Below are 72,089 nucleotides of genomic sequence, written 5' to 3'. Positions count from 1 at the left end.
ACCACTGATTTTTGTGCATTGATTCTATCTGTCTTTATTAAACTAATTTATTAATTTTAGGACCTTTTGTGTAGGTTACGAATATTTACATAGATAGTTGTTCGATCTGTGCAGAGAGACATTTCTTTTATTTATACGTCGTGATTTGTTGTTTTTGTTTTGTTTTAAACTTATAGCCTTTGCACTAAGCTACATCCCAGACCTGTTTGTTTTTTTATTTTGAGACAGCCTCTCAGTCACTAAATTGCCCAGTCTCGTCCCTCAAACTTGCCATCTTCCTCCTTTAGCTTCCCAGCATGCTGGGATTACAAGTGTGTGCCTGACTCGTTCCTCATTTTATTACGCTGTTTCCAGGGTAATAAAAACAGGAGTCAGAAAAGAATGCCCATTTTTCTGGAAATACATTCAGTTACTTAAAATTAAGTTTTAGGTTAGCTGTAAGGTTGTTTTGTTTTGTTTGCTATTTAGTGCTTTTGGTTTAGTTTGGTTCTGTTTTGCTAGTTAGATAGCCTTTCTTAGATCAAAAAAGTTTCCTTTTACTCCTAGTACAGATAAGTGCAATGGGGTGGGAGACGGCTCCCCTCCACCCACTTGAATTGGGGCAACACCCAGAGCCATTCCTCCTTCCATTGCTTAAGAAAAGCAAAAATTAAATAGCCACCCCACTAATCTCCATCGCTTCAGGCCAGAGCACCGTGCATGTTACTTCTCATGGCCTCACGCTAAGCAAACTTTTTCCTATTCTATCTTTGTTAAAGGTTCATGAATATGGGCTGCTTCTCATATATGTATAATTACATCATAATAAAATCTGAAAAAGTCCTGTGCACTAGAAAGCCCTTGAGATGACTCAGCACCCTGCCAAGCATTCCCGTCCATCTTACCTAGAAATGCAGCCAGAAACATCTCACCTCCCCAAGCACCCCCACTCCCCTGGGCCTGGTTTCTCTCTCTCTCTCTCTCTCTCTCTCTCTCTCTCTCTCTCTCTCTCTCTCTGTGCATGCTTTTCATTTTCCTGTTGCCCACAGCCACTGTTCATGGCACATTTCTGTCATCATGGACCTTCACTGAGCCCATCTTTCCAAGATCTTCAAAAAATGTAGCAGCTTTTAATTTACCATTAGATGTAGGCTTTGCCATTTTTGCTTGTTGTACACAAGAGCCTGGAATTTATCTTGCCTGACATCCTGATATCAGTCCCAGCTTGCTGAGAATTTTTATCATGAATGTTATGGAATTTTGTCAAATGAATTTTCTGCATCTATTTCTCCATCTCCTTCTTTTTTTACTCCTTCCTCATCTTCTTTGGTGAGATACTGGGGATTAAATTCAGGACCTTTGCACTGAGATATATCACAAGTGCTTGTATTAAAAAAATCTTACTTTGAGACAGATTATCACTAATTCACAAAATTGCCCTAGTTGACTCAAATTTGTGATCCTCCCCCTATCAGCCTCCCTGGGACTACAAGCTGGGGTCACCATGCCTGGCTGCACCTACTTTCTTTAATCTATTAATATAATGACTCACATTCATTGGTTTTTGCAAATTGAACTAATTTACTTACATTCAGTGCTACTTGTTCACAATATATACTTTTCATATATTTTGCATTTAATTGACTAATGTTTTTGGAAGAATATTCTTCATTTGTGTTCATGATGGATATTTCTCTGTATTTTCTTCTCTTATGCTGTGTTTCTCTTATTTTGTTATTTTCCCTTAAGACACTTAGCCTCATGTTACCTAGGCTGGTTTTGAATGCTCAGTCTCAAGTAATCATCTTCCCTAAGTTTCCATGTTAGGGAAAACTACAGGTATGTGATACCACTATACTCAGTTTTTCTGACTTTAAAATGAGAGTAATGCTTCTTTCAAAATGAATTGTGAAATGTTTCTTCCCCTTCTATTTCTGGAACTAATGTATTGGATATTGTTCTTCCTTTCTTAAATTTCTGGTACAATTCAAGTGTGAAACAGTGTATTTCTGGTTGTTTCTTTTGAGTAAAAAAAAAAAAAATTTTTTTTTGTGGTACTGGGGATTGAACTCATAACCTCATCCTTGCCAGGCAGGCACTTATGCCACTGAGCTAAATCCCCAGCCCTTTTGGGTAACATTTTAATGAAAGTAAAAATTATATTTCTTTGATATATACAGGACTATTTTGGTTATTTACTTTTGAGTGAGTTTTAGTAATTTGTTTCTTTCAAGAAATTTATTTTATGAGTTGTCTAATGTACAGGCACAAAGTTGTTTGTAATATAGCCTTATTATTAATGTCTGGAGTTTGTAACAATTATTCCTTATTTTGTCTTGATCTGTATAATTTATGAGCTCTCTTGGGCAGCCTGGCTAGCAGCGTATCAATTTTATCAATCTTACTAGTTTTTTCCTTTTTGATTTGCTTTTTTCTATTTAAAAAATCTCTTCATTTTTGAAGATCTCATGTTCTTAAAATCTTTCTTTAAAAATATTTTTTGTACAATTTTGATGCACATTTATTTTTGTAGTCACTATATATGAAAGCTCCCATTATCAATTTGAGAATTTTTTCTGCTCTAAAATAAGCATTCGATGCCTAAATTTCAAACCCTAACTTTACACTGCACAAATTTTGATATGTTGCATTCTTACTTTATTGCAGTCAAAGATGTTTTTAATCTTCTATTGGGACTTCCTCTTTGGGTCATGGATTATTAGAAAGTGCTGTTTAATTTCCAATTATTTGAGGATTTTTCCAAATGTCTTTCTTTTATTGATTAGTAGTTTATTTCCACTATGGTCAAAGAACACACTTTGTATGATTTTTATTCTTTGAAGTTTGTTTAATAACTCAGAATGTGGTATATTTTGATGAATGTTCCATGTATGCCAGAAAAAAGTATATTTTTCTCTTGTTGGGTGGAATATTCTGTATACTTCAATTTATTTAGTTTTTGATAGTGTTGTTCTGGGCTTCTGTAACCATAATAATTAGCTTTCTACTTCTTATCAATTATTTTAAAAAATATTAAAGACTCCAGCCCTATTCTTCTTTTCATTTCCACCTCTTTACTCTATGGCAGCTCTGTTGTTAGAGGTATTCACAGTTTAATTAGTTACATTTTTTTGGAGAAATAAATCCTCTATTGTATTATCTCTCTTTATCGCCAATAATATTGCTTGTTTTTTTTTTTAAATCGGTACTGGGGATCGAACTCACGACCACGCTTGCAAGGCAGGTGCTTATGCCGCTGAGCTAAATCTCCAGCCCCAATATTGCTTGTTTTGAAGTATACTATTGACATTAACATAGCTACTTCAGCTTTCATTTAATTAGTTTTGCTCAGTATTTTTTTTCTCTTTATTTTTAACCAAATTATCTTTATAATATAGATGAGTTTACTTGTTCCATCTGTCTTTTGTTGTTCTCTTTTACTATCTTTTCTTATGTTAGTTGAGCATTTTTTTTTTTTTTTTTTTTTTTTGTCTTTTTTGTTTTTATCCGTACCAGGGATCGAACTCATGACTGCCTGCTTGAAGGCAGGCGCTTATGCCGCGGAGCTATCCCCAGACCCGGTTGAGCATTTTTTAAAATTCTTTTTTTTTTATCTCTTATGAAGTATTAATTCTTTTAAAAAGTATTTTCTAGTGTTTTTCTAAAATAAATATACATTTTTTTTTTTGTCTTTTTATCGTTACCGGGGATCGAACTCACGACCACACAGTTGCAAGGTGGGCATTTATGCCCCTGAGCTAAATCTCCAGCCCCATAAATATACATCTTTAATCTGAATCTGCTTTCAAATATTATATTGCTTCACATGTTGTGTAAGTACCCAGTGGCAATAAATTCTTAATTGTTCCATCCATCTTTTCTTAGTACATTTAAACTGCTAAAGCAGAATACCACAAAATGGGCAGTTTATAAAAAAATCAAAGTTTTTTCTTGTAGTTCTGAAACCTGAGAAGTCAAAGATCAATCATCTGGCAGGTTTGGTGTCTGATGAAGACCGAATCTCTGTCTGAGATGATGCCACAACTGGTGCATCTCAACCTGACAGAAGGCAGAGGGCAAAAAGGGCAGAAGGGAAGGAGCCAGCTCCCTCATGACCTCTGGTTGTTGTGGCTGCTTTTGTGGAGCTACTGGGAGCCTTGGGGGGGTGGGGGTGCAGAGCCTTCCTACTGAGTTACATCCCCAACCCTTACAGATTTTTTGATTTAGGATATAAGTTGCCCAGCCTAGATCTGAGTTTCTCTCGGCCTCCCAGAATGCCAGGATTACCGCTGTGAGCCACCACACCCGACTACAACCCTCCTGATCTAATCAGCACCTAAAACCCCCATCTCAGAATATGACATTAATGATAGGGCTCAATATTACATTTTGGGTGACACATCTTTCATGCTATCTTTTCTTAGCTTTCACTTTACATGTATCATAAACACAGAATACAATGCTGCTTATGTTGTTTTCTAGAGTTAGCTATCTTTGAGAACAATTAAAAATAAGAAAAGAATTGGAACTGATTTTGCTTTCTTTTATTGTTATTCCATTTCTAGATACTTGAATTTTTGTGCAGACCAAAATTGAGCCTGCTATTATATTTTTTTGTGCACGAAAAACTTCCTTTGACTTTGTTTTTGTTTTATTTTGTGTTTTGGCAGAAGTGGGAACTGAACTCAGCGCCTTGTGTGTACTAAGATAAACACTACCACTGAGCTACAACTCTAGTGCACTGAGATTTTTTTTTTTATTTAATTGAGTAGGTCTGCTGGTAAGACATTTTTTTTGTTGTTGTTGGTCTGAGAAGGCTTTTATTTACTTATCCTTTACAAAATTTTGCTGTACATAGAATTCTGGGTTGTTAGTTTTCACTTTTGTTTTCTTTTTTTGCATGACTTTAAAGATGTTACTCTATTGTTTCATGGCTTTTATTATTACTCATTAAAAGTCCACTTCCTTCTCAGAAAATTTCTCAGCAAATGATATTCATTTTTTCTGGATGCTTCAATATTCTCTCTCTGACATTGGGTTTCAGAAGTTTAATCATTGTATGTGTCTATGTACACTACAGATGTGCACTATTGTTTGAATGTATTCCTCAAAAATTCATGTGTTGGAAACTTAGTCCCCAAATTCACATTAATGGTATTTGGAGGTGGACCTTTGAGGTATAATTAAATTTAGATGGAGTCATGAGGGAGGGGCCCTTGGGAGAGTATTAGTGTCTTTAATAAAAGAGGGAGACCAACTAGCACTCTTGCATGTGATATCCTCTGCCATACTGTGATGTAGCAAGAAATTCACCAGATGCTGGTTCCATGTTCTTGGACTTCTCTAGAATTATGAGACATATAAGTTTCTATTATTTATAAATTATACAGTCTCAAGAATTTTGTGATAGCAAAGAGAAAAGAGCTAAGACTATATGTGTGCATGTGCACACATGTGTGTATCATCCTCCTTGGTGTTCTCCAAGCTTCTAACATCTGTGGTTTCGTGTCTGTTATTACTCTAGATAATTTGGTCATTATTTCTTCAGATATTTCTTTTGTATTTCTCTTTCTATCTTTCACTTCTGAGATTTGAATTATACATCTATTGGATTCTTTCTTAAAGTGTCTATTTTCCTGCTTAAATTAACTATCTGATCTTGTATGTTATCTACAATTCTCATTAGATTCTTTAGTGTATTCATTGCAGTATTCAAAATGCTCATAGCAAACTGGGCCATGCCAGCACCCATGGTCCCAGGCTTCAGTTGGACAACGATGCATGGTCTTTCCAGGACCATTGTGACACCAGGCCAGTCTCTGGAATTCCATCTTCAGACTTAACTAGTACCAGGTTGGCACCTATGAACCTAAAGTGCTTGTACTCAGAGGCCCGGGCACCAGATCAGCATCCAGAGACTCAATAGTAAGACGAGCTTCTGTAGCTCCATGTTGCAGTAGATCGAGCACCCAGAGTTGCTCTTGCTTACCCACTATTGCACTAGCTCCACTGACCAAGCATCACAGATTCTCCTTGCACTGACCTCTGCAGCCCCAAGCTTCAGGCCACCCTCATAGATCTTGTATGTTAGCCCGTGTCAGTACCCATAGATTTAGTCTTTAGGTAACCCCCACAGACTTGGCTCCAGGCTGGCCCTTGGGGATCCAGACTTCAGGCTGACCCTGGGGAACTAAGGTTCTAGGTTGACTGACCTCTGTATACCAGAGACCGCGGATTGTTCCTATAGGTTCATGTTCAAGGCCCACTCAGTGCCAGTCCGACCCTTGTGGAACAAACCTTCAGGCCAGCCCCAAGGTCCTAAGTACCAGGTCAGGACTCACAGACCCAGGCTCCAGACCAGTTCCCACTGCTTCAATCCTGACCTGACTAATGCAGCCCATGTGCTGCCTAGACTAGGAAGGAAGCCCCTCCTTCACCCAGTTGAGCAGTGGTCAGTGTTCGGGTGGAAAGGAAGATGCATTCCAGCTGTTCTAAACAACAAAGAAAAGCAGAAGGTGGTGTGTATTTATTTATTTATTTATCCCCTTCTTCAGTGAAATAAGCCTAGCCGTATGGCAGAAGAGTCTGTCTTGAATCAGAAATGGTTTAACCAAATCACAACAGGAAATGGCTCCAGTTACAGGGCAGCTTACTCTACCTCCTATTGGGCGGACTAAGCATCCCATTTCTACTTCCTTTAATGCTGAATCTAGCAGGTAGCTCCCCTGAGGGGCCTTGGCACATTGTGCTGGCCTTTGCCTTTGGGATTTCTGCTCTCAGAATAGCCTCAAGAAGAATGAGTATTTGCCAAAGGAAGAAGCAGTAATCAGGAGTTCTGTCTCTAAATGTAGCTAATTTCTATTTAATTGGCCAGTAACTGCATTTAAAATAAACACCAGTTGGTAATCAAAAACAGGAGGATAAAGGCTGAGCAATTGTGTAAGCAAGATAGAATTACTGGGCCAAAACAAAGTTGGGGGGAAAGTGGAGAGACATGCTGCTTCAGAGAAAACATGATTGAGGGAGGAGGCAGGCAGCAGCTGAGGGCCTCGCAGATCTCATAAAATTGATATCAGCTTCTACTTGTGTTTGTTAGCCATCAACAAAATGGATTTTAATCACCAACTGGTCTTTCGTTATAAAGCATTTGTTCTTTTATTAAATAAAAATTAAAAACACATGTAAAGGGCAATTTTAAAACGGTCAAATGAGATGAGCTTGGCACATCCTGGTGTATCCCCTGAGACAGAGGCAGAGATTGGATGGTTTTCTAGAAAATTCTTAGCTCTTGGGCACTTGCAGAACCCCTGGCTGCTGGCAATAGAAGCTTGCAGGCAAATGTGGCTGCTCCCCTCCAGGGGAGGAATGTGGAATCCACAGAGCTGGGGCGAGGCACGTCCTGCTGCCAAACCGTCCCCTGTGTTTGTAATTCCTGTCTTTCTGCACCACCCAAGATGTACGGACGGACGTGTCTTGTAGACTCTGTCCTTTGCCTGCACTGTTTGGCATTGGGAGAGGGAGTGGGAGGAGAGGAAAGAAAGAGAAAGGGAAGGGGCAGGATTTGCTTAAGCAGGATCCCTGGGCTGAGAGGAGTTCTTCAAATCAAGTTCTTCTTTGAGGCAGACATTTTACCAGTTAAACTTTAAACCCCAATCTTTATCCTATCTTTCTCCAAAAGGCACGCTCTGTCTTCCTCCTAATTAGCATGAAATTATTCCTGTTTTCCTCATTAGAAATTGAGATTGATTTTTTTTAAAAGACAAAATTCATACCTCTGCTTAATGTTTATTTGCTTCATTTAGAAGCAGTGCATTTTCATCAGAGAGACTAAAAAGCCCTGAGAGATTCAGTAAAGAAGGACCATGCATGAGGGTCACAGTAAGTAGCACTTCTCATCAAACCAGCAGCCCTGGGATGCTAAAGTGCTTTTTAAGATGGGAACTCATAAGTCTGCTCAGCATTTACTGTTTTCTAAGAGCCTTAGCTAAATTAATCGCAGCACACAATAACCCTGTAAGGTAAAATAATGATTCCTGGTATTTTGAAAGCAATCAGTGATCTACAAAGAGGGAGGTAATGTCCTCCAGATCCAAGATTAAAACCCGGACATTGAGGGAGGCTTCACTCCCTTCCTGTCATCAAAGGCCAGCTTGTTTGTATCCAAGAAGGGGCTTGGGCGAGCTGAGCTTGGCCGGAGCAGCCCATGGCCACAGGAATGGCAGGCAACTGTACAGCCCAGGACCGCGGGCACAGTCGTCTCCTGGGGCTGTGGGAATGCCGTCTCAGTGGTGGGGGGCTGTTGAGGTTGTTTACTAATTATATATTTTCCTTGTAAGTGTTTAGGAGTCAGCCAGGCCTCCTGCTTGGGGACTCAAACCCAGCCAAGGCCTGCCGCAGGCCACCCACACAGTGCTAAGCCTGAGCACATGAGGGCCGGTTCCCTTTGCGCATTAGCTACGGCGTGGGTTCCTGGGAACATCTGCACGGCCACAGCAAAAGCCTGCACTCCAATTCTTTGAGCCAGAGCAGCAGATAAGTGTTTGTTTTACTTTTCTTTTCAGGTGATTACACTATTTGATTGCGGGGAAAGTCTGGGCTATCATGGAGGGAGGAGATTGAGTAGAATTATTTGAAAAGCATCAACAAAACCCTGTAAAACGCTGTGGAGGAAGATGGCACACCTCTCCCTGCCTGAGCCTCTCCCAGGAAGGGCAAAGGGACCCCGAGAGTTCTTCCAGAAAGACGATAGGATTCGGTACTGCGCAGCCAGCGCTGGGGGAGCATCCTAGGAACCTGTGGAGGTGGCATTTGTGTACAGCAGTCTCCCTTATCTACTGTCTCCCACGGGAAGAGTTTAGGCCATTCCATTAAAGGGGGCTGAATATTTTATTGAGAAAACTGGGGGATGGAGCTGGATGGTAAACAAGTTTGGAGTGTATCTTTTAGTTTATGTTTTATTTATATTTTATGCATGGAATCATTTATTTCTGTTAAAAATTCAAAACACTCCCCAAAATCCACCAACTTGAAGGATAAGTACAAATGTGTTGTAGCAATATTTGGACACCTCAAAGATTATTTCAGGACTATAGTGGTTATGAATGGGAAGAGACGAATTTTCTTAACCGTGACATTTCAGCAGATGAGCGCAGACTTCCAAATCCAGAGCAGGCATTTCAAATTCACACCATGAAGCGCCTACAGGAAGATTCTCCCGTCAGCCTTCACAGTTCGGGGAGTTTATCGTTTTGTCCCATCAAGGGAAATACCCTCAAATTCATGAAAAGGTTATTTGTTAGTAAAAGAGAGTAGAGTGGGGAAACCTGTGTAAGCTGGGCACACATCCTGTGGCTTACCTCCTTGAGGATCCTGTGGTCTCGGCCACTGAAAGAAGTGCGCCCTACCTGGGTCAAGGACTGCACAGGGGTCAGCTTGCACCATGGAGGCCAAGGAACAAAGGGCGGGCTTCCTGGGCCATAGCCCCTGCACAAGGAGAGCTCCACCCCATGCCTATTGCGTGGCCCAGGGCATAAGCCCTTTCTAATAGCTCTGAGTTTGAATATCAAATTGACATGAAAAGTGCACTTAAGAAGTGCGGGCCCTGTCCACACTGAACAACATGATCCATGCAAATAGGTCGGCCAACACTGGCTCATGCAAAGCCTGGATCTTAGCTTAGCTGGGACATTGCCTCGCTTGCTCTAACATAGACTTTTTTGGTTTTGTTTTGTTTTTTGATACTGGGGAATGAACTCATGACCTCGCACTTCGCCACTGAGCTAAATCCCTGTCATATATATATATTTGACAGGGTATACTGTTTGATTGCTCATGGAATGAATGAATGGATGAATTTTTATGTATTGTTGAGATGATCCCAGGTCTCATACCATGCTCACCTGCAAGATCAGGTCAATAATCCAGAAATGGGTAATCCACATCTTTGGCACTCTAAATATAGTTGATGGGCCTGCAGCCCATATATATAGTACTGGGAATCAAATTTAGGATCCTGTGCTTGTCAAGCAGGTGCTTATGCCCTGGCCCCTCTAACACATATTGATGGCTCCCAATATGTACCCTCCCTCACTCAGAAAGTAGAATTCAATTTACCTAGATTGTGGCTGGGTATTGGGACTTTTAATCTCTGCAAGTGGCTGTAATGTGCACTTAAGGTTGAGAACAACTGTAGAGTGATTTAATACAGCTTTTTAAGGCTTCTCATACTCTAGCTCCAGCCTAAGCTTTTTGACCTTTTCTTTTCCCCTCTTATCTCAGCTTGCATATAAGCCACAGAGATATTCCTGCTGTGCCTTCCATATACATGGCTAGCTCCTAAATCCATGCTTTCACACACACATGTCTTACTCTGGGTACCTAAGGAAAGCCCAGCTCAAGTGTCCTCCTCTGTGACACCTTCTTTGACAACCCCCTCTTTACCGGTGAGTCACTCCTTGTTCCTTGATCACAGAACACTTTGTACGTATCTCTACTGGAGTGCTTCTCACATCATGTTAAAGATATCTGTAAATAGGTCAACTTGCTCCCCAGCCCAGCAGAATGTGGACACTTTGTAATTTCAGCAATAAGCACAGTTTGACAGGGTATACTGTTTGACTGCTCATGGAATGAATGAATGGATGAATTTTTGTGTATTGTTGAGATGATCCCAGGTCTCAAACCATGTTCACCTGCAAGATCAGGTCAATAATCCAGAAATGGGCAATCTACATCTTTGGCACTCTAAATATAGTTGATGGGCCTGCAGCCCATGCATCCTGTACAAGGCTTACTTATTCAGTATCTACATTTTAATAATATCTCCAGGTGCTTTATATGTAAATTGAAATTTGGACTGTATATTTTATTTTATTTATTTATTTTTGGTACTAGGGATCGAACTCATGACCTCATGCTTGCCAGGCAGGTGTGTGAGTGCTGAGCTAAATCCCCAGCCTGGACTGCATATTTTAACAAGCTCTCAGGTAATTACATAGCCAATCTGCCAAGCAGCATTTGGGACTTACTGTTGTAGCCCTCCATTAACTGAACACAGGAGACACATGTGACTGCATCTGTTCCTTGTGTTCTCCCTTTTCTCATCCTGACAGAGCTCCCATCAGAACTGTGTCTCAGAGAAGCTGAGCCCTCTTCCAGGCCCAGAAGTGGGGCTGACTGGCCCCAGGGACCTGCCATAGCCCTGCCCAGGAATGGAACTGTAAGAAAATTTAGACCAATGAACTGTGAGGGAAAATCTGATGGACACACTCTAGGAAAAGTTTCTTTTTTTCCTTAAAGTCCTGTGGAGGTTGGGGAGGGGTCTTCCTCATTCTTTAATACACGATTCTGCAGAATGTGATGCCTTCAATCTTCTATTGCCACGTGGCCACATGCACAAAGCGAGAAGCCAATACTGGGAAGTCAGAGCAGAAAAGTGGGAGGGATTTGAGGCTTCTTGTATGTGGGGTGCACACGTGTGTACACTTGGTGTTGAAACCGAGCCTTTGTACTAGGCTATGCCTCCAGCCCTTTTCCTATTTTTTTTAAATTTTATTTTGAGACAGGGTCTCACTAAATTGCTAAATTACCCAAGCTGGTCTCAAACTTTCAATCTTTCTGTCTCAGCTTCCCAAAGTACTGGGATTACACCTGGCTAGAGGTTGGGTTTTATATTACTGAGTTCTTCTGTCTCTGGATTGTTGTGATGGAAAGTAATTTTCTTAACTGCTTAAACCATTTGTAATCTTTGCAACCAAAAACATTAATATTTAAACATCTTACTATGTTTAATCAATAATTAATATTTAGGCACCTACCAACAGGCCCTATGCCAAGTCCGTTATACAAAATGATCTCTACTCCTCAAATAATCTATAAGATGGGTGTTAATGTCATCTTATAGAGAAAGAAACTGAAGTTTGGTACAATTAAGTTCTGTTTTATTTTACTTTTTTTATTTGAGTGGTACTGAGAACCAAACACAGGGATACTCTACCACTGGCCAGTGTCCCCAACATGTTTTCTGATACAGGATTTCACTAAATTGCCTAAGTAAGAGTCAATTTAAATCCTCTTTCCCTAGCTTCCCTCAGTGCTGGGTGGGGCAATTAAGCTTTTAAATCAAATAGCTAATGGGTGGTAAAGTCAGAATTTGAACCTAAAGTCAGAATTTGGAGTCTGAGGCCTGGAAAGCATGTGTTTTCCCACCCTGCCATGCTCACCAGTTAGAGTAGCCTTATTACTTGAGTCTTTAGTAGATCAATATTTCTCAAATGATTGCACTCAAAACCCTTCACAGTCTTAAAAATATGGAGAATCCCAAGGGTTTCTGTTTATTTGTATTACATCTCTATTAACCACATTAATATTGAGCCAGAATGGGGCTGGGGATTTAGCTCAGTGGTATAAGCGCCTGCCTTCCAAGCAGGTGGTTGTGAGTTCGATCCCCAGTACCGATAAAAAAAAAAAAAGATTAAGAAAAATGTAAAAAAAAAAATTGAACCAGAAATTTTAGATGTTTTTTTTTAATTCTGTGAAACAAAATATTAATTGACCCAATTCTTGGTACTGTAAGTAATGTATTTTTATGAAAAATATGTTCCAAAACAGAACAAAATAGTGAGAAGAATGACATTGTTTTACGTTTTTGCAAATCTCTAACATCTGACTTAATAGCGGACAGCTGGATTCTCTCCACTCCTGCATTTAATCCATTATGATACATTATTTTAGTTGACATATACAAAGAAAATCTGGTTTTACAAAGACATATCACTGGAAAAAGGAGAGTTACTTTATGACCCTTTTGCAGATAACTGTACACTTTTTTAATACTATGCCAAGACTATATTACAACTACCCTTTAAAAAAGGATAGTTAGCTTATAACTTTAAAAAGGATAGTTGTAATGTTGAACCTGAAGCCGCATTAATGAGTTTTTAATCTCTGTTAGATTAAATCTATTGGTCTATCTTTTATTTTGATGTGATTATTTACTCAAGCACATTTTTAACATGAGTTATTAGTCAGTTGTAAAACCTTGTTATATAGACCAAGTTATATAGATCTTCCAAATGTTGGCATATTATGCCATATTAAGAATTGTATGTGTGGGGGCTGGGGATTTAGCTCAGCAGCATAAGCACCTGCCTTGCAAGCAGGCGGTCATGAGTTCGATCCCCGGTACTGATAAAAATGAAAAAGACAAAAAATAAAATAAAATAAAATAAAAACAATTGTATGTGTAGGAAGTGGTGCTATAGCTCTGTGCTAGAATGCTTGCCTCACATGGCAAGGCGCTGGATTTGATTTCCAGCTCTGCTAAAACTAAACAAGTTGTAGTTGTTAATGTTACCATTATTAAACTTTTGTGAGTTTGTTTTGTTGTGGTGGTTGTTTGTTTTTTGCAGTGTTTCAGATCAAAACCAGGGCCTTGTGCTAGCGAGGCAAGTGGTCTATCACTGAGGCACCCCCCCTCCCCGCCATCCTTTTTATTTTATTCTGAAATGGGGTCTTGGTAAGTTACCCAGGCTGACCTCGAACTTGTTAGCCTCCTGTTTTAGTGTCTTGAGTCACTGGGATTGCAGGTATGTACACTGTCCCGGCTTATCAGTAAATAATCTACTGTTGGTAAATCATGAAGCTCAGGGTAGGTGATACAAGTTTCCTAAAATTCAAATTTTGGTGAAGGCTCAAATTTTACCACTAGAGATAAACACTATTAAGTATTCTCTTTGAAATGACAGGTTTGGTTTCTCATTTTTGAGAAAATGTCTACCAAACACCCAAGTTTGAATAAACTCCCTTTCAACCATTCTTTCCAATAAAGATGGTATTCCTTTACAAGGCAGATAGTTTAGTTTATAACTCACTTACAGAAATGCAATTTCTTTATGACAGCATGCTTCCTATTTCATCACACAGAATTTAAAAAAGATGTGTAAAGATTGAGACACAATAAAGTAAGTAGTTTTCACAGCTTGATCAAAGACATTCTTAAATAACCTGTGGGAAGGGTTATTGGTTTGTTTTTGGCACTGCAAACATGTGAGAGTAAAGAAAAGTTCTATCACAGTCACATAATTACAGTTTGGTGCCATGGCCTCTATCTGTGAGAAGGTATCAGCAATTTTCCTCACTAATGCTTTTGATTTTTTGGTACCCGGATTTAAACTCAGGACCTCAAGCTTGCCAGGCAGGCATTGTACCACTAAGCTATAGCCTCAGCCGCTTCCAATTCTTTTACATTCTCAATGCAGATGTCAACGCAGTGATAAAGGTAAGTAACATCTTAGTGTGGTTATGGAAATACAGTAGTTCTCACCTGATGGACCACTTACAGGGGTCCCAGGCTCTCCACAGATCTGCAAGGCACACTCACACCACTGCCATAGTAGGTGACTACTTGGTAACTGAAACCACGTATTCATTTGAGGATCTACTATATTAAGGAAACAAGCTGGTTGTTGCAGAGGCCTGTCAGAGACTGAATTGTGTACCGTATCATAGTTCTAGCTCCTGAATTTGGGTCGATGTCACTACTGACTCAATGATTACTAGACTTGGAGCTTTTAAAAGAGAGCTTTTCGTAGCCTCCAGGTGCTGAAGTGCTCGTGAGACCTCAGACTGAGACACAGGAAATCCGCTCGCCCAGCCATGTGCTGCCAGTTACAGACCTTTTCAAACTATGCACATCCACAATTATCTTCACGATTTTCCTGTTCAGACCATTAGGCGATTTCTCAACTTAGAAATGAACTATTTGATGTTATTTGATCTCTATTCATAATTCTTGAATTACTCCTATTAGTGAAGTCATTTAGGTTCAGCCTTTCTTTGACTAAAATTACTCTGATGCCGAATAACTATTATAGTGTACAGGTTTTGTATACTTTTGAAGGGCATCATGATTCTCAGTGTCTTTCCCCCACAGCTTGCCAGAAGCAGATATCTTGGCAAAACAAAATACCAACTCTGGGATATCTCACGGAACCAAATCCTTGTTTCCAGGAAAGAAAATCCATGACCACGAGCCAGGACCAATACTCTGAGGGCTGGGATTTTCCTTTCCTGCTAGAGAGGGAAAAATGACAATGGTCTTGCTGAACCCCTCCAGTGGGAAAAGTCATTCAGAAATTCCAGCATGCCAGACATCTTCATGCCAAAGATACTGTCCCTTGTCTTATGATTGCACAGTGTGGAATTTGCTCTGCTCCACCAGAAACGTTAAATGAGAACCCTTATCCTTACTAGCAATCATGCTTGGGGCTTACCCAAACCTGGGGAAAGGCCCATCATACTGTTGGCCCGCTGAATTTACAGAACAGATTTCTTAAAACCACAGAAGAAAAGAAGACAACCGAAGATACTGACCTGAACTTGTTCCGCAGAATGATAGCTTCTGCCTTCCTGCATTGCTGTGGAAAAATAAAGGAATCACGATCCAAAGTAGAGAAGGAAGCTCCCCAGATCATCAAAGAAATAACTGAGTTTTAACAAGTTTTTTGTAGTAGTTGATCTGAGATGTTTCTTCCATTACAGCCTCTTGGGTCTTTTACTTTTTTAAACACAAAACAACCGCATCACAGATTCCTACTCTCACTTCTGCACTGGAAACACTGGACTCGTAATGACTTCTTCAGCTCTGAGCCTCTAAATCTGTGCAGTGACGGAAAATGGAGACATGGAAAATCATAATTTTAAATTACTTTTAAGTAAAACTGCAACTTCAGGGCACCAAGTTATCAAGCCTCTTTCCCTTCCTGGAAACTCACTCAAAAATTTTTTTGAATCTTAGAGACAACAATAAGCCTTTAAATTGGCCTGTGCTTTACACCTGTAAATTGCCCTTCCTCCCACAGCTCTCCATCCTCAAATTAGCAGCAATATTTATGGGCAGAATATCTCAACTTAAAACACATTTGAATGGTTTACATTCTGAATAGCACCCCCCCACACACACACGCAATAGGTAACCTGACAGCAGAAATATATTTTGTAGATCATTTATCTGGAGGACATTCCCGGACCACATGGAACTCCCTAGCCCTGACCATAATGTATCTATCTCTCTTAAAGGCCCACACTGTTCTCTCCGTGTACTTTTAGAATTCTGCCTAATAAACCTTTTTATGTCTCTCACTGACACATCTTGAAAATTCTTCTTTCTCTGATGAAAGCCAGAGAACCTCTAACCTACCCCATGGGCGGGGTGAGTTGAGCAGCTGGTCTCTTTGGGGGACCTCCTCCGACTCTAACTTTGCATTTCAAGGCCATCTCAAGACAAGAAGAAGCAGGGCTGTAACATACCCAGATCTGGGTCACGTTATTCTAATCTATGCAGTGTGCTTGGTCTCGATGTACTTTTGCATATAAATTCATATTTGGCATGAGGACTCCACGGTCACCCCACTACAGGACTCCAGGTGATCTGCCATCTCCAAGGCCCTTTTTATTTGACTTCCAGTTTTTGCTTAGTACATTAACTCTTATTATGTTAGAAGAACATGTCTTCTATCTTAGCGTAGTTTATATCTGCGTGTGCTATAAGGAGAAGTGGACCAGTAAGTTGGAGGAATTTGATTTATGATTTTGCTACTAAACTGCCATTACCATAGATTATGGAAAATCACATATCTGTCCTGGACTTCATCTGAAAAATGGAGATTAGAGAGAGCTAAATTTATAATAGTCATAAACTTGGAGACCAAAACTACATTCTTAGCCAAGCTTCCCTTCCTGTCACCCCTTCTACCCATTATTCAAAGGCACCAATGTACTCTCCTGCTGAGACGGGTTTTTAGGACCCATGGGACTTGATGGGTTCTAGGTCCTTTTCAGGCAGGCGCTGTGCCACTGAGCTATATCCCCAGCCCCAGAGTCCTCTTCAGTCCTCACATTTGTTTTCTATCTTCAAATGCCAAGTTTTCCTCTGCCCTCATAATTTGCACTTAAACTGCCCAAGCTTCCGTGACTACTAGTTGGCTTCAGGTCACTCCCTATATCTCCAGGCTGTAGTCTGGACCCTCCCCAGCCTAAAAGAGGCAACAATTTGGTGATTTTTTAAAAAAAGTATCATCTTTACTTAAAAAGACTGCCATCGTGGGTTGTAGAAGTCAGGTGATGGCAAATACAGTTCAGGTCAAAGGGTGTCAGAGGGCAGGGAATTCCTTAAGCAGCCACACAAAATGCTTTCTGGGGAGAGAGGAAAATGCTGCCAATTTCATAGTGCTGATTGGAGCTGCCCCATCCATAGGACTGAGGACCAACTTAGTTCTCTACTCCTGTGACCAACAGTGACAAACTTCCACCTATGCTGCTGGTCTGAGTGTTGAAAAACGTCAAGCTCCGAGGTAATGCAAACATTTACTCTCTGGAAGTGTTGTGTTGTTGCTACTTTGGAGAAAAGGCCAACAATGTAGATTCTTAAATCCCCCATCCTGCTAGCAGGCACACATTACAGAGGTTAAAAAAGAAAATAAGCAGCTGCAAAAAATGAAACAGAGAAAGAAAAGCCAACAGGCTATGCATCTGTAGAAAAAGCAAGGAATCTGAATGGTTTTAGGGGAAACAAAGCCAGTACATGAGGAAGAGATTTCAGGAACACTCAAATTAACTGCTAATACTCACGATGCCCAACATAAAAAGATTCCTTCTTATGGAACAGTAGTGGTAAATCTATGGCTTGTGTGACACTGCCGTGGTTTTTTTCTTTCTTTCTTTTTTGTTATTGAAAGCTCTAAAAGGCTTGCCACCACTGATCCAGAAGGTAAACACTGAGACTGAGTTAAGACTCTGTTCGGTAATTTAAAACACTCCCCCATCATGTTTACTCTAGAAGGCTAATAGGTCTCTCATTTAAAACAGAAGCATTAGAAATATAATTCACTATTGAGGATGTAACTCAGTGATAAATCCTTTGTCTAAAATGTGAGGTCCTGGTTTCCATCTCCAGGATAATAATAAATAAGATGATTTGCTGAAAAGATAGTTACTAAAACAACATGTAGAAATTGAGACCAACTCTGATCACAATATACAAGCTTCCTAAAGCCACTATAAAAAATTTGTGACACTTCTAGTTAATATGCTTATCAACCTAAACCTACCGCTAAAGAACTTAAGATGATAACATTGGTCAAGGAGTTGGCTTCAAGAACTGAAGGAGAGGGCCGGGAAGGTTGTTCAGCGGCACAGTGCCTTCCTGGCAAGCTCAAGGCCCTGAATTCGATTCCTGATACCAAAAAAATAAAAATAAAAATAAACCTGAAGGAGAAAAAAAAAAAAAAAACTGAAGGAAAACTTCTTAGCTGATCAGAAAGTCAAGAGTGGCATAAGTACTTACATACCTGAGAGGGTGTGACAATTTAAAATCTCAAGCTGTTATGTACCCTTGGGGAAATTTTCGTGCTGCAGTGTTGTCACAAATAAAATGGGACAGTACTGTTTCATGGTTCTGTTGTGAGAAAATAAATGAACAACCTAAAATGCTATCATAATTGTATTAAAATGGAAACCAGTGCAATGAGCAATGTTTTCTCATTTTTAAGAACTGACAGAATAGATGGACATATCTTAAAAAAATTTTTTTTGGAAAAAGGGAAAGTCTTCTAAAATTAGTCAAACCACAAGGAAACAGTAATTCATTTGAGAAGGGGAAAATGAGACTGATTCGGCTCTCAGTTCTAAGTCTTTCTTTAATAGACAGAAGCTGCAGGTATATTTTGGGGGTACAGCGTGTGCTTGACATGGCCTATGCAAAGCCCTGGGTGTGATTCCCAGGTAAAGAGAAAGAAAGGATAGGCAAGGAGGGGAGGGGAGAGGAGGGGAGAGGAGGGGGGAGGAGGGGAGAGGAGGGAAGAGAGAGAAAACCATGCTTTATATTTAATAAGCATTCATTCTAGATATTTTCCTATATATTAAAAACAAGTTTCATAATCCAGGGGGTTTGAGGAAAATACATCTCTCCTTTATGGAGTAGGTTGCTGATAGACACATTTCACCTGTGTGAACATTTGGCCTACTTAAAGGTCACAGGTGTGTGGGAACAGATGGTATTGAGAACCAGAACACGTTCCAGCTGAGAAAAGACTGTGAAAAGCTGATTTAAGGTTAAAGCTTTAAGAGCTATGATCTTTTGCCTGTTTCTTACTGAAATGCACATGGGGAGCAGGATTTCTGTCAGAGTCACGTCCAGGGTGTTTAACTTATATAGTATGTGTTTCTGAGTTTTTTTCTTTAGTGAAAGAAGTATCAGGTCCATGTCCCACCTTTGAATCAGCACAGTGAGCTCCCCTAAGAATGGAAGCTATGGGGTTTCCCTACCACCCTGGGTTATAAATAGACAGGAAGAAAGGAAAAGGAAAGAAGAAATGGAAAGAAAGGCAGAGAAATGGTGTCCTGTTGGGTAGATAGGGACAGGATTTACATATCTGGAAGGGGTGGTACGTGGGTCAGGGGAGACAGGGAGATGCTGGAGCCTGTCCTGAGCCATCATTCACAGCTACTTTGTCTGAGCAGGTATCTGTGGTCATGACCCAATATGCAGATGGCTAAGAATGACCATAGATTGGCACTTGGCCACATAATGTGTAAGAAACAGTGGCTGAATAACTCTCAAGGAACACTGTGAACTCTCAGCTCTTCTGGCCTCCACAGCAACCATCCCAGCAGAGCGCTATCGCAGGCTTATGCCCTGTTCCCAGACCCCACTTTCAGGGTGACCAAGAATATTGGAATGCTTCCGGTTCTTGAGCCAACCCATGCCAACAAGTGGCATTCTGATCACAAGGAGTTGGGCCACTTAGGCCCACACTGCCACACTGAGCACCTATGGGCCACTTAGGAACTCTCCCACACTGAGCACCTATGAGTCAATAGAGGAAGACAAGAGCTCAACCTTGCAGACACAGTGGTGCATGTCTATAATCCCAGGGCTCAGGAGTCTGAGGCAGGAGGACTGCCTGGATTACACAGTGGGACCCTATCTCAAAAGAAGAGAAAGAAGAAGAAGGAGGAAGGGGAGGAAGGGGAAGAAGAGGAAGAAGAAAAAGGAGGAGGAGGTGGATCAACCCTCTGAGTTATTTAGAGTCCTTCTGCCTGGCCTAGCTTGGTGATAGACCCAGAACAGGGGTGCACACAGGTCTCCCGGGGTCCTTGTCCAGCTTCTGCTGTGACCCACTGAGGCCATATTGTCCCCCAGCCTTTCCACAGTTCACCCAAGGCCACAAGGTGACTTGTTTAGGTAATGACTCCTTGACCCCCAAAGCAGGAGCAAGTGGTTGGAGAGAAAGGGCATCTGTATGGTTATGGGGGAGAAATAGATAGTCTTAACTTACTGCTAGGATCCACTCAAGTTAGTAGAGGGACACAGGTGTCCTGGTGGCAACCTCACTGAGCTGTATCTCTCATAGCAGGGAGTGGTGTGGTCCCTTCTTCCTACCCCCTCCCGCACTGACAACCTGAGGGTCTTAAAACTGAATGAGGGAAATAGGCCAGCATAACATTCTGGCTTGGATATGAGAATGAGATTTTAAATTCAACTAACTAAAATTTAGTGCATGACAATGACTAAAGAGTAATGGAATCTGCCCATAATCTGCTGGGTGGAAAGGTTTTTGTTAGGAGAAAATCTAGTTGGAGGCTAGTGACTGGAAAAATTAAAGCCATTTTCTGTTATAGCTCCACAGAGCTGGGATTGCTCAGTAAATAATTCCACAGGCATAAGCAGTAAGGGGCCCATGAAGTTTGGACTCAATAAACTTCTAGGTCCTGTCCTTGTCTGAGAGGTGGAATTTTTTCTGGGGTGGGCGGTGCTGGGAATTGAACTCAGGACCTTATGCCTGCCAGGCAGGCACCATGCCACTGAGCTGTATCCCCAGCACTCAACTGGTGGAATTTGACATTCATTCCAAAGAGTGCTGTGTCCCCAGCTGAGACTGAGCTCTGTGTGTGCTTGTCAGGAGGATGGTGACTCAGCCCTGGCCTCTGTGTGAGTCCTGAGGAGAAGGTGGGAAGAAACACCAAAAGTGAAAATAAAGAACCACTTCCTTTAAAACTGAGTAGAACAGTGGTGTTAAAGCATTGCTCTAAAGTGACACAGCCTGACTTAGTGACACACGCCTGTAATGCAGCACTTGGGAGGCTGAGGCAAGAGGATCATTGCGAGTTGGAGTCCAGCCTGCCTTGTATAGTGAGCTCAAGGCCAGCCTGAACTGCAGAGTGAGACCCTGCCCCAAAAAGCCAAGAAAGAAGAAAGAGACAAAGAAGCAAAGACAAGAGAAGAGGTCACATTTATTTTGGTGCTAACTCTGGTCAAGAGACAATGTTTTTGTCGGCAACCACTGATTCTAAAGCTGTTTTTTAAGATGAAAGCCAATAGTCCCATGTGACTGTCTAAATATAATTTAAAAATTCAAATCTAACGTCACACTAGTCACATTTCAAGTGTGCACTGGTGATACCTATAGTGGCTACTGCATTGAATTGTGAAAACACAGAACATTCCTATTATCTTGTTTTGAAAACCTGTATCACTTACAGTTTCCTTTGATTGGCTGTATTCTGTTTTATTTTGCTTGGTTTTAGTCTCGTTAAAGTAAAAAATGGACTTAGAAGACCAAGATGGACTTCTAAGATATCGCAGAGTATGTATAAAAATACATCTTAAATGTCATATGCTATCCACTGATTAAAGTGATACAACAGAGGAAGAGAAGCAGTTCTATTACTGCAGAGGATGAGGTAGGTCCCCAGCTCATAAAGATCTCTTAGGCACAAATTCTGCTTAGGGAACTTGAAGTTGCTTTAAAGGGGGTTTCAGGAGGAGATGCACTCCATATTTGTGCCTCTCCTTTAGGAAGTGAAGGAAAGACCCAGACAGGTGATGGCAATATTCTGGGAAGGTGACAGCAGTGATCTTGGGATGGTAATCTTCCTCCCTCTGGAAACACTCAGAAAATAAGTGAGACTTTGAAGCACAAGAGCCTGGGAAGTGTGCAAGACAGTGTTCTGTTTTTCCCACAGGGACAAGGGTGAGCTAGAGCAGAAGCTCCAGGCCTGTATCTCTAATTTAAAAGGAGACTATTCTTTCCTGATAGCAGCAACAAAATTCCCACTAGGGCTTTCATTGGCTAGAATATTCGTCTCTGAGAAAATGACCATGAATCCTTTAGGATATGTTTCTCTGATTGGCAGGCTGAAATCATATGCCCATCCCCAGACAGGAGCATTGTTACCCAAAAGGATGAATGGTGCTAAACTGGCAAAATCAACTTGTTCCCAACAAAGGCATTTCTCTATCTACTTGGATTCGTAGTATGATATTACATTCATACTCTCACGATAAAGGTGGCCAGTACCAAGCTTGCAACCCAGAAACACATCGATCTTTTCCATTACCCTTTAATGGAGCCAGAAGTAAACTTATTCCTCTGTGAGATTTGTTTTGCACAGCCAAGACTGGAGAGTTTTCCTGGATAGACATACATCTGTTAGCTCCATGTCTGGCTGATCTCCAAGGAGATGTGACTTTTATATTGGTGGCATCACTTACAATGTCCTTTACTGTGTCTCTCCCAGGAGGTAGGAAAAATAACTTCCCAGCAAGACTTCACTGATACATGATTAAAAGTACTTTATTAAAGTGAAACACGACTGTGTATACACAGGAAGTGGTAAGTGTAGTAATAGCTCACTCACCTAGACTCCGGAGGGAGGGTTTGTATTTTCTACTCTTCAAAACACAGACTCCAGCCTGGCTGGGGAGATCTCTGCAGGTCGGATAAGACAGCTAACTTGGACTAGCGCTAATTCTGGTGGAGCACATATAAACATGCAGTTCTGGGTATGTTTGATTTATGGCTCTCCAGTCCATGGTACACAAGAAACAAGAATCTGAGTAGCAGTGAGACGAGGCGCTGTTGGAGACAGTCATTGTTCTGCCAGCAGAGACAGCATCTGGGTTTGACTTGCTGAGGCAGCAACACTGCTGTTATTCAGCACCCATGTCAGGTAAGGTGGTGGGCAGAGCACTTTCACAGGCCGCGGCTCATTGGCTCGTGACACTTTTTAAGATCAGGGATATTGTCTTCTTATTTTACAGATGAGAAAATTGAACCTTAGAAGTGACAGCCAGTTGTTAAGAAAGGATTGAATTGTATTCAGCAGTAAGAAAGCTGACTAATTCTGAAGCCCGGAGCTTCTGCTGGGTCCCAATACCAGACATCTATATCTCAAAACAGGAGAAGTTTAATTTAGTTCACAGTTTCGGGGGATTTAGTCCATGGCATGCAGACTCCAAGAGGGGTGGAAGGGTATGATGGCAAAGGTACTTAGTTCATGGCAGCCAGGAAACAGAGCAGGGGGGAGCATCAGAGAAAAAGGGGAACCAGATATAGCACCCATAGTCACATCTCCATGAGTCACTCAGACATAGTCAGACAAGTATTTTATCAATCCAAAAAAAAAAAGTATTTTATCAATCCTCAGCTGTTTCCAAGCTGATCAAGTTGACATAATCAGGCTTGACTATCACATTATCAGAGCTTTTCAGATCTTAATTGCATACATGGAAGATTCACTTACAAGATTGATCTCATCCTGTGACCAGGCACAGTAAGGTGACTCTGAGGGGTCTTCTAGACTCAACAGCTCACATTCTGTAAATGGCATATAAATGGCGCTGAACCCATTGTCTATTAAAATAGTCACTGTTTCTATGCTATGATAGTGAATTATAGTGTCAACTTGAATAAGAAATACCCAGCGAATGGGAACACCACAGTTCTGGGAGTATCTGGATGACTGACATACTGAAGGAGGCAGATGCAGCCTGGGTATGCGTGACACCAACCAAAAGGCTCGTATCCTGGATGGAATAAAAAGGGAGAGAAGAAGGAAGGCTTGCTTCTGCTTCTTGGAGGAGGAGTTCCAGTCTCCACCATGACCTATGGATGTCCTTCTCTAGGCTTCCGGAGTAGAGTCTTCAGCCATTCCCTGCAGACCCACCAGCTTCCTGACTTGAACTCACACAAGGCCTCTGCAATGAGTTCTGAGCCTTTGACTTTTGACTGACTCCTTTGACCCTCCAGCACACAGATGGCCCCTGTACATTCTTCCATACCTGACTCTGCAGGTAGCCACGGTAAGCCTACCTTGCAAATCCTGTTCTCTCTTCCTCTAGTGAACTTTAATTGATACTAATGTCCTCAGAGACGCTCCAGGAGAAAAGTCTGACAAAGGTCAACTATAGCCTGTCCTCAGAGTGATTGTCAATGATGGAGACTTGGTGACTCCATGGCATGTCTGATTCCTACAGGGATATTTCCTTAGGCATCTTGGCTGGAGGGACACAGATCACTCCCGCTTTGAATACCCTGATCCCTTACCCCAAGACTACAGAGACACATACAAAGCAGGCTTTGGACAAAGGCGTGGTCTTTGGACCTGAGGTCAGCATGGGCCTCCTTTACTCTCCCTCAGCCTTTGGAGCCTGACACCACTGGATGAGGGACGAGGCCACCGGCTTGAGTGTTTTCTTAGTTTTGATGAGCAAAAACCTGGGGGAAAATTCTATGTATGCTCTCTGTGATGGTGAGGCATGAAGGGCCCTTCTGATGTGGTATTGAGAAGGATAAAGTTCCTAAAGACTGTCAAGAGTCACCAAGATTATGTGGTTATCATAGAGTATGCAAGAAGGCTACGTAGTGTGACAGTGTGTTCATTTTATACATTTTGACTCCCCACAAGACCTGAAGTAAAACTGAGGTAATTTATCTTTCCTGGAATGCCAGTGTCTCCAAAGAACTTTGGAACGTCATGGTTTTCTGGAACTCAGACCCACAGTGTGAAATGCTTTGGTTTTTGACCCTTGGAAGTTCAAATACATCCACTGTTTTTCCTGGCCAGGTACTGATCCTCATTTCCATTCAGCAAACACCTGACTGGGCAAGGGACAGGCAGCCAGGAAGAAAATCTGAATATTAGAATTGGCCTTTGAAAAATAGAATTGATTATTGGGTTCAAATCCTCCACAAGAATGGACAGTATGATGTTCTCTTTCAAAAATATTTATTTTCAGACTTTACAGTATATAAGGATCATATACATACTCGTTCGTAAGTGTGTGGTGCTGGCTGGACTTGGACGAACTTGGGAAGGAACAGACACTGGATGTCCCACCCTTCTCTTTTGCAACCTTTGCCACCTTCTAGTGACTCACCTGCAGCAGATGTTCTAACACTCTTAAGATATGCTCTCCTAACATAGAAAAAAGCTTGTACTAAATCCAAAGGGGAAGAAGCAGCATTGTGTTGTAATGTTTATGCCCCTCCCAGAGACAGACTATTACAAAAGACAGACTCGAGAGAGGGGAGCTCTTTAGACGAGCAAGTTTCTTTTTTGGAGAGGGTATATAAGAGCCAGAAAATCAAGGAGAACTGGAGAATTTTTAAGATTTCCCAACCATGATAATTGCATGAGGGTAAAACTGAGCTTTCCCCACCTTAACCTTGCCTTGTATTTTTGTTATTGTCTTTTGAGACAGAGTCTCATTATGCAGTTCAGACTTTCCTAAACTCACTAGGTAAGTTCAGGCTGGCCTCAAACTCAAGGTAATTTTCCTATCGCAGCCTCTTAGAATGCTGGGATTCTAGGCCCATCCTTGCCTGCTTTTTAGGAGAGGAACCTAGAAGTCTGTGCTCTGTGTCATTTTTATGACTAGCTGAGCTCAAAAACAAATAGTCTACACAACCACTCATTTGACAAAACTAAAGGGTGTGTGAGTTTGTGAAGAAAAGAGATCTGGGTTCTTTTTTTTTATTTGTAAGATTGGGGATTCAACCTAAAGCCTTTACACAGAGTCCTTTTCAAATTTTATTTTTTCTTTTGAGGTAGGATCTCACTAAGTTGTTAAGCTGCCTAGCTGAGCTTGAACTTGTGACCCTCCTACCTCAGCTCGCAGAGGGCTGGGGTTAAGAGTGTGAGCCACCATGCCAAACCTTCCATTCTTAACTCTATTATAAAGCAAGTAGTTTGAGTTCATTATTTAGCCTCCACCAAGTCCTATCTGTCAATTGGATTAATTATCCTGTTTTTGTGGGGTTGTTGAGAGTTCAAGAAACTAAGCTTAGAACATAGAATCTCCTCTACACCCTTAGCTAATGATCATTCTTAATAGAAGTTGAGTGAATATTATAATTCTTAATACTAGGTGAGTTGAATAAAGTAATTGTCTATCATTTTGAGTTGATGTTCAGAGTCTTTTTATAGCATCTATTCTAATGCTTTCAAACATACATAAAAGTATAGAAAATAGTATAATAGTCCCCACGTACTTATTACCTCGCTCCAGAAACAGAGAGGAACATATTGCCCTGCCTTCTTGTAATTCTGTACAATTTATTTAAGTGGTAAGAAATGTAATGTAATGATTCCTGTGATAACTTATGCGTGATATTTTTTTTAAAATTCTGAAAGATGATGCTAACTTCCCTGAAGTGGAAAAAAGCCATCAGGAAAGCCCGTGTAAGGTAGTGCCCTGACAATGGGAACAGTGACTTGCATCGTGACAACATTCTTCCTGTTCAAAATGTGTGATGTGTCCACAATTAGGTCCACGCCTGGATCAGGCAGTTACGATAATGTGGCATCAGTGGCATTGTGGGGTCAACTACAGCTGGGACAGATATGTTTTCAAAGAGAGCAGAAAAGCCTTGCTGGTTTGAGCCCAGCACAGTGAGATAACTGGAAAAGTACCCAGAGCTTTTCCAACCCCCTGCCTCCAGCCCATGGCTTGTCATGTGCAGAACTCGTGCGCCAGAGGTGCCTCTCAGAGGGAAGGACACACTTAGGTGATGAGGCTTCCCCTGGGCGTGTGAAGGCCGCTCATTCAGGACTGCGTCCTTCTCAGCAGACCTTGTGCTCATTACCAGGTTGACAGTCTTTGCTGCCTCCAAGGCTCTCTGGGCTTAAATCATTCCTCTCACGTATGATCAGCCCCAGTGAGAACTCAGAGTTCCTCATCGTTATTATTCCTAAGTTAACCAGTGAATGGGAAACAGATCAGCTAATAGAGAATGATCCCCAGTCCAAACAAAATATGATGAGGAAGAAGAAGAAAAAGCAGCAGCCAGTGGAGTTAAGAGTTCAGCTCCACTGACTGTACAGAGCACATGGGCATCCAGTTTTCATGCTATGAATCTAGGGCAGGGGCAGCCCAGGTGGGGACGGAGGTGCCCTGAGGGAAATGGTGTGCTGGGGGCCGGGCAGGGCTTTGAGACACCACACCTCGGAGGCCTGGGATTCACAGAAAGAAGGCCCAAGGCTTCAGCTAATGGCGACAGAGAGTATTTTTCTTGATTTGTTCTTACCCTGCGCCCCCCTAAAATTCACCAGGAACCTCTGAGGACAGGTCACAAGAGAGCTGTCACACACCTGGGCACAAGAGAGCTGCGTGGCCCCTGGCCCCACTGTGACTGCCTGTGCCTCCCCGGCCTTCCAGAAAGGGCAGCTCTCCCTCCGTGGAAGGCTAATTGTTGTGAAACTGACTCAAAGCCCTGCTGTCACTGGCTCACTTGCATTCCTACTGGGTCACTTGCCTGCTCACTGACTCCCTCCCTCCCTGGAGGCCGATAATCCCTGAAACACGCCCTGTGACTGCGAAGGGGAGACTTCTCTGCAGGACCAGAACTGGAACTCAGTCTTGTTACCCTTCAGTCATCCTGGCCACGTGCACAGTCGGAACACCTCGGAGGAAAGAGAGGTCAGAAAGGTGTCAGATTGTGCTTCAACAACCCAACCTGCGCGTGGTCGTGGTCGGAGGCAGGGAAAGGGAAGAGAGGAGAGGAAAAGGAAGAGATGAAGGGTGAGCAGCCACAGGGTAGCACCAGGTCTAGCTCTTCTTCATTTATCGTTAGTTAGAACCAAAAGATTTGCTGCTTTGCCAGGGTGTTTTACCTTTCTTAGAATAAACTTTTTATTCCTCCTGAGAGGAAGAAAGATAACAAGTTGCCTACAAGAGAATTTTCCTTTAAATTGTGGGGAAATCTTGGAGAAAGAATTACTTCGCAGCATGACATCTTGCCCTGCCAGTCTTTGGAGCTCTTTAGGTTTTAACCTTAGAGTTTGCCTTCACATTTTTGTTATTGCAAGGACGACATGACTTCTCTCACTCCTTCACCTTTACAGTGGTTTTATTCATTATAAATCATCTTTTCCAAATATGTAGTATTTTCTGGAGTGAAGAAAAATATTGCATTAAATGGGAGATAGGAAAGCAACATTAAATTCTGTCTTTCCCCCAAATGTCAGCAGAAACTAGGATGAAATCCAGTGCATGTCCCATAGCCCACTTGGTACAATGAATTTCATCACCATATTACATAATTCGCTGGGGGTAATCTGGGCTTCCACCTGAGTACCTGGACAAGTGCCCACTGCCACTAGCCACCCATGGCTTCTCAGAAAACAGACACCCGCAAGGGGTAACTTTTTGTTCTTTTCTGTATGAGTGAAACTCACCAATCCTAGAAACTACCCACCCCTGCCAGGTCCTACAAGGATCCTAGTAAGGCGATAGGGAAAAGGGTGTCTTCCCAGGAAGGAAGCCTGCAGTTGTGTCACCCCAGGGCCACCTGGTTCTCCTCAGTCTTGTACCTTTGTACAGCTAGTGTTGACATCGGGTTAATTACAGGGTGCTGTGTTTACAGGCAGGTCTCTTGAAGGCCAGCAGCAAAGGAGCTACACAGAGGCAGACTGCATCTCATTTCATCTACTTACCGTTTTGTCTGAAACAGACTTTTTAAACACTGGCTGGTGGGTGTTTCACATCCACCCCTGGGAGATAAGCACATACTATCATCCCTAATTGTCAGTGAAGAAATGGGAGAGGGTGGAGCTGCTGGTCCAGGGCTAAGCAGAAAGTGTGTAAGCCACAGGACCAGACAGCGCTCTTGAGGTCAGGCTCACGATCCCCATCTCTCATGCTGGGCAGATTCATCAGCACTTACTCTCAGGGTATTTTGCATCCTTGGTAAAGGAACAAAAACTTTAATCCACGTTTAAACATGCAACAATAGTTGAGTGCTTGCATGTTAGCTTCCCAAAGGCCTCTGGCTCTGTATTAGAATTACGGAGGACTAGCCTTTAGAGGCAGTATGCAAATGAAGCTTCATGAAGGCTAGGAGTGCAGCTGTTTTTGGCTGCTGTATCCCCAGTGCCTGATACGGGGTAGATGAATAGTAAATAAAACTTGGCTGTGTTCTGTGTAGCGTTTGGGGTTGCACTCCTTGTACCTCCCTCAGTGATCAAGGGCATTTCAATAAGCTTTTGATTGCTTCTCTGAAGAAATCACAGATGATCAGATCTGGAAGGGCTTCTGTGCTTACAGGCAAGGAATCACAAACATAGAAGTCAGATGATTTGTTCATGTTCCCTCAGCTGGGGCAAAACCTCAAATCTCCTGACTTAATAACCCTCACTGGCTTTTCCAATGCAGCTTTGCCTTGGGGCAAAGCTTTAGCCTCAGTCTGGCTGGTTGTACACGGGTCTTGGACAAAACAGTTTACACAGAAGACTTAGAAACTCAAAAGACCTCTGTGTCCTCACCTTTGTGCGCTCAGGACAAACTGAGCTGATACCTAAGTTCCTGGGAGGTTTTGAGTCTCTAAGCCACAGTGGGCAAAACAAGCTTTTCTGAGGGGCAGCTCTTTTAGTTGGAGGACGTTTCATTTTGAAAGCAATCTTGGCAGGTCATATGGATGGGAATCATTACAGAACTCCCCATTCCACATGCTGGGAAGTATATGTTTCTCTCTACATTGCCTCCTGGGCTGCATAAGTTACTTTGGGTAAATTCTTAGGCAAACTCTAAAGCAGGTAGATGGATGTTTGATAACCTATAAGAAAATGTGTTGAGAAATCTTAACTGGAACATAATACTAGCATTTGCTCTTTTCAAAATCTTGCACGTTTCTTTTAAAAATATGTAGTGCATTTTTCTTTAAAGACCTTTTCAAAAATATCTAGAAAATATGTTAGGAAAAGCAGCAGCATCTGGAAATCGTCAGACCCATTTTGGTATTTATATCTTTGATACTAGGTCACTCACACAAACACTGATGTCTGTGATCATCCTCAGTTCTGCACTGTACTTTATTTCCAGTTTTGGGGAAGGCACCTGCTCACGTGCTCAGTTCTAGAGGAACTAGAGCTTTGCACAAACCCTAAAGTGAGGGTCCTTCTCTTTTGCTCAGCGTTCCTATTTAGGAGTTTCTGCTTGCAGATTCTGGGCCTGAGAAAGAACCACTTGGCAGGCTCTGAAAGGTTCTCTTGAGGCAGGCGCTGCTGGTCTGTCCCACACAGGGTCACTCAGTCCCGCCACATTCTTCTAGAGTCAGGAGTTCATTGAGGCCCCTGGGTTGCTGAGGTTCGAGCAAGGAGCCCTCTGAGAGGCCTGGAAGATAAATTCCCTGAGGTGGGATGTCTGCCCAGGAAGAAGCTGAGAACTGACAAATAAAAGCTGATTACATAGACAGTGATGGTTGCTTTCTCCCGGGTCATCACATTCTGAATGACTATGCCCAAGGGAAGCTTGATCATTTTTCAGTGAGGGTATTTAGGATAAGCAGCCCAAATGGAAATGGGGGCTTGCAAGACTTTGAAGCTGCTTGAGAAAACAGTAATTGTCCACATTAAAGAACTGGGTAAGGTGATCATAATGGGGATAAGAACGCTATGGTCCCTGTAGCCACCCTTTGGCATGGCACTGATGCATGAAAGCCTACATGGAATTTCCAAATAAGTAGCAGAGCAACAGATTCTGAGAAGTGCACATTCTTTGGAAATGAAGAGGAGCTTTCTTCATATATTTAATTAATCTAGCCTGAGACATATTTTCCAATGGGGAAAATTCTCTTGGTGTCTTCTGTATCTCCTAGATATGTAATGTCTAGAAAGCTCAAAGGATATTTTCATCTTTTCCTGGTGCCAAGCCAGTAAATGGGTAGCATGAAATACCAGTAGTCATTACTAAAGTTTCCCACATGGCTGGACCCAATTAATTAGGCCCAATCAGACCTGCAAGCCACACCTGGGACCCAGCCAAATGACCCTCAGAGGATTTAGGAACACCCCTTCCACAAACAGCAACTGAAACTACCTGCATTCAGTGAGCCACTCTAGCAGATCCTGCCTGATAGAACTTCCTCAAAGCACGGCGATCAGGGACTCTAAATCAGAGACCTCCACTTAGTTTTTAATTTAGAAATATTGTTGTTCAAATTACTTTACATGCATTAATTTTTATTTTACTTTGGTCCATAATTTGCTCAGAGCCAAAGATAATACAACTTATTTGTCTTCAGATCCAAATCAAACGACTGGATATTTTCTGGCAGCTCATTTGTTTTCCTTGAGGTTGATACGAGCCTCATTTTCTTTCCAAAATTGGTAGCATATTCCAGAATGTGTTAGAAATTTTCCTGTCTACCTAAAATTGTGTCTTATTAGGGCCAAGGACTTAGCTCAGCAGTGTAAGCGCCTGCCTGGTAAGGGCAAGGTCATGAGTTCAATCCCTGATACCAACAATAAATAAATAAATAAAATCATGTCTTTTATAGCAGCATCTGGAGCATTATTCTAGAGCAAAGTTATATCCTTGGATATCTAAGGTATAATTAGATACAGCATTTCATTCAACACACATTTATTGATTAATGCCCTGTATTCTTCAAAGTGCAGGTTGGTGAAAAGTATGTGGCTGTGTTTTCTTCCACAAGGTGTACCTTCTTGTAGGGGCAGATGACCAAGTAGGGGGAGAAATGAAAAAAGAAGCAAAATAATTTCTGATAGTCTCCAGAGATATTAATACAAAGCATACTGAATTACAGAGTGGATGGGATGTGTGAAGGTAGTTAGGGAAATTTTACTGAGGGAATAGACCTAAATAATGATAAATGCTGGGCCACATTCTGTTAGCTATAAGTATGTATTTATTCATTTGTGCTTTTAAGAAAACATTTAACTTTTAAAGTTTTTTATTTTTGCAGTGCCAGGGATCAAACCCAACGCTTTGCATGTGCTAGGCTGATGCCGTACCACTGAGCTACATGCCTAGCCCCATAGTTATTTATTTTTGAGATGACTCCACACAGATATAAATTCAAATAGAACAAAAATACTGACTACAAGGTCGTTGTCCTCTCATACTTTTACTTAGATGCGAGGAGGTATTGGAAAAAGCCCCAAAGTTCATCAATATATTGGTTAATTATGGAACATTTATATGAAGGAATACTTTGTAGCAATTAAAAACAATGAATCTGAGCTCCTCGATAAATTGTTAACTGAAAGAAAAACCGATCACGAACTAAGTGTTCAGTGCTATCCTCTTCGAAATATGTATATGATCTTTGGAAGGATATAGAAGAAATATAACAGTTTTTGTCTTGGCAAGGAAATTATACATATTTTGGATAATGTTTGCATTCTTGTGCATGTATTAGCTATTTAAATAAGTAGATGTTTTGAAAAAGAAAGCATTATAGTCTACGTAATTATGTATGTAACTTTCATGCAAAGTTCTTTTCTTGTGAACTTACACACTATAGTTTCAGATGGAATGAATTTTAAATGTTAACAGTGGACAAGCACCTATAATCGACTGTACAGTAACCTTCTGGACTGGCCCAATAAATGAGTACTTCTCAGCTAGAGTTGAGTATGGTCTCTGAAAGTTCAAGTTTAGAAAATATTTTCAGAAGCATATTTTCTTTTTTTTTTGTACCAGGGATTGAACTCATGACCTCGCATTTGCTAGGCAGTTGCTTACACCACTGAGCTAAACCCCTGGCCCACATATTTTCTTTTAGGATGGACATCCCTTCTGGAAGACAGTGGCCTTATCTCTAATCTATCCACAGATTTTAACAACTACCTTGACCCATGTTCACTAGAGAATTGAAAAACAAAGGCTTTTCTTGAAAAATACTTTCCAGTCAGGCGTGGTGGCACACACTTGTGACCCCTACACTCGGGACCCTGAGGCAGGAGGATTGTGAATTTGAGACCAGTCTGAGTTACAAATTTTGAGCTCAAGGCCAGCCTGGACTGCTGCACAGTGAGACCCGGTCTCAAAAAAACAAGAACAAAAACAAACAAACAAAAAACAAAAACTTTCCAAAGAACACATACAAACTATAATTTCCCCTTTCTGTGCTGGAGCAGGCCTTGGTTTCTAAGAATGAAGCTGTTCGGTGCAGAATGTTTTTCTCAGCTCTCACAGCTATTTCATCGCTGGACCACTTATGATGATAGACTGATAAGAGACTTCAGCTACCAGTAAAATGTGAAGAAATAGGATGGAAATCAGATGGTTTTCAGATGTTCATTTTCTGAACAAATCTGTATGGTCTCCTACATTGTGGTGCCAAGGAAGGACGGCAAATAATGCTCATAACCCCTATTCCTCAGGGGAATACAATCTGTCCCATGTTATATAAAACATGCATGCATACATACAAGTTTTATTTAAAAAGAGTTTGTTATCAATAATCTGAAACAGCCTTGGAAATGACTTTCGGGATCTAAAATGCATTAAATACGTATCTAGTGGAGTTGTGAGGAAGTAACTTGCTATTAGGCAAACTTTCCATTAGCTCTGGGGTAGCTGGGAGAATTCACGCAGGGGCAGAGCTTGGGGAATCGGCAGAACAGCCTACAGTTGAATCCCATAGGCCCTGCAGGAAGCAGAAATGGCTCATTAGAAAACACTGCAGTATCATCTCATGAGCAGCTGCATGTGAAGCTGAGTCAGAATGTGCAACCTGCCATGGAGGGCGACGAGGACAGAAACTGCTCGTTGTCATCATGTGGACCACAGTAGCACTCGCTCCACTCAGGAGCTGCTTGTTCCTAAGTCTGCTCACTCTGCAAAGCCTGGTGTGGGTGAAAGGTGGTGCTTGATGCTTGTTCACAGGCCACTGGTCTTGTGCCCAGACCCCAGGGGAGAAAGCCAGAGTCAATATTTCAGAAACTATTTCCAGGCCTATTATCTGTGCTGACAGAACCTGACCACAGGGGAGGAAGTCAGGAAAAAGTGGGTCACTGGAGATGGCTGGGCTAACTCTGTATAAGGGCCCCTTGTCAAGAAGAGACAGCCAGAGAGGGCGAGAGAGAAAGAGAGATTCATACAGAACCTAGAACTAAAGACTCTGAAAGTGACTATGCTCTGAGAAGGAATGCTCTATTACAGGCACAGAATATGTCTGAAATATGTCTGAGAATCCTACAAAGATCTCAGTGACAAATGTGAATCATCTTGAATTTTGACTTGTATTTTCCATCTTCTGTTTCTTGAGCTCTTTCTTTGGAGTCACTCAGCCTAGAACCAACTGACTTTCTTTGCAAAGTTTATTCTATTCTTAAGTCTGTAAGATCAAGGCCTGTCGTATTAATCATTCAAGCTGTCAATTTACTTTTTCTTCATCTGTCTTAAAGCATAGAATTGGGATAGTAGAGATATGAGCCACTCAGTTTACAGATGAGGAAACTGAGGTCTAGAGGGCTAAACTTGATTGACCCTTTCAGGCAATCCAGCTTTCTTTGCTCAAGCAGAGTTCTTCACTGCTTGAAAAGTAACATTAATTTTTCTACTTTTAGATTCTACTCACACTTCCATTCATTGTGTTTCAAGCTGTGTGGTCTATTTCCCTGTTCCAAAAGAACTGAATATGTTGATTCAGCAGAAAGAGAAAGAGAGAGAGAGAGAGAGAGAGAGAGAGAGAGAGAGAGGAAGAGATCCAATCCTGTATATAAGAGCTTGTGAAACCTAATGTGATTAAAGGAATTTCAATTGATAAATAAAGTCCAGCTTTAATAAGACTTGTGATGTATAAACTGACCTCAGCTCAAACAAACGAAGGAAGACAGGTTCAGTCTTTGTCTTCAAGAGAAGCCATGCCTGCTGAGGACTGTACATCATCAGCTGGCTGCTGTCTTGATGTGGTTTAGGATTCTGGACTTAGTCATTTTAGGTAACACTTATGTGGCGCCAAGTGAAAAGGAATTTGCCATTTTCCACTTCACTAAGTCTTCAAAAACTACATAATTTGGCATCAAGTACATTGTGTCTTACCAGAATTTTCCAGTTTGACAGCCTTGATCAAATCAAACAAATTGCAGAATTTAAAAATTTGGTACCCCTGTGTTTCCTCACATATGAATTTCCTACTGCTGGGGGCAGGTCCCATGTGTGAGCAAGAGGAATTTCCTCTGTCCCTCACTGGGGGTGGGTCTGCAGTGCAAGTGACACTTCAGGGACATACGCTGCCTTATAGTCTTAGTTGTCTATTTTAATCTTAAATTAACCTTAAATTAACCTTAGTCCTTAAGAATGTGCTTCAAATCACTTGCATCTCACTCCACTTCTGTAATCAAGGAATGTTATTGGGTGTTTGAGTTTCTGGTTCCTGAAAAGTGGTCAAAGCTACAGGGCACTGTTAGGTCACTGTCTATTCTGTGACAGAGAACTTCAAAGTCTGCACGGTTTTCTCTCTGTGTGGCCCCCCAGGGGAGACTGACCATCTTAACTCAGTGCCAGTCTCATTTCCTCTACCTCCTGATGGAAGGCTTCTGTTAAAGCAGAACCGCAGGGATGGGATTGCCCTGGAACGGGAGGACGTGTCAGTGTAGAGGTAAGAGCCTGCTCACGCGCTTTCCTAATCCACCACGGCCTTCAGGGTGGACAAACAACACTGGAGAGCGACTTCCGGGATAACGCTGCTTGCAAACACTGTGCCTTCTAAAGGCTTCCAGATTTCTTTCTTTAAATGGTCTAAGATAGGACACAGAAGGAAGGAAATCAGAAAAAGGAATAATGCTTTCCTATAGAACTAGAAACACGAAGTTGAGTCAACATCTGGACATCTCAAGTAACCAATCAAGCACAAGAATTTTAGCCAGGTGTGGTGGCTCACGCGTGTAATCCCAGCATTTAGGAGGCTGAGGTAGAAGGATCACTGCAAGTTCGAGACCAGCCTTAGGCTACAAAGTGAGCTCAAGGCCAGCCTGAACTGCCTAGAGAGACCCTGTCTCAAAAAGACAAAAGGAAAAAAAAAACCCTTTTAGTTTGATTTTGTACATGGAGCGAAAGAAAGTGCATGTAGCACAGGCAGGAGGCCACAGTGGAAGGGCAAACTCAGAGTCAAACAACCACTGGCAATCTTTGCTTTTGGAATTGCACATGCCTTTTTACATTTTCAACAAGCATTGAAAAATTTTTACATTAGTAATGCTCTTTTGAATTACTACTTTACATTACAACTATTTCCTATTGCTGCTGTTATAATTTAACACAGTAGAAACTTATTATCTTAAAGTTCCGGATGTTGGGATTCTAAAATCAAGATGTTGTCAGGACTATATTCTTTCTGGGGGCTCAAGAGGGAATTCAATTTCCTCGAATTTCTTAGTTTCTAGAAACCATCTGTATTCCTCGGCTAAAGGCCGCGACCTTGCCTTTGAATCCTGCAGTATATCGCCTTCTACTCTCTCTGATTTTTGTCTCCTTATGAAAACTCTTGTGATTACGGACCAAAAGGATACGCTCTTGCTACCAGAACTCATGCTGAGACTTGGTTCTCACTGTAGCTGTGTTATGTGGCAGGGCCTGATATGAGCTGTCTGGACCGCGGGGTCAGAGCTCTCACGAATGTTTGCCTTTCTCACAGGAATGACTTATCGTGGAGTTTGGCCCCTTCTCTGTTTGCACATGTTCACTCGGTCGTCTCTTTCCCACCGTACACTAATGATATAACATGAAGCCCTTGCCAGATGAGGCTCTCTAGCCCTGCACTTTCCAGTCACTTTTGCTTGAGCTAAACAAACCTCTTTTCTTTAAAAGTACTCAGTCTCATGTATTGTAAAAAATAGACCAAGATGTCTTCCATCTCAAGGTCCTTAATGAAATGTGTAAGTCACTTTTTACTACATAAATCATATTGACAGGTTCCTGGGCATTGGGATTTGAACACCTTGGGGGCCACAATCAGCTTAATATGCACTATTCTTACTGCTGTGATTCCTATCTCTGTATAAAATGAGACTGTGTACCATAAACTAGACACTGCTAATCTGCTCTACGTTATCTCAATTTGTCCCCATGCCAAAAATTAAAACCATATAATTTTAGAAAAACATAATCAAACATCTTTAGTCATAGGGGTAGAAATCTTCATTTACAAGGAATTCAGTTATACTTGTAAATGACTAGAAAAAAGTTTATAGAGAACTAGGTTCAATTAGCTTAACTCCTTGAGACCAGTACTAATTAGATTTATGATTGTTAACCGTAAATGAAGTTTACTGCCCCCAGCTTAGAAAGTATGACTTAAACCCTTGAACAAGATACAATAAAATGTCTAACCTTCAAGTGGAATTTTTTGTCAGAAATATCTGGGTTAATAACCAAAATCCACCTCTGCTGTTCAAAATACAATCTATAAACTGATAGTTGGACAAGAACTTATTTAGAGTACATTAGCTTGTAGTCAGGCAGTACCTCTGTAGCATACCCATGCCATTGCTTTTTTAAAGACAGCCCTTCATGATCTGTGGAATATTTTGAAATGCAATTTTGCTGTATCTAACAGAGGACCCGCCAAATGACAATTTGGCACCTAAGAATAGCTAAGCATTAGAAGGGTTAGAAGCTGAACACTTGGTTGAGCCCATTAGCTATCTAAATTATGGCTATTTCTAAATTGAATATAATTAAGGAGCTACACCTAGCTATAAAGTATTTAAACTTGAATACAGAAAGTCTAGCCTGTTGGTTCCATCTAATCAGACCTCAGCAGCATAAGGGAATTACCATAGGAGCCCAGTAATCCATTTGAGCACCAATACCTGTGTCCTGTATCTCAAATGTAAATATGGTTGTAATAATACGATTTTGCTTTAAAAATAATTGCATTTCTAGTAGCATTTAGTCATTCTGCATTTTATTACTTATAAGGCACTTAAATACAGCAACCCCTGTCACGAAAGTCTGTAAAATTCTGGTAGGAAACTGCTCTACTAACTTGAAAAATTTAGCAAAAATCATGAAATATTTCTAATAAATATTTTGATTCATGTACAACTAGCCACTTGAGTATATCTTATGGAATATTTGCGTAGAATTGGTAGGTAACAGCCCTTTGGAAGCCTAAGCAATAAAATATGACCAAATAATGCTGATGAAATTCGATCAGGACAGTCTGAATAACTAAGGGTAGCAAAGCTAAAGAAGGTAGAATAGTAAACACTTTACTTCACTTCTTTAAATCAACATGTCTGCAAGAGTATGTAAACCAATAAACTGGATGGACTTATTTTTTTGTCTTTTTTTAGTGTTTTTGAGACAAGGTCTTGTCAGGTTGGCCTGGAACTCATAGGAATCCTCCGGCCTCGGCCTCCTGGAGCATTGGAATTACAGGTCTGTGTCACCACACCTGGAAGGAGCTATTTTTAAACCTCAACACTATTCTAAGAAAATGTTATCTGCCTTTTAATTTGTAAACAACAGTTATTTGCACATCACTTTACAAAGTTTGTTTTGGATTGTAGTCTCAAAGTTGGAATAGTAGGGCCAGGGATTTAGCTCAGTGGCATAAGTGCCTGTCTGGCAAGTGTGAGTTTGTGAATTTGATCTCCAGTACCCTCCCCCTAAAGTTGAAATATTATCATCGATCTTTTTTTAAAAACTGCACTTTGGAAATGAGAAAGCTGCAAGGTTGTGCCCAAGGGTTTATGTATCAGTTATTTTCAAAAATCATAGTAATAGCAATGGTTAGTGTGGTGTGCATTCTATAAAAGTCCCATGCAGAAAGCTTTGTTGGATCCCAATGGAAAAAAACAAGAAACATTTCATGGCCATCTAATTATCCTTAATTGAAGGCCATCTTGACCTAAAGTGTTATTCTTGTAGTATGGTATTGAACTGATGACATAAAATGTGGTACTGAACATATTATTTTCAAATGATGTAAAATAAAAATTTCTCTTTAAAAGTATCTCAATACCAGCTGGGCATGGTGGCGCATTTCTGTAATCCCAGCACTTGGAAGGCTGAGGCAAGCAGGTCATTTCCAAGATCAAGCCTGGGCTACATGAGTTCAAGGCTAGCCTGAAAAAAGTATCTCAATACCTAGTGATTATAACTAAATAATAATTTAAATAGGTAACAGAGATGGATTTTCAACCCATAATTTTAATAAATGCAGTATCTGTAAACTATGTGTGTAGCTGAAATCCCTCCCCCCACCACCAGCCAGTATACTTCAGTTGTCAAGGTGATAGTTCCGGTTTCAGTCCTGGTTGCTTCTGTCTCAAAAAATGGCTGATCACTGTGATACACATTGTAAGAAGCAACCCCCAAGTGACAAGTCATTCTGCCTCTGTACTTCCTACTTGCTTACCTAAGCCCTAGACCACCAGAGATCAGAGCCTGACATTCTTGATTCCTAATCAGTACGCATCCGACATTAAATAAATCTGCCTCCAAATCCTGGGTGGCATTTTGGTATTTCTGCTTGCCAAGCATTCACACACATCAAAAAAAGAAAAGGTGCTGACCATAGGATTCTATAACCCTGAAGTAGCTCAGAGTTTGTAGACTTTTCCTAGAAATCTTAACCATCGTTTAAATGAGGAATAAGGTCCAGCTTTCTGAAATGGTTTGAATACAGCTCTGCTGGTAGAAAGTACCAAATGCCTGTTAGTATGTTTTACACCCAAGAAACCATTATAGTGAGTTTTTTTGTTTTTTTGGTGTGGCAGGGATTGAACTCATGACCTCATGCCTGCCAGGCAGCACTTACGCCACTGAGCTAAATCCCTGGCAGTCATGGAGCCATTATAAAATTTAGACTAACTTCATTTATTCTCACTTAGAATGTACAGAACTATTACAGGAAGTTAGAAGTCATTACACTGAAAGTTGCTCACATGTACTAGTAAGATGACTTAAGTTTGCAGACCTCTAAGGTGATTTAGAGCCTGTAATTCTTTTTTAAAATTTCCTTCACATAGTCGAAGGGGACACACTGGGTAATACCTTTCTCTACAGTTGAGAACATAAAACTTGTCCCTTGCCCCCAGATACATATCCACAAACTAAAAATATTCTCCTCCATTGACTTACTGCTACATAACATACTTTCTGTAGATTCCCAGAGCAAAGTTTAAGCAGCATGTTTTTGATAGGTCTGTTCACTCAGTAACATATGCATTCACCCAAACAACATACCCAGTGACCGGCCCCATCAGCCTATCTAGCAGCCTGCTTACATACTGGCCAACATTTACAAATCAACTTCATGATCAACTTTTAACTGTAAATGGAAATAAGACACCACCAAGTTTTAAAGAATTACCATAGCTTTTATTTTTGCTTAGTTTTATTAAAAAAATAAATATGTCATAAAGCTTTTGTTTTCTTTAGGGAGAAAAAAATGGAACACTTTCATAAAATCAAATAAGCAATGGTAAGATGTCAACTTGAAAAGATTGGAAATCACTGGTTTACAAGTTGTAACTGAAAGAAATGCCACAGTTGCCCGTTTCATGCCAATGGCAGCAAACAACAGGATCAACTACAGCAAAAATAAATAACTGTGTGGAAGCCCTGGTAAGTGCTTAAACAGACGGATTCACAGATACACCAGTATAGCTCTATGTTGCTTTAGACACAGAAATTCCTGAAAGGTTTTGGGTAAATGACATAACCACAAACATACTAGGAGACTTGGTATCTGAAGGAATTCTGTGATAAATTATTTTGTGAACAACCACTTCCACTTTAGTAAATCCAGATATTTGCTTTGCCTAAGTGAAGTATACCCAGCTGCTGCCACTCTGATGGAGGCAGTAGTACATTCACCTAACAGTGCTCCAGCTGAGCCAGCGACACAATCTCTAAGTCTGTGTTTCTGTTATAAGTAGTGTAAGGTGCAGAGTCAGCCAGGGAACCCAGCTGCATCTGGCCAAGCAGGCAGAAGGGTGGGATTAACCAACGTTAACAATTTCAACCCAACAATCACTTTTGAAAATCTACTTTGTGCAAAGCATGTAATAAACCTTATCAATTTGGTTGAAGATGTACTTCCTTTCGCTAAAATCATCAGTCAGGGGTTAGGTCTGGAACCCCCAAAGAAAGTAATACTGCACACTTCTAAACCTAAAGATTGGCTTTAACCACATTATCTGCCCAATTCCTTCAAATTAAGCTAAATTGTAATGGAAGAGACTGAATTTCCTAAGTTCAAAGTTTAACATTTCAGAATCATGTTTCCTGTGACTGTTAGTGAAAGATTTTGCTGATGACAAAGATTTTTCATTTTTTTAAAAAAAATTCAACTTTCTATAAACAGAACACTGAATTCTGAAGCAAAATGCAGAACAGTTAAAGTCACTGATGTTCTATGTGTTTCAGTTCTGACAGAAAAAAAAATTTCCACCCACAAAATTTCATGAATCTGTGCTACATCAAAGCAAATGATGCTTTGAGTAGGAAATATGCGTGGTAGTGTCAGATCCAGTCAGTTTCATCCATGTGAGGAATCAGAATCCTCACTCTGCTCGTACCCTTCATTTGAAATGGCCAAACTTCTAACAGACCCAAAAAGCCATTAGATCAGTTAGGCTGTTTAGTTTTTCTTGCTTTCTGTTCTCAAATGTTTCTAACATTGCTGCCTATATGTACAAGTGTGAATGTAGAGTACGCCAACTTTAGTCTTTCCCACAGAGTACACTAATAACAATTAGTAAATAATCGAAGAATAAGTGGTCATTTAAAAACTTGTTTATCTTAAAAAAAAATTACACTTTCTAGCACTTAAAAAAATGGGTCTGAAAAGTGACCTATCACTGTGCGCTGCTGTCCCCACCCAGCCCACCCATTCCAAACCTGCTACAAATGCTGGCTTGAGTTCTTATCAAATAATTTAGCAGTATCAAGACTTCTCAAATGGAAACAGTGTTACTGACTTCTTCATATTGGATAACAAAATAAGGGTAACTCTGGTCATCATTAAAAATGACAAAAATCTGAGGCTCAAAGAAATTATCCACACAAGAGTCGTACAGGTCACTGGTGACACTGCCAGGGTTGACTGGAGGGGGCCTTCTCATGCCATGACTGCCCATGGTGTATCTGCCGGTCAGCACTTTGGCCAAAAACATGAAATGGACTCCTTTGGAGGACTTCTTAGAAAAGTTGTGAGAGTAGCTTGCTTTCTTTGCAAAGTAACTGCCTTGTCCAAACATCGTGGCATGCTTGCCGCAGACTCGAGGGTCAAAGTTGTGCTTGCAGATTCCGTCTACAACATCCTGGGATGTTCCATGAAATAAATGTCTCTCGTTTATTATTCTGTCACGGCCAAACATTTTCCTGTTCATATATTCCTTTTTCCTAAAGCAAAAGTAGATGGGGTCAATTAATAAGCACGATGTAGTCAGAACCCCTCTTCATGGCTTGGAGGGGGTGAAACGTAGGAAGACATCAAGAGCAAAATGCTACCAAACACCACAATCAGGTTTAAACTCATTCTCTTCATTTCACAAAAACCCTTTCTCTTCCTCCTCCACCACTATTTGCTTGCTTTATCTTTCAAAATAAATCTGTTCACTTTCCTCTGGATAGCTTCTCCTTGCCCAGTTTCTCTGATCTGAATTTAATTCTGAGATTCCTCAAATCCAAACCTGTTCCCTTTGTACTACACTGCTCTGTGCACTTGGAAGGCAGCACAGAAGAGAGAATAAAAGCAGGGGTCTGGTGCCAGACTGCCTAGGTTCAAACTCCAGCATCTTATTAGCAGCATGACTTTACAGCAAGTTGCCAAACTGTTCTTCCACTCGGTTTTCTCTCTACAAAATGTACACCATTATAACCCTACTTACAGATCTGTTGTAAGGCTTATATGTGAATTGATATGAACATATTACATTCAAGCATTTATCGTGTTTTGCATTTGACATTGGCTACTTTAAGAAAAGTTCTTTTGAACTTTTCATATCTCTGACTCACCTTTTATATTTCTCCCAAAGAAACTGGTTTTGAACTCTCAATATTTGTAAAATTCTATATTTAAACTCAGGCACAGTCTTATGAAAAAGATTGTAAATGATTCGGTAACTTTTGTCTTCTGCAGAAACAGGCACTTGAATAAAGTCCTGAGATGGATGCATATAAACCCAAGTTTCAGGATAAAAGTTTGCTGAGGTGACGCCATCTGGGCAGATGATTTGTGATGATGAAGTTGCTTCAAGAGGTGGAGGAGCCTGAGTGGGAACCCCACCAAGTGTCCTTAAAATGGAGAAGGAACATCAATGTGAAACACTCAGAAGTAAGTACATTTCATGTAATTATTCTCTACCAAAATGTCCAATATAATCTGTATAGTTTAAATACCTGTTTAAAAATTCATTAAGAAAAGTATCTTAGCGCAAATACTGCCTGTACATGAACAACCTATTATTAGCTTCCTCCTCTTCTCCTCCCTGTGGAGAAACTCTGGAATGTATTGCTGCAAGGCAAATAAGCAAGAGCCAATTTATAAATATCTTTACTTTTGAATCTGCGTAAAGCCCTCATTGCCTATAGAGTTCAAAAAACCAAAATAATTTATATACTTTCTCAAACTGTGCTGATCCTAAGTAGAAATGGTATCACTAAAGGCTGTGCAGTACCAAAAATAGGGCAGGGGTAAAAAGGGGGATATGGGGAAAAATTTAAAAGCTTACTTTTATTTCTCTACAAAAAAAAAAAAAAATCATGAAGCAGGCACTTGCCTTTTCATTTCCTTGCCTTTTCATAACTAGAATATTAGTACTACTCAAATTTTACAGATTTGGGTATAAGATAAAGTTAATTACTATAAACTCTGGACACCTGAATGCATAACATGAACTTTTAAATTCAGAAATGTTACTCCTGAAGGGTAAATTTAGATAAGCAGTAAGAAGTTCTGACCCTCACGCCCTGTACTGGGATCAGAATACTGTATCATTCACTGGCACACAGTGGTCACGAGGAAGCAATGATGTCTGCCAAAGTGGATTAGGAAACTGAGATTTTCAAGAGGCTGGTGATCCAGGGGTACAACTGTGCATGTTCATCTACCTAATCTCTAAAATGCATATTACAATTAACCCTCTTCATAATCACAGGCATCTAATACTAAACACATATCACGAACCAGGCTTTTTACAGTGTTGCTAGCTGTCACAACTAACTTTGTTATTCTCACTTTTCAAATAAACCACAGTTCAGAAGAGGTTGAGTAACTAGCCTCAACACAGCTAGCAAAGAGCACAAACAGAATTGGAATCCAGTTTAGATAGTTTCTAAACTCATACTTTCCATTTTCCATATTTTGTACAAGCAAAACACTAGGAAGTGACAGATGGAAGACTAGAATTCCAGCTTTAGTTTACCTGACTGTCATTACTACTACCAGTACTATTACTACTATATTACATAGCCTTGTACCTTTAAGAGATGGCTTAAAAAGGTAAAAGCTACAGAGGCACAATTGTGTTCTCTTTTACCTCCTTCAAGTGGCTGTGCTCTCAATTTAATGTATCTCAAAGTCTTAGTGAGCAGAGTACTAAGTAAGCACATCTAGAACTCACTAAATGCCTCAGGTGTTTGAAGTCTAGGAGCAGATTTAAAGTGAGTTGGTTTCTCCAGTCTTCATGACTGAAGGTATATAGTTTTTGTCCTCAGGAGCATTTTTTTGAGACCTAGTAAGACTCCTTTGGAGGTTCATTTCAGGTATATTTTTCTGGCATAATAGTACACGTTTCTGAAGAGAAGCCTCATTGCTTTCATCAGATTCTTAAAGGTCTATAACTCCTTAAAAAGCCATCATAATTCCAAAGAATGGCAGGAAAGCACAGAATATAAACCCTTTATTTTTAGTCCCTTCTACCCTTGATCTGCAAACTCTCAGCCTACTAGGTCCATTACTTTCAGGAACTGAAGTTACCAACAAAGGTCTCTGGGTTGAGGAAGGGTAACGAATCTGGGTAAGATTCTCCCCTAAACACTATGCCCAAGACAGATTTTAGATTATCTTAGCCTATACTAAAATTCTGAAATTAACAACAGAGAAAACTCTGTTCCTTTTCTTCCTGATATCTATTTTTCCAGTCCATAAATATATAACTTCGTGTGTGTGGGGAAATCAAAGTATGTTATTTATTCATACATGCTTGAAGATGAGCTTGAGAAAATTAATCCTGATATTAAATTAGATTGTATGACTAGCATAAATTCCCAACCACAGATGCTTACAGGCATGCCTGATAAGAAGTCTACATTTTTTTTTTTTAATTTATTTTTTGGTCTTTTTCTTTTTTATCGGTACCCGGGATCGAACTCATGACCACACACTTGCAAGGCAGGTGCTTATGCCGCTGAGCTAAATCCCCAGCCCCTTCTTTTTTTTTTTTTTTTTTAAATATTTTTTAGAAGTCTACATTCTTGTTGCTAAGGAATTTGGGGGATATATATATATACACATATATACACATATATATGTGTATATATATATATATTCCAAACAAAGTTACAAATGTGCCTTTATTTTCTGAGAATGCTGAGTTTTTATTCAGCTCATGGTATTCCCATGATTTTAGCTCACAACCATATTTCCCAGTGCTGTCCTTGTCTTTTCTAGCAAGGCAAAATAAAAAGGTATCAAAACCTGTAGTCAAGGACTTCTCAAGAATGAGTTTTCAGAATCTGAAGTCACTTTTTACCATTCTCTTTTCCTCCCTTTTTTATCATTTTGAAAGATATTTCCTAAACCAACTTCAGTAATAAACAAATACTAGTTCACTTTACCCTTTGGGTAAGGATTCAAAGAAACATGCTAAGCCTTGTCATGACCATGAGGTGAATGAACCTTGAAACATCTAGGTGTACAGAAAATTCATAAATCAGGTCAGCCCCCTCACCCCCACCCCAACCTATCCTCTGCCACCATCCCTGGTTTTTAGACATCTCTGATTCCTTGACAACTGTGGCCTCTTTCACATTTACGTTTTTCTTTGATCCTTTGCATTTGATAACACGAAAGGCACACAAAACTTCAGTTAAGTCATGGTGTCTAGTCACAGTCATTTATTTTTTCTTTAGTGAGACAAGGTCTTAGTCTGCAATTCAGGCTGCCTTTAAACCACCTATACAGCCAGGCTTTCCTTGAACCTTTCTCCTGGCTTAGCCTCTGGAGTGCTGGGATTACAAGTGTGCATCACCATGGCAGGCTCTGCCATCTTCTGAAATCTGCTTTTTGGGGTCATTTTCCCTCCTCCTCTCCTGCAGGTTGGTTTGAATGTCCTACAGCCCCATACTTGAGGGAAGATAGGATTTCGCTGTAGTGAATGAACTTGCTGTTTCTCTGCTCTTTTCGTACCAAAGCATCTGCTTATTCCCTTTGGTTTGCTGAACTTTTACATATACATAATTATTTCTATTTCAAACAGGAAGACTAAAATCTGAAATTTTAAAAAAGAAAGAGTAACTGTTTCTCTTGTGAGCCTATATTATAAATGCAATAAAGTCATTTTGTGGCATTAATTTCACTGCTGCTTATTTTTGTAATTTATCCTTTTATAAAATCTAACTTTAAAAAAAAGATTTTACATAATTACTTGTCTGAGGATTGAAACACACTGATTTTCATCATTTATTAAAACCACCCAATAATACAGCACTTGAATGCACATTCTTATTCTCACATAGAAGCTGTATCTTGCTTGACTGGCTCAGCATGCCAAGCTGCTGGTCTCACTAATGAGTTCTACTATCTTACCAGGAAGACAATATGTCCCTAACTACTGGACGCTGACAGTAACTCCAACTGTGAGCTAGTGAAATCCCAGAAGCAACATTTTTATTCTAAAAAAAAAAACAACCAATAAAACCTTGGAAGGTAAAAATGTCCACATTTGGACTTGAAGAATCAATACATATTTCTAATCAGCCTTAATATAAAATTTCTTTTAAATACTGATCATTTCAGGAAACATGGAGCAGATAGATAGAACACAGGGCTCTTGACCATGCTAGCCAAATAATCTAATACTGAAGTATATGCCCACCTTTTAAAATTTTATTTGAAATAAGATCTTGCTATTTTGCCTAGGCTGGGCTGAAACTTGTGATAATTCTACCTTAATCTCCCAGGTACCTAGGATTAAAGATGTACACCATCCTGCCTGTCTTGTATTTTGTTTTTAATGATCCTTTCAGTACTAGAACCAACTGTCATAGCCTGGGAAAAACCACAGTTTTGAGCTTGAAATAAAAATAGTAGGAATATAAAAACATCTACAAAAATCAAAGATCAGGAGGGCAAACTAGTATTATTTGGGACCGCAAGTTCATAAAATCAAGTAGATCTGGAGCTTTAAAAAAAAAAAAATCAATCTTTATAAATGGCATGTCTAACTGGAAGATAGCCAAACTAACAGTAATATGCCCACCTTTCAGTAAGATGTGCCAATGGGCTGTCTAGAGGGATAAAGAATGGTAATTAAAAAGAAGAAATCTTACCCACAATGCAAAAGACTGAGTTCAAATTTACCCTTTTATTAAGAAATTGTATTCTTAGAAAATGATACTATTTAGTGACTATCTTAAGAAGACAAACATTACTTAAACAAAGTAGATTTGAAAAAGTGGATTTTTTCCAATTCAAATTCACTCATGGAAGAAAGAATGGTGAATATCATTCTTATCTGGGCTGAGAAAACTGATAACATGGAGAGGTCTCATTTGGAAGTAATCTACATAGAAAGGAAAATTAATTAAATAAATTAAATGGAAAATTAACTTTTCCATGAAGGAAACAAAAGCAAATTCTGTACCTCATTCCAAACATTTTCTTTTACTTTGCTTCTCAGTTCAGATAATCTAATAGGACACACAGTCCCCTAGTATTGTGTTAATTGTAGCTTACTATAACTCAATTTATTGAAAAATTAAATCCAAAGAATAATTCAAAATTTCACATGTTAGCGGTAACAGCCAAAATAGTGTTTTAATTTTGAATCTTTTTATTTCTGGCATTCAGTAGTGCGCTCAGATAAAAATCAAAGTTAAGACAAAAGCTTCCCCTGGACACTTACTGTAAATATGGGAGTAGTATAAAACAAGAGCGGAAGAGTGGCCTCCTTTTTATTTCTCTGCTGAAGAATGAGTTGTGGAGGATGTAGTGGTTATTCCACATCATAAATCGGACCTCTGTCAGGCCCCTAGAATTAGCTTCTTCAATCAATCGAATAACAGACTACAGGATAGAAAATACAAGGTAAATAAGAAAAGCAGGCTAATAAACAATCATTACAAAATACAAAAATTTAACCAAAGGCAAAAATAGTAAACCTCACTTTTAACATCAGAGGAATTTCAATAAAGTACAATGAGTCACATTAACTTCTTATGTGTTCCATTATTCTCCACAAAATGCTCCCTGTTCAGAACACAGATATCCACCCTCATGAAACATGTGAGAATTACTGTATGCTGAGAATTACTGTAGGCTGAGAATTACTGTATGCTATTTTCAACCTTAAAATGTCTTGGAGATTTTTTCAGTTTCTTAAGGGAGTCTTCAGAAGGGGAATTAAAAATGGTAGTATACAAAATTAAGCAATAATGAAAACCAAGTTCTGAACCTGAGAATCCTCTGAGGAGATAAATAGTCACAATCTAAATTTTCTGAGAATACATTTTAAACAGCTTCTTAACTTTGTTTGGAAGACAGATACTAGTAAAGAGAAGTGGGTGTGATGAGGTGTGCTCTTCATCCCAGCTCCTTGACAGGCTGAGGCAGAGACCCTCAGAAGCCAGTCTGGGCAATTTAGCGAGACTGGCTCAAAAATTAAAAAGGGCTAGGGGATAGGGTATTGCTCAGTGGCACACACAGCACTTGCCTAATATGTTTAAGGTCCTGGGTCCAATCTCCAGTATGAGGGGTAGCAATATTTAATATTGTATTTTATAGCATTTAACATTCAGTCACATGCTTTTGCTAATATCTTTAAAACAATCTGGTAATTTTGGATTTAATTTGTTTAAAACTGGTAAACAATCTCTCCCTTTTGTAATGCTAGAAATGAATTCAATTATATTGAAGAAGTGAAATTAATCTTGAAAGTTTATTTCAAGCTATTTAACTTGACTTATGATTGCGGTTTGGAAGCAAAGTAAACCATACTTTTAAAACCTTGCTATGCAACTGATGAGCTAGTCTCACCATTTTAAAATAAGGATATATGTGTACATATGACAATAAATGATTTGCCTGATCACATTTCAATAAAACATTTTCAAGTACTTCTTCAAGAGACCTGAGAGTGATTCTACCATGATTCTGAAATGGCTAAATGCAATACATACACGTGACTCAATCTCCTTAAGCCCAAGGAGCCAGATATAGCAGAAAGTTAAATCAGTTCTTATCTCTTTAAAATTATTCCAAAGGAAGCCAGAGTGGTGCATGCATGTAATACCACCACTTGGGAGGCTGTGCAGGATCATTTCAAGTTCGAGACCAGCCTGGGCTACAATGTGAGCTCAAGGTCAGCCTGAACTGCACAATGAGACCCTGTCTCAAAAAGACAAAAAAATTAAAAAAGAAAAAGAAAATAAATTTACGTCAAAGCTGAGGGCTGGGGCCAGACCTTAGAAGTACTGTATTTAGGGGCTGTGATTTGGCTCAGCGGCATAAGCACCTGCCTTGCAAGCAGGCAGTTGTGAGTTCGATCCCTGGTATCGATAAAAAGGAAAAAGATCAAAAAAAAAAAAAAAAAAAAAAAAAAAAAGAAGTACAGTGTTTATCTAGGTCTGATCCTCAGAATCACATAAAGAAAACATTAAATCAGAAAATTATTCCAAAAACATAGCTATGCCTAAGTACTCCATCACCATTGCGTAAGAGTCTTGGGAAGGTATTTTAGCTCTTTTATAAAAATGGTATTCTATTTATGGATATTTTATTAATGGAAAAAAACCATTTTCAGAAAAATGGAGAAAAAGTTTTCACCTGAATCAATTTTACACCTTATAAGCTCTTTGTTATGACTTATAGTTCTGGCTAATCACTGTCAAAAAGCAAGAAAGACAGAATATACCAAGACAAAAAACATTAAATGTACTTAAAAAAAAAAAAAAAAAAAAAAAAAAAAGGAAAGTGTAAATACCTCAGGATATTCTCTCCATCCAAAGTGTTCTCTACAGAAGAATTTCCAAACTGTATGGTAAATAGAGTTGACATTGCTAGAGGGTGGTGTGGATAGCCTTCGGAGTTGATCAAATTCAGTTGTCTCATACACATTCATGGCATTCAAATCTGCCCAAAATTCTTGTCCTCTAAAAAGACCCAAGAAAAAAACTGCTAAATAAATATAACTAAATACCATACATTAAAAATATGTAGTATTGCCATTTTTAAAACTTGCTTTACTTGGAATGAAAGGTCATTATTGATTGACTTCCCTGAATCCATTCCCTTTCTTAACAAGACCAAAATTTCCAGGTCAGAGTTAGGACAGAAATGGTACAAACAACATCCCTGACCTAAATCAAGAAGAAAAATAATTTGGATTAAGAGTGTGGGTTATGAGAACATTTTGTCTCTTTTACTATCTGGTCTATCTACTGCTGCTGAATCAACCCTATGTAAACAACTCCATAGTTTTTGGGGGAAAAGCTCTACTATATAAACCAGATTCATTGAAAAATTGATAGAGTATGGTCCAATTAAAACATGTATATTTCCTTTTTAGTGAAACCTTAAGGTTGGAAACATTTGAAGCAATCTTTTAAGTAACTGAAAATGTCCATCATACTTTTTATGTATGTCTGAAAATTTCCCTAAGAGAATATACAAATAAAACATGACATATTAACAGAAAACCAAACTCCTGAATTTCTTCCTTCATATTTTTTCCTACTTTTAGTGCAGATTTCTAAATAGACGTCTGCATAACATACTCCAGTTACAATAACATTCAGAACAACCCGCACTCTGAAATTCAAGTGTTAGGATACATTTTCCCAAAGCTAACTTATTTGCTTGACATAAATTAGGATTTTGAAAAAGGTGATATCTTTTACCAAATTTTGGTTAGAACATATTCCTAAATGCTGCTCTTAATATACTTGTTTTAAGGACTATTAATTGATATTTTATGCAGCAAAAACTGTGGTCAAATGTTTGAAAAATACGTGTTACACAAATTAAATTACTGCAGCCTCCCCATAGTCCTTTAACATGCTAAGGCACACACTGAAGTACTATGTAAGTTTATAAAATATCTTTCCAAACCTACAACAATGCTCTCACTTTGCTCTTAGAAAACCTACTTCTCACCCACAATCCTGATGTAAAGAACTTGTGAATCAGGTTCTGTTCTATGAAGAAAAACTCAAGCCATATACCCATCTGTCGGGTATATGACAAAAAGTACATAATCTGTAAATTCAGTATATTCCTTTAAAATTCCTACCGTACACCTCCAATTTCTTTCTTAGAAAGAACATAAGTTGCAGTCCTTAAAATGATATAATTTAATTAAGCATAAAATGGAAATAAGAAAAATGTAATTTAAGATCACATTTCATCACTGATGTAAAAAGATGAATGATAAAATCTAACATTTAAAAGGAAGAGTTTCTGGGAAACCCTGAAAAGGAAAAAAAAAAATCCCTCAAAACTGAAACTCTTCTACCTAAATCAAACTCCATATTAAACAATCTTCATTTAACTTCAGGAGAATTTAATGTTATACCTGAGAAAACAAATATGAATCTTTCCTCATCTTAAGACCATTTCAAGTTTCTAAATACATTTTCCCCTTTAAACGTACTTCCTAGTAACTCTCCCCAATAATGAGTTAACAAGGTCTTAGTACTTTCCTTAGTATTTTTTTAGAACAGACATTATTATTTTTTTTTTTTTCTTTTTCATTTTTATCGGTACTGGGGATCAAACTCACAACCGCCTGCTTACAAGGCAGGTACTTATGCCACTGAGCTAAATCTCCAGCCCTGAACAGACATTATGTTAACATACATTAAAACAGCCAATGTTTTTGCTGTGTCAAATTATTTTGGACTTCATTCTAGCAGTATCTGTGTAAATCTGCATTACTAAAACCTCAAAAATAATAATTTGCATGAGAAAGACATCTACAACTACAGCTTTTGCTACATTCTCTGTGCATTTCAGTCCTTTAGGCATTATCAAATTTCTCTAGCAAATCCTAATTTATTACAATCAGCTCTTCTTGGGATTGATGTATCAAAGTACTGTTTAGCTGTATTTGATTTTTCCAATATGCTTTTCTAGACTTGACAAGAGACAAAAACAAATTTGAAAAAAATTATCTTTTATAAGATTAATTTTTACCACCTGCTCTCCCTTAAACAAGGAATTCTTTAAAACTCCAAAGCCAAGTTTTTCCTGCACAATCTGTATCAGTATGTGTGGAATACAGTTGCCAAATATTCAACACCCACCCTACTTCTTTATGAAACCATTGTTTCCTGTTATCAAAAAGCAGTTTTAAGCATCTCTGTGTGATAATGGTAATGGTAGGCTGAATGAGGCAACACACAAAGAACAGATTTAGCCCTTGTTTTCTAGGGATGTCAAGAGAGGAATAACTAATATAGTATCAAACCAAATAGTTTATCTGCCCAATTAAATTCATCAATGGCAAATACAACCAAGGAATATGAGGACAAAGAATAGACACAGCATTACGGGAGAGAAAGTGGTGATGGCACCCAGGAATAGATAAAGGTTAGGAAAAATAAAAGGCTTTATCACAGCAAGATAGCTTTGTGTAAAAAAGAATTTTAGGAGTAGTTTAAGTATCATGAAACATCAGTGGTGAGTAAAGAAAGGGTTGTGTACAGAGAAAAAGAAAAAAGAGTTCTCCAAGTGCTTTGTTTCTTGGAAAGGAGCAGTTCATATAACTTGAGGAGACATTCTCTAGAGGATACACGGAAGATGAAGAAATGTGAACCAGGATGTAACAGGCAATGTGAGAGCTGTCAGGCCACGAGCTGAGAAGACAGTTCAAGGACTCAGAACCTTAAAACATAGTAAGAGTGGGAATTTACTGTATAGTGCTGATAAAGGTATGGATAAAAGGTCAAAGCAGTAAATATAAAATGTGTGAGAACAGATCAAAAGAATCAGTGCTTGAGGTTAACAGATGGGGGTGGGGGTGGTCTCTGCAAACACAAGGCACTATAATCTTGGTGGATGAAAACCTTAACTGGCCTAAAAAGCAACCCACAGAACCATGGCCAGAAGGGAGTAAGGGAGGTACACACTATGTAGTAGGATTTAGAGTTTGCTAAATATATTATGTGGCTAAATGAATCACTATTTACTATACCTACTATAGAACTCTATCATGAAAAAGAAAAAAGTCTAGATACTTTATAATGATTCTGTAGAACAGTTCTCCTCTTACTCAACAAATATTTTCACAATTGAGCAAAAATTTTCCAACATACACTTATTACCAATGCAAAGACACCAACACCCACGAAATCAGGAAGTATTGCCCACAAGCATTTTTTCTGCCTTTCAGATGCTAAGAAGAAAATTAAGAGGCTACAATGTGAATGACAAACACATTTAAATCAGAATCAAAACCAATAAACTGGTGTATTTGAAACAAATTAGTAAATACACCATTTTTGCTAGGATACATAGTTCTTAATGTCACACATTCAGGAATTCAGTAAAGAGCCTAAGATGTTAGGGAATTTTTCTACTTATAAGTTTTTGAAGCCAAGATGATAATGCAACAATTTGTAAAAAAATAACAAAACAACCTTAAGTAGATATATTGAGTAGTTACTGGCTTATGCACCAGGTAATGATGAAAGAGATAAAATGCAACGTTAACACCAACAGGGTACACAGCAAACCCTGTGGCACAGTGTGAAATATGGCATAAAGGTGGTTTCAAGACAACTCAGAATGGATGAAATGCTAAATCCAGCCAGCTACAGGGCAGACCACTCGAGGCAGGACACCACAGGAAGAGTGTGTACAAGCTAACCAAGCAAGGGATGAGAAAAGTGCAAGAAGCACATGCAGTTCATGTGAGAGGTCAAGGGTATGTGTATGACAGAGGTGATAAGAGACAATCCTGACCTGGAGAGGTTGGTTAGGGCCAGATAACGAAGAGTTTTGTATGCTGGGTTTACAGGTTAGGTTTGATCCTGTGGACATTAAGAATCACTAGTGGACTTTCAGCAAGGTGCACATTTAACTGTTTCCTAAAATTTTTTATTAGTACATATTTGTAGTACATAATTTTACATTCTAGTATGTTCTCAAAAGTTAAAGACATACCACAGTGATACATACATACCCATGTTTATAGCAGTACAACCTGCCAAGGATGGTAGTATAAAGGGCTGATTTATTTTAGTAGGAGAGAATAAAAAGACTAGCACTTATTCGCTAGATATTTCTTAGCATATTTATTAATATTATTCTACACTTAGCTATTTATAGTCATTAGATTGCACATGAGACAAATGATGACAGTACAATGATTCAAGAGACATTTGGAAATTAGGATCAAACTGCAGGAAGGACAATTACATGTGGGGAGGAGAAAAAAGCCTAGGATGTGCCCTACGTTTCTGACTTGGGTGACTGGAAAATTGTGGCATTAACTAAGGCTGAACTCGTTCATGTTGGAAGATGATGTAAATAAAACACAAAACTCAGATTTAGCAGCAAAGCTTCAAATTAAGTATAAACTTTTCTGAATACTAATTTGGTTAGTTTTAACCAGACTAGTTAGACTTCAGAATGTTGGTTTCTAGTCTATAAAAATTAACTAGTTTCTATAAGGATAAACCTGTAACCTCAAATGATGAGCACCTACCTTCGTGAGACTAACCAATCACAATTAGTCAGCTTTTTAATTTTTTTACTGCACCATAAAGTGAAAATATCTTGCCAAACTAATGCTCATAATGATGGATAAAGATTAAATACAGTTTTTTTTTTTTTGTCTTTTTCCTTTTTATCGGTACCAGGGATCGAACTCACGACTGCCTGCTTGCAAGGCAGGCGCTTATGCTGCTGAGCTAAATCCCCAGCCCCATGATTAAGTACAGTTTTGAGAGTATTTAGGCTCTTCCGCTACTGTATTAAGACAAGCCTGACAGATAGGGTATGTCTGGTGATGCTCAAGAAATTTCATAGGCACATAAAATGTAGCTGGTTTTTGATATCTAGCTTTGATGTTTCCAGGACTCATTTAGTAATGCTGAAATACCTGGTAGCTTCTATATCCCTCCAATGGAATATACACTGCCAACACATTTTGTGAAGCAGTGTAGTTATTAAGCTTCAAAGAACTATGTACTCATAGTTCCCTTGGGAAGCACAGTAACTGTCACTCTGTTACTAATTAGGATTTTGCTAACATTGCTTCAAATAATGTTCAGGAAGGAAATAACTTACCTATAAATGCTGAAATCCAATGTAACATCTTTTCGTATCAGAGGTTAAGGTTCTACACTTAATTTCTATAGGATGATATTGAGTCTTGGTGACAACTGAACTTCTCTGTATTTGGAAGTAGATGTAGACAGATAGATACTCATAAATTAAAATTACAAGTTTACATTATTATGCCTATAGCCTCTGTGTTATTGGACAAACTAAAATCAAAGGTTTATTTCAAATTAAATTTTCCTATTTTTAGGAGTCTCCAACATAACTGTGGCAAGATCACTGAGGTTTAGATAAACTCCATGAAACTAACACAAAACTTGTATCACGGATTTACCTAATGGTTTTAAATACCTCAAAAGGTTTCAAGGTAGATAAATGCAAGACCTTTTTCAGGATCAGCTTTTTAAAAGTGTCATAATTAAGAGAAAATTCTGGCTGTGTGTGCTGTACCCTTGGTCTCCTCTGGGACATTTTACAAACATGTGAATTTCTAAGAAAATATAATCAGTTTCTGACTAGGATGCTGTCTGGAATCACATTTATCTGTGTGCCAAACACTTAAGTCTGATTTTAAAAATCTTAAGCATCTAATCTGTGGTCTTAAAATCATTCTGTGCAGCAAAAATGTTAAAGAAGGTTAAGGAATGTTAAAAGGGAGGGGGGCAGGCAAATTTTTCTAAATTAAAGAATATGCCCTTTTTAACTTTGGTTTAATTGTATATTCTCCAAAATAATGTAGGGGAACTCAACAAACACGTAACACAGCTTGTTCTCCTCAAAAAGCTCTGATACCAAGACATGTTTGAATTCATCTACTTTGCTAAATTTCTAATAAATAAGATCATATGTTGAAGTCCTTACTTGCTATCTCCACCAATGAATGCAACCAATAAAAGCAAATTATAATATCCACTTAAGAGAAAAAAGCTAACAAAATATCTTACTGCCATCTATTTATGGAGGCATGTGCCCTGAAGATACCAGAAATGTCATACAGCTTTAACTTTCATCCAAGTTCAATCACATGTCCTGAGACCAGCAGAAGGTAACTATAAGTGAGACATACTTCTCATCTGTAGTCTATTTAGGAAGTGAAACTTAATTTCTATAAAAACAGCTGGGATAGAAAGCACAAGACATTTTTTTAAAGCTTGGGATTAAAAACCATGCCACGCCTTTTACATTATCTTAAATTATACAGTTATGAAAATGAGTATTCCTTTAAGTGAAACATTTTTAAAGACTAAGAGGTTCCTATATTTTATTTTTAAGTTGACAATAAAAAAGGCTGTTCTATATTCAAGGCACACATACTGATTATTTTTTCAATTTGATGGTATTAAAATCATATAAAACTTGTTTATAAAACTTTCCTAAACAAATATAAAAAATACTAAATATAAGTGATAAACTGTAAAAATGTGTTTTCAAATAATCTTTTAATTCAGAACTCATTTTCACAGAAATGAAATTCTAATTATAAATAATTGCCATATATTCTAATTATCTCTAGTAAAATATGTATCTTTTTTCATGTTTGATGTGTAAACTATAAACAACTCCCCCAAAAAAGGGTTTTATTTAAAATGTTCTCTTACTTAGCCTTGTCTTTCTTCCCCATTTTGTCCAGATAAATTTACTGATAAATAAAACAACTGGAAATATACTCCTCGATGGCCTATTATGTATTTGGTGCCAAGAACCACGAGGTAAGTACACATGTTTTAACTGTTTTGTACCCAAAGACACAAAGCTATATGAAGAATTTATCACTTTGACAGTTTTTAAAGCAAATTTCTCAAACAAAACTAACTGAAAAGATACTGAAAATTTCTTTTATAATCTAGGCTTTGTAATCACAAAACCTGTCACCGTAAGTCTAACATCAGTAACTTTTCATGGAAGAGAGGCAAAGTCAAGTTTTTCTGACAGATTCAATTTCATTGATTAATCTAAAACTTTTTTAGTAACACTTCAAAAAATGCTACTGATGTCTGGCAGTATTTGCATAACCCAAATATCACAAAGCAAACGAGCAAAGCTCCTTCTGTCTTACTACTTTACCCAGATTCAAGAAAGTCTTTATTAGCATGAGTAATCAAACTCTGAAAGGCAAACCAAGTAATTTCTTTAGTGCTTATTTTTATTTGCTCAATGCCTGGAAATGAAACAGCTATACCAGGTGACAGTCAGAAACCAAAGACCAACCGCAGCAGGAAATTATTTAGGGTATTTTGTGCTTTTTGCCCTCTACACCCTGATCAGCTGCAGGAGCTGTGAAGATCCCAGGGTGCAGGCAAGTCTGAAAGCACACACCCTCCTCCTGCTGCAAGCAAAGTTCACCTATGGGTGGGTTCCCCTCCCTGACATTCTTTACAAACTATTCAGTGCTACTAAAGCAGCAAAGAACTCTATGCCCGTATGTCTAATGAGAAGGGAAAACATAAGAATTTTCTTAGTTAATGGAAAAAGAAAAAGAAAATATGGCTAATGTAATAAAGGGAAATTCCTGTAGGAATAGCTAATCGGTAAGAGAAGTGTTGTTTCAACCAACATAACACGTATGCTACTTTATGTTCGCTCAGGAGCAATGACACCAAAACAAAACACTTTTATTTGCATAAAGAATACAAATTTACTTCTCAGATAATTTAAGTCTTGAGAGGTAAACTTTTGTGTCACAGATACTGGAAAGTCACTGGTTTCTATAGACTATAAAAGGGAGCAGTCACTCTCATATTCTAAGACTTTATCCTTTCATTGTGATAACCTTGCAAAGGCTCTTTATTGGTCAAGTGGGTGTTACTAGCAGTCTAGAGCAGAGAAAGAATGAAGAATCAGACACATTTCCATTGAGTGGAAACAGCATATAGGAATACTTACTTAACTCTCTACCATGTTTGTTTCAGCAACAGTAACTAGCTAGATAAAGCAACGAAAAATGGAACTTTGACATTTAACTATTTATTGGTGTCATCAGCTTCTAAACCATGAGTTCTTGGTCAGAGAATTGGTTGTATCAAATTGGTAACACTATCTTTTGTATGGATTTACTATAAAAGTTTACAAAATAATGAGTTTGTAGGTTATTTTCCAAAGAATCCTTAATTTTTAAAAATTTCAAAATGTATTTGAGAACCACCACTTACAATTTCAAATTCCACTATTAACAAAGACTTTATTAATTGAAGTGTTAATGTTTCAGAGGTTACATTGAATTAGGTTTTTAACACCTTAAATAAGGCTGACTTTGTATGTGATGTAATTCCTATTTCCTAGAAAGCACTGCCATAAATAACCTAAATATAAAAATTGGTGTATATTAAAAGCAGAATTTAAGAAAATTCTTCAATTTATACTGGGCATGGTGGCACATGTCTGTAATCCCAGAACTCAGGTGGCTGAAGCAGGAGATTGCTATGAGGTCTAGGCCAGTATGGTCACATAGTGAGTTCAAAGCCAGCCTGAATGACATAGACCCTGTCTCAAAAAAACTAAATGAATAAAATGTAGTTTGCTCCTAAAACTGATGAGCCTGAAATGTATTGTATTCCTTTGTACAGTCTATGTTTATGGTGTTGCAAAGTATAATTCAACTCAAGAACAGACTATTTACCTAATAAATTCAAACCTAGAATAAAACAGAAAACAGCTCAATCTTCACCATTCTACTGCCTTTCAAAGATACAAAATCTCAGCCAGCCATAGTGACACACTCCTGTAATCCTAGCACTCCAGAGGCTGAGGCAAGAGGATCCTCATAAGTTTGAGACCAGCCAGGGATACAAAGTAAACTCAAGGCCAGTCTAAATTGCATAGAGAGACCCTGTCTTAAAAAGACAAAGAAAAAACCCAAAAGAACAAAATTTTCTATACTCACTTTATATAGACTTCCACATTTCTTGCCAGGTGTGGTAGCACACACCTATAATCCCAGCGTTCAGGAGACTGATTTGGCAGGAGGATTACTACCTAATTCAAGGCTAACCTGGGCTACAGATGATTTTAATGCAAACCTGAACCATGTAGCAAGACCCCACCTCAAAAAAGAAACAAAACAACTAAACACACACACAAAACAAAAACCAAATCAAGTTCCTTTCAAAATTTATCAGTGTCCAATTTGAAGCAGCCTTTCAGAGAGCTGTAGCAGAATCATCATCAGATAACTCGAAGTTTTTATTTTCCTTTGTAAAAATAAGTGCTATATCCACATATTAGTTTTCCTTCCACAACTCACAAATAAGAGACTGGTAATCATTAAAGGAGGCTGGCCTAGGTTAAGAGAACCTAATGTCTTAATTTAAATGAAATCCAAAATCATCAAAAGAATGCAGAATCATATGGTCTCAGATCAGGGTCTAAGAAATAACAAGGCCACAGGAAAATAATCAGTCTCAAATGGCTGGATTTCAGCAGCATTCTTTGGGCAGTTAAGGTTTTTACATACTACACATTGCTTCATATTTTAGAAAGAGCCTCTAAACTTGCAACAAATTAGAAACCACAGACCATGATCAAAAACTCACAAACGAATTTATGAATTTACCTTTGCTTTATGGTAGAATGTAAATCTAGAATCTAGAAATTGTAGTGCGATGAGAAATAGGAAGTAAGATTTACAGGGTCTCACTGCACTGTTCAACAAAAATAGCATTTTTTTGCATACTTTATGTGCTATGTGCTATTTGCTATGTGCAGAATGAAGTTTTTAAAAATGTTAAATGCTCTTATACTATTCTCTTTCTTACTTACAGTAAAAGTTTAAAGATTTGGACTTAATAAAATACATAATGTATTATGCAATTATTTTTAGGCATTGCCTATTCTATTTCTATGTCTGATTTGAAAGTTGTAAATCTTTGCTTTTTTGCAAGGTTCATTTTCATTAACATAAATACATCAGGAAATGACTGACCCCAACCTGAAGCCAGGTGACAGCTGCTTCAAAAAATCTAATCTGCTTATTGATGAAAAGCCAGAAGAGGAATAAATGAATGATTGCTATTGATTTCCATGATAGCTCTACACAGACCCTGTAACTTCCCTAGATTAGTATAGATAGAAGGCAATTAGTTTTATTTCATATGTAAATAGCAGTATAAAGAGGTACAAAAAATAATTCATTGGACTGCTTTCTCTAAAGCACAAGGCACACATTTTGAAAGTCACTTCAAATACAGTTCTTGCTTATGGAGCTCTGTCTTTCTTAGCAGGAATTTTTAAAATAAATTTAAACTCATACAGCTGTGTATATTCAAAAACTACCAAAAAGTCACAAGGCATAGTAAGTTTCAGCTGTTCTCCTCTCTCTAGTATTATCAATAACACATAATGAATTAGTTCATACATCACAGCTGTGCAGACCACAGCTAACTTGGCTAATTTAACTATTCTAGTATATTACAGTCAAGAGCTTGCTGTAGTTTAGATAATTCATTCTGTAAGTCATATAGACAACAATATCCGCTTTCTACTATCATTAATGTGCATTTCTTGCATCCCCTTACGTACAGTTTCTGTGAAGTCATCTAATGGTATTGTTCCTTGGACAGATTTTTAAAAAAAAAAAAAATCCCTAAAAGCAATTAGCAATTAAAATCACTCAGTAATTCAGGCTATGGCAATAATCTACGCTTTGATCATTTATTTATTTATTTAGGTTGTGGTGATTGATCTCACGATCTAGAGCTCACCAGGCAGGCACTTGTACTGCTGAGCTAAATTCCTGGCCCTAGGATTCGGATCTTAAATAAGTAAAATTCTTTCTTTTATCAATAAACACTAATTTCAAAAAGAATTCTGTACTCTGAAAAAAAATTAACCGCATATTTGCAGTCTGCAACTTTTTCTTCACCCCTGTATCTCCTACAACAAATTTAGAAGTAGAAGTAATCACTGGTCATCTTATCACAAGCAGGTAATCTCTAAAATATGGTTTGCAGTGTGTCCCTGCCTCTTCCCTTTCACTGGATGGCTGTAACTAAAAGTTGATTCTGGCACACTCTCCAATATAAATGTGACTCAAATCTAATGGGGATCTTGGTTGAGAAATAGAGATTTGCACGGTCTCCACAATTTCAACTACCCATGTAGTATTCCAGTTAGTGAAGCTCTTTTAAAACTAGTTAGTTCAAATACAAGGTCATGAGTTCAATTCCTAAACTGGTTAATTCTGTCATTCAACATCATCTTATACTATGGGTAAGAGCTTAAACTGGTGAAGATTGTGTTTTCTTAAAAAAAAAAAAAGTCTAATATTCAGTGTTGTATTCTCAATTGCACATTTTGGAATTTTGAAATTCTTCAAAGCCCATTCCATGTATGAAAGCCTCAACATCAAATCTAGGCAGTTCATATATATGACTAGTCTCCAGTTGATGTTCACAATAAACATCTGCAGATGTACAATAGTAGAGTGGGAAAGCAAAGGTGATAATATAATATTTCATTACAATGAACCAAATAAGCATTTATTATTTATATATTATAAAATGTTATATATTTATATATTATAAAATGTATTTAAAATGTGTTTTTAGTATCTAAGCATCCTGACCAAAGAACTGAAAGGGAACTGAATTTATCTCATTAATTTTCCTTTCTAATTGAAATGAACACTATATATCGAATTTAGATAAACTCAGGTGTTAAATCCTCATATTTGCAAATCAAAATCAAGAGTTTTATCTGCATAATTTGAAATCATGAACTTTTCTCTCCGCTAGAGACTTAATCTGTGAACTTTCCCCAAATTCCATACAACAATATTATGGATATAGCATATACTAACAATTTACTAAGCCATGGAAATGACTGAAAACAAGTGAAGTAAACCAAATGCCATTCATTATTCACTATTTTTGAATTTAAAGACTACTGGAGCCAACTTGGACATATACACAGCTGAACACACACTTCCTGGTATGTGCAATCCGCACAGATAGACCAGCTTTACAGGCCTGACCACAGAGATTAATAGCTTTAGCCAAATAATGTGGTAACCATGTGAACCTGGGCTGCTCCAGCTTGTTTGTGAATCTCTCAGCAAGGCTCAACATGCCGTTATCTGCATCTTGTTGCCAGGAAACACAACATCGTTTTGGAATACAAGGAAAACCAGGTTGCAATGACCACAACTCAACTTCCCCAAAGCCTAATTTTTGACACTTTGTTATTTACAATCTTATATTTCTTCTTGTGATTCACTGAGAATTTCACTTCTCTAGTGATTAATAAAAGTTCACACTATTTTATCAGAAAAGAACCACTACAATGTAGTAGTAACAGCATTAATTACAATAACAATACTTTCCTTAAGTGTCAAACAAATATTAGATTATTTCATTAAAACTGATATGGAAATCAAATCAGTGATAACTGTTCCAACAATGTACGTTTATGGGCCTGTATCTATGTAAGGATAAATACACACAATACATTACTGACCTAAGAATTCCCGGTTTTCTGGGGCCAAAATGACTATTTTGTCTTGCTCATGGTAACAGAAAGTAAGGTGCTAGACAATATTGCTAGTTTGCTTCCTGACCAATTCAAACAGAAAATGTACCAAGATGCTCAGTCCTCAGCAGACTGGAAATTTGCTTCAAGAGAATAAAATGGGAGACCATGTACTGGAGAGTTTTACAAGCTGGAAACAGATCAAAGTGGCTTTAAAAGTATACATAATTAATTGCCTTTAATTTAGCAATTCCATTTGCTAGCTCAGGGCAACAAATTTTGGATAAAATTTTTAAAAATTTTTTTTAAAATGCAAAATATTTTTCCTTTCCAATGCTGGCTCTAAAAAATAAGTTAAAAGAACCAAGCTTTTATTGTTAAGATTTCTGCAAACCTAACAAGGTAAAATCTTAATAGATGTATAACAATACACTTATACTATGGAAAACTACACTCTTGATATGACCTTACTCTCATCTCAAGGGATCTTCTATATTCCTTTGAACTTGAGCCTTACATTATTTATCTTGTTCCTTACCTCCATTTTGAAAAACAAGACTAAAACGTCTAGTTTCATGATAAATTGCTAAGACACACAGACCTGGGTACTATGTGAGGGAAATACTGAAATCTAAAAGAAAATCACTTACCTAATACTAAATGGGAATTAAAAAAAAAAAAAAGGACCAAGTTTTTGTAACATCAACAATGCTCTGGCACTGTGTCAGGGTACAGATGGCTAACAGCAAAACCCACAAAAATCAGACAACTTGTAAATGGTTTCCTGCCACTATGTGCTGACTCTCTGGGCACTTGAGTACTTATTTGTAAACAAAGATGACTCTCAAGGAAATTTTTCTCCTGATTTTCCCCCTGCATGTTATGGTTCTCAGTACTATTGTAGTCTATTCATTATCTGTGGTGCTACCAGATTGCTCTCATGATCTCAAATTTCAACTCTATAATCTTAGTCATACCCAAATAACTTTTAACATCACACATTTTAACCAAAGAAGCAGTTTAGAAACCTAAAGTTTTCTATACAACCATTTTTATACTAGCAACTTTACACGTGGCAACTTATCTTTTTCTTCATTTTATATAAAGTTCAAATGAAGAAAACCTGAGATGTGGAAATATCAGTTCTCTGTCAATGAATCTTGCTTAGACAATTATGCTAGGAGAACTTTAAGTGTGTATGTATAGTCTTGCAAATCAAAGTTCGAAGACAGGTAGTAGCAGCTTAAGCTCTCCCCTTTACTCACTGTGATGATTCCTTCAGAATTAAAACAAAGTACTATGAATTGTGGAAAAATTTACTTTTTTCTTTTTTTTATCGGTACCAGGGATCGAACTCACGACTGCCTGCTTGCAAGGCAGGCGCTTATGGCGCTGAGCTAAATCCCCAGCCCCTGGAAAAATTTACTTTATAAAATGAAAGACAAACAGCTTTAAAAGGAAACTAACATGAGATTTAATGCATTTTGGCATGATTCGTAAGTATGGGAAGAACTTCTAAACCATTCATAATGTTTATACCACAAAAAATCTCCAGTACTATTTTCCTTAAAAAACAACAACAGGTATTCAACATGCAAAAATATAAACTTAAATAAGTCACATATGCATTACGCTATAATGGTCACCCAACCACCATTGGGTTTTCCTTCAAAAGCAAGTTTTCCTGTGTGATTAAAATAGTATTTGATTTACAACATTCAATATATGTGCAACTTCTTGGTCATATGCATACTGAATAGAATGACAACTGAATTGTTCAAATCATAAAACCTTCATTGTTTAGTTAGGTAAATAGCCTGCATTCAACCACCATGAAAAATCAGGATAGCATAGAGCCAAAAGAATGACAGACGAAAAAAGAATAAAACCTGCTACTACTGAAAGAAAGCACCATACTAAGCTTTTAGCTTCTTTACCTTCTCTACAGCATTTAATAGTCTTATAAACTGTTTTAATACATACCCATACTTCACTCTCATTCTATCGTTTTCTGGGTTACAATAAAATCTTTCCAAGTGCTCCTGAGAATCATTGGATACACTCTGCCACTTTTGAATAGTTGTCCTCTTGATCTGCCAATGATATGGCAAGACCGTGTGATGCTTCAAACAATCCCTGCCATAAATACAAGTGCCCTGGAGAAAGTCCATACAAATTTCAATTCCGTTCTCTTGGTGAGTGTGGTACTGTAGTTGGTTTACCAGCTCAAACACGAGGTCAAGGGATGCCTCCTCACTTTTATCTTGGAAGAGTTCAGTACTCAACTTATCACTGGTGTCCAAAATGTACTGGATTGTAAAACTGTTGTCTTGGAAAACCCCTGGAACGTAATCCATGACTTTGTCTATGCAATCAGGACTACTAGGAACATCACTTGAAACTGGGGGCAAAAGGTCAGTCTGGTAGTGCCCCGCTGCAGAATCTGCCACTGTTCCACTGATAGTTTCTGGTGGAAAGCTGTGATCCTGAATTGGAACCACTTGTTCTGGAGCATCACTGGATGGATGGGCTTCTGGTATTTGGCCTTCAACATCTGTCCCATCAGGAATCAGAACAGGAATGCTGTTTTCTGTAGGTGGACACGATGGATTGATTTCCAGGGGTTTTTTCACCATAGGTTCATGTAAGTTGTTCTCATCTGCATTCTGGTCTCTAGGTCTAAAAACCTCATCAAGTGAGCCAGACTCTAGCAAAGTGTTTAATATTGGCCTCAAAGACCTCAGGGTTCCAGTTCCCAATCTCTTTTGATCCTGCTTTTTCTTAAAACAAGTCTTCAATGGACTGATCTTCTCAGAGAGTCTCATTTGGCATGAAAAGTCATCAGGAGAGGGAGGTTGCACGACACAGTCTGGCTCAGGTTCAGTGGTTTCCATTTCCATGATGTGGGTTAGTTCCAATTGTCCCTCAGAGTCTAAAAATCCTATAAGGAAAGGAAGAAAGACAATAATTTACAAACTGAATCCCATTCATTCATTAAAATGTTTTGTGCTGATGTGTTACTAAGTTCCTTGGCTATTCAAAATCTTGTAACAGGTAAGGAAAAGTAGATGAGACAGTGACTTTCAACATGCCTTTGACATTTATTTGTAGACAATATACAACAATTTGTAATTCAGCTGATCACTGTAGGACTTGAGTAGGGTGGTATAAATAATTGTGTCTAAATGGTAACAGCAAGAAAATGTCCCCACTCAGCTCTGTGGTTCTCTTCCCAACAGTTTGCCTATCATTTGTCTCATGACCAAAATTTAATTTCTTTTCAAAATTTAATTTCTTAATAGGGAAAGAAATTTATCAAATGAAGGATAAACTACAAAGTTAAATAGTGAATGAATGTGAAGGTGTATGCAGGAAACAGGGGCTCTCAGCTGAGATGTTTTATTTCAGAGACAAGCCAGAGGCCTGCTAAGCATTTCTATATTCAGATAGTTCCAGTAAATTTCCCCAAGAACGTTAGGGCCTACTTTGGCAATTGCCAAAATCATCGTCACTCCATGTTTAGCTTTAGCACTAATCGTGATGCACACTGTGTTAGAAGCCAAACCCATTAATATAGAAAAGGGCCTCCTGGTTCTTCTCTTCAGAAAAGTTACATATATTCGTTTTTTAAAAACAAACAAAGCCATCTTAATTGAAAAATCATACACCAGATTTCAAATTCTGAACGAACTACTGAAACAAAAAGAGTACATTCTTGGAAGAATGAGACACTTCTAAAAAATAAAAATTGAAAATATTTACTGAGAATGTGCTAGGTGAGAAGGGATGGTAATGAGCAATTAATCCTTTTTTGTCCAACACACTGTAAGAAATCTGTGATGCAGGGGCCTATGATTGAATTAAGTATACATCCTGGATATCAGTCCAGTGCCTCGCACAGCGTGCGCTGTGGCTATTACATAAATATTTTGCTGACTGAATTATTGAAAAGAAAGCACCCATTAAATGCTTAGCTCTTGGTTGTGGGTCAAAAACAAAAATTTAAAAATAAAAATAAACATCCAGTCTCAGAAAAATGACTGTTGAAGATCTAATGTAGATTCATTAATTTGTAAAAAGTGCATAATAATCAGACTCAGAAGGGCAAATAAGCATGGCATATAAGAAAGAGTCCAAGTACAAAGAAAGAAGTAGGAAAAGAAGAGTTCAGTGTGAGCTGGCATTGTTAGGGAAAGCTTCAGAGATCTGACATGAGACATAAATCAACTGGAAAGCAGCCAAGCCAGGCGTTATTATTCATCATTCGGTGCTCTTGCCTCAAGGCACAATTGGCACAGATTGTGGTATTCCCTTCTTCACCGCACCAAACCGGCCTGTGCCTTCCCCCACGCACACACATTAACCACTCTCTATCACACTCTGTATGAAGGCAAAACAGACACTGAACCAATTTAACTTATACGTGTCTATACACACACACACACACACACACACACACACACACACACGCAGCCACACGCACGCACACGCGCGCGCGCACAAGCCGTTTCCTATTATTGCCCTTCGTCAAACTCGGAAACAAAACTGGGAAGAAGCGACAGACAAATGGAGCGGGAAGCCCACTAGAACCTAGTTCCTCAATTACTTTACACAGCAGAAAAATAAAGATTGGAAAGGCACTTCCTCCGGTCGCCCGCAGCAAGCGACACAACCGCGCCACCCTACACACCTCAGGACGCTTGGGTTGCCTGGCGCTCCTGGCCGATCACACCTTCCATGGAAACCGCCGGCTCCAAACTCTACCCGCCAGCCTCTGCCGCGCGATTCCGAGGCGGCCGGTGAGCCGGGGTCCGAGCGACGCCGCCTGCTGGCCGCGGCGGTTGACGCAAGCAACACAGACGCCGGCCGCGCCAACTCGGCCGCAGCGGCCGCCGGCCCGCGGAACCCAGCGTTCCCGAGCATCCCCGCCCCCTCTCCCCTCGGCGGGGGCCCGGGAGACCCCAAGCCCTCCTTCCACCCTCCGTTGCGACCGCGACCCAGGGTCCTCGGCTTCCCGGCGTCTCCGGGGCTGCCCAAGGCGCCGTCCGCGTTCGATTTCTTCTTACCTCCACCCGCCTCCCGAGCACCGTCCTGCGGGTCTCGGGGCTCGCACACCCAAGGGGTGCAGCGCCGGGGCGACGCGGCGGGCGCTCCGCGGGCGGCGGGCAGGACATCGGCGCGAGCTAGCGCGCCCGCAAAGTTAACGCGAAAGCAGCCCGTAAACTTCTGGGCTGCAGCCCGGATCGCGGGGCGGCCGGAAGGCTCCCGCAGCCACCCTCCCTGCCCAGCTCTGCCCGCACTGCCGCGCCGCGCCTTCCTTGGGAAAAGCCGAGGGGCAGCGCCTCGCTCCCACTTATACACCTGCCGGAGTCCAAAGTGCTGAGAAGTGCGAGCCGATTCTACCCGACACTGATGGGATCCCACTTGAATTCCGTGCTCAAGTGCTCTGAGCAATCAGTAGCCCCGGTCCTCAAGAGCCCGCACTCTGTGGCGGGGGGTCGGGGCCGCCAGGCCGGCGCCCGCCATCCGGACTGCGGTCCCTCAGCCCCTGTGACCACCGGAGTCCTTTACCTCAGCGGGAGGCTGAGAACGGACGGCAGAAGCCACGTCGCGGACAGAGTCCTTGGCAGGCTTCGGCACAGGGTTCGGTACAGACTGGCGTCTAGGGACCGCGAGCTGGTGACGCGACAAGCCGTGCGCTGGCCATTCCACCGAGGAGAGCGCAGAAACCCTCCGCGGACGCGCCCCGATCCAGCTCGCTTGCCTGTCACCTCGAGCTCTGCTTTAAGTGGCTTCCGGTCGCCTCCTCCCGGCGGCCCCGTCGCGGAGGCGGAGCCTGGGCGACGGGGGGTGGGGTGGGGTGAGGGGGCCGGGCGTTCAGTGGGTGCCGGGAAAGAGGCCCGGCCCCTGTGCGCGCGTGCGCGCGTTCGTTTGCTCGCTCGCTCGCGCTCCGGCAGGCGCGCAGAGGGTGCCGCGCGCGGCCGCCGAGCTCCCGCGAGGGGGCGTGTCCTTCCGTGAGCCGACTGGGTCTTTGGGGGTCGGCGTGCAGTGCGCGGCTGTGGGGGAGGGAGGCGCGCGCAGTGTGGGGCTGGCTCCTCCTGCCTGCGGACAAATGGAGGGTCACCTTGTTCCGCGGAGACCAGGCACCCGATGTGAGGGAGGATGTGAAACGGAATGACCCGTTTAGGTGCGGTTGGCTTTGTTTATTTGCCTCCTCACTAGACGCCTCCAGCCTCTGACACCGCAGGACTGCGGGAGGAGGCAAACGGCTGCCACCGCCGCTCCCGCCAGACGGGGTCGCCTGCCCCGCGTCGGACGGGCGGACAGGCTGGACGCCCCCAACGGCCGCCGCCTGACCCCGCGACCTGACCCCGCTGCCCTCGAGGGGAGACCTGCCTCTGGGGTTTTGGCGACCAGAGCGCGTAATTCATGTATCCTAAAGTCCACAGACATCGCAGTGCTTAGGTTAAATTAACAAATACCTGTCACTGAGCCTGTTCCCTGCCAGACACAGAAGACTACTGGAGAGTCATCCCCATCTGCATGGAGTTTGCAGAGCCCCGTGTATTAACCTCTGAAATACATCCATGTGAAGTCGCCGCGGGTTTTGCATTGCAAAGTGCGTTCCATTGTAACTCTGTATATTAGTGTTTTCTGTTGTGAAGAAAGAAACAGTACTGAAATTCATACAATCCCTACAAACGAGGAAATAAAAAGGTCTTAGTAATTCCAAACATTGAAGTGTGGAAAAATAAAAGATAACTGTTAGATGTTATGGGTATGAGCCATTATTACATTGCAATAGCTCTGATTAAGGGTGGTGTCTCCTCATTAAGTTTATCATTTCAAATCACATCAAGGCAGGACCATTAAACTAAGATGGGAATGATACAGGAGGAATGCAGACCAACATGTGAAAAAATACAGATTTCTAGGTTTAAGACTTTTTGAGACAAGATTTTGGACCACATCTCATACACAGAATTAAGAAACAAATAATTGGGTTTAGATTACTATTTTACTGTTTACTGTCTGTCACATCTGTTTTATATTTCTTTTTGTTTATTTTAATGCCTTCTTTTGGACTATTTCCATTTTCTTCCATCAGATTGTTTTATATTCTTTATGCTTTTAGTAGTGCTTAAGTTACTTTTATGTACAAGTCACCCCAGAATGAAATGACTTAAAGCAATAATTATTTACTCATGATAACAGATTTTCTGGAGCAGGAATTCAGTCAGGGCATAGTACAGGTGGCTCATCTGTATTCCAGGATCTTTGGGCCCTGGTTAGGTTGGCTCAAATAGGGACATATGTCATGAGGCATGAGGATGAAGTTGGAGTTGAATGGAAAAATAAGATGACCATGGTATGGAAAATATAAAGATAGAAGGCAGGACTCCTGGAGCAGAAAGAAGGCTGTTGGCTTTATTCCTTGGTTTTCTCCACATGGCTCATTCCTCATAGAATACTCATTTTAGGATTCCAAGAGGCAGCATTCCAAGAGAAAAAGCCTTTACTGGGGCTGGGGATTTAGCTTAGCCTGTCTTGCAAGTGTGTGGTTGTGAGTTTGATCCCTGGTACTGATAAAAAAGAGACAAAAAAAAAAAAAAAAAAAAAAAAAAAAAAAAGAAAAGAAAAAGCCTTTACTGCCACCGTGCTTACTAATGTGTCATTGGCTGAAGCAAGTAGCCATGGTCAACCTGGAAGGGCTCTGCAAAAGGCTATGAAAATCGGGATATGATTTATTGAGGATCACTTACATAAGGGGTCCATTATCTTTATCCAACTAGGAATAACTAGTAATTAAAAGTTGCTTCTAGAGTCAGGTACGGTGGTACCACCTGTAGTCCCAGCTGCTTACGGAGGTTGAAGCAAGAGGATTGCCGGAGCTCAAGTTTTCCAGGCCAGCCTGAAGTCCTAAGCAACATAACAAGACCACCATCTCAAAAAAAAAAAAAAAAAAAGTTCTAGAATAAAAGCTTTTGGGATTCTAAAAGTCTTTCTTCCTCAGGCTCTGAATTTAACCCCTCACCTATAACCCCCGAGGCAATTGAAAACTAGTTCCTTTCTCAATCTCTGTACTACCACTATACTTGCTGAAAGTCAGTTGTCTCAAAGGGAAAAATGGCAGTAAGCTATGCACTAAACATCGTTGGATTTAGGTTCCTCAGACTGCTAGAATTTGGGTTGTTCAAGAAAAGGTGGCCTCTGCAATGTCTACCTCAAGTGTGATCCATGGAAAACAATGGAAAGGAGGATCTTACGCAGCCAGAAACTAACAGGTTAATTAACCAAGGGCTTAGAATTGTTGCTATAAAAACCAACAGAATTTAATGTTTTATGGACCAGTAACCACTGTACGATTTCCAATTTCTCCTTTACAGGCATGTTACCAACATCTTGTTCTTTGTCCACTAAACAGTACTTAATAGTACCAAGTCAGGTAACTTTTCTTCAAATATTGCTAGAGTGTGGGGATCTACACTCTTGTTGGGGACTGCTTACTCCTAGTACTGTCAGCCTGACTCTGGACTCCGGACTCTGAGCTCAGTGTAGTAACTGGATGAGACTTTGGGATTCCCTGAAGTAGAGAATGGTACATTCGTCGAGTGAGGAGAGACGGGCTAAAGCAGACACCTCTTGTTTTCCTTTTCTTTCTTATGAGTGAGATTTTAACACTCTTCCCCAATCTGGAGGAGGAATGGCAAGATACCTAGTTGAAATTTTCATTTCCCTAGATCCCATGCAGTTATGAGTGACCACAAGATACTGTTCTAGATATATACTCAAAAATCCTAGAAAACATTTCCTTTCCGAATATAGACCCACTCCTACCATTTCTTCTTCTCTTCCTGTCTCCTGAATACTGACATGGGGATGGAGATAGAACTTCTTGACAAAAATAAAGGTGAACCCGATGTGGAAAACATAAAGATGGAAGTCAAAAGCTAAGAAAGCTGAGTAGAAAGATAGAAGACAGTTCACTCATAACATCCTGAGGTGGCTGCAGAAGTGACTACATCTGGACTGAAATGTTAAAAATAAATATCTACTTGGGCTGGGGATATAGCTCAGCGGCACAGCACTGCCTGG

At 39.7% G+C, this 72,089-nt stretch overlaps 1 protein-coding gene and 1 long non-coding RNA gene across 6 annotated transcripts; one reads left to right on the top strand and one right to left on the bottom strand.

The window, feature by feature from the left end:
* The first annotated feature begins 7,525 nt into the window (after positions 1-7,525).
* On the top strand, positions 7,526-11,338 carry LOC134476130 (uncharacterized). The gene is made up of 4 exons (XR_010047643.1): positions 7,526-7,857; positions 8,316-8,540; positions 10,873-10,964; positions 11,091-11,338. It is a non-coding gene; the product is annotated as an uncharacterized LOC134476130 (long non-coding RNA).
* A 29,039-nt stretch (positions 11,339-40,377) lies between these two features.
* On the bottom strand, positions 40,378-68,748 carry Tiparp (TCDD inducible poly(ADP-ribose) polymerase). 5 transcript variants are annotated; one of them, XM_063249234.1, is made up of 6 exons: positions 68,565-68,748; positions 64,977-65,934; positions 50,230-50,398; positions 48,154-48,314; positions 43,043-43,321; positions 40,378-42,427 (listed from the first exon to the last, which is right to left on the bottom strand). In XM_063249234.1, exons 2-6 carry the CDS (start codon positions 65,891-65,893, stop codon positions 41,980-41,982), a joined length of 1,974 nt encoding a protein of 657 aa, XP_063105304.1. In that variant the 5' UTR covers positions 65,894-65,934; positions 68,565-68,748; the 3' UTR covers positions 40,378-41,979. The 5 variants fall into 5 exon arrangements, with proteins under 5 accessions (XP_063105304.1, XP_005008715.2, XP_063105305.1 ...); XM_005008658.4 differs by lacking the exon at positions 68,565-68,748 and adding an exon at positions 68,060-68,187; XM_063249235.1 differs by lacking the exon at positions 68,565-68,748 and adding an exon at positions 67,684-67,793.
* Positions 68,749-72,089: the final 3,341 nt, after the last annotated feature.

The sequence above is a fragment of the Cavia porcellus genome, unplaced genomic scaffold (genome assembly GCF_034190915.1).
Source record: "Cavia porcellus strain 051 isolate PalLab524CR breed Dunkin Hartley unplaced genomic scaffold, mCavPor4.1 scaffold_5, whole genome shotgun sequence".
NCBI classification, from domain to species: domain Eukaryota; kingdom Metazoa; phylum Chordata; class Mammalia; order Rodentia; family Caviidae; genus Cavia; species Cavia porcellus.
This window is presented reverse-complemented; position numbering and strand designations above follow the sequence as displayed.

Bases quoted from the DNA above. Each gene is read 5' to 3' on its own strand.
- Tiparp (XM_063249234.1), bottom strand. From the start codon at position 65,893: ATGGAAATGGAAACCACTGAACCTGAGCCAGACTGTGTCGTGCAACCT. The intron at 50,399-64,976 runs GTATGTATTAAA...GGGTCTTTTTAG, and splicing joins AGAATGAGAGTGAAGTATGG to AGGACAAGAATTTTGGGCAG. The intron at 43,322-48,153 runs GTAAGTGTCCAG...CTCCATTTTAAG, and splicing joins ATACTACTCCCATATTTACA to GACACTTGGTGGGGTTCCCA.